The 52308-nt window shown below is 49.2% G+C and overlaps 4 protein-coding genes and 1 pseudogene across 12 annotated transcripts; 3 read left to right on the top strand and 2 right to left on the bottom strand.

Moving 5' to 3' along the window:
* Positions 1 to 5378: 5378 nt before the first annotated feature.
* Positions 5379 to 48398, bottom strand: DBNDD2 (dysbindin domain containing 2). 6 transcript variants are annotated; one of them, NM_001243672.1, is given in 6 exon segments: positions 7296 to 7961; positions 9439 to 9576; positions 9770 to 9916; positions 44787 to 44854; positions 47771 to 48015; positions 48234 to 48398. In NM_001243672.1, coding segments are annotated over 3 exon segments (483 nt in total). In that variant the 5' UTR covers positions 9909 to 9916; positions 44787 to 44854; positions 47771 to 48015; positions 48234 to 48398; the 3' UTR covers positions 7296 to 7755.
* Positions 11066 to 13871, top strand: LOC146395335 (uncharacterized). Its single transcript, XM_085003180.1, has 3 exons — positions 11066 to 11142; positions 11404 to 13195; positions 13674 to 13871. Exons 1-2 carry the CDS (start codon positions 11066 to 11068, stop codon positions 12125 to 12127), a joined length of 801 nt encoding a protein of 266 aa, XP_084859306.1. The 3' UTR covers positions 12128 to 13195; positions 13674 to 13871.
* Positions 31512 to 36267, top strand: TP53TG5 (TP53 target 5). 4 transcript variants are annotated; one of them, XM_085004031.1, is made up of 5 exons: positions 31512 to 31707; positions 32031 to 32105; positions 32290 to 32420; positions 34673 to 35168; positions 36137 to 36267. In XM_085004031.1, the coding sequence occupies exons 1-5, from the start codon at positions 31660 to 31662 to the stop codon at positions 36140 to 36142; spliced, it is 756 nt and encodes a 251-aa protein (XP_084860157.1). In that variant the 5' UTR covers positions 31512 to 31659; the 3' UTR covers positions 36143 to 36267. The 4 variants fall into 4 exon arrangements, with proteins under 4 accessions (XP_084860157.1, XP_084860156.1, XP_084860159.1 ...); XM_085004030.1 differs by having other exon boundaries at positions 31535 to 31707; positions 34673 to 35179; XM_085004033.1 differs by having other exon boundaries at positions 31545 to 31707; positions 32290 to 32369.
* SYS1 (SYS1 golgi trafficking protein) lies at positions 41894 to 48402 on the bottom strand. Its single transcript, XM_005672967.4, has 4 exons — positions 48234 to 48402; positions 47771 to 48015; positions 44787 to 44854; positions 41894 to 43647 (listed from the first exon to the last, which is right to left on the bottom strand). Exons 2-4 carry the CDS (start codon positions 47930 to 47932, stop codon positions 43407 to 43409), a joined length of 471 nt encoding a protein of 156 aa, XP_005673024.1. The 5' UTR covers positions 47933 to 48015; positions 48234 to 48402; the 3' UTR covers positions 41894 to 43406.
* LOC106506694 (glutaredoxin-1 pseudogene) lies at positions 44954 to 45832 on the top strand (annotated as a pseudogene).
* Positions 48403 to 52308: the final 3906 nt, after the last annotated feature.

Below are 52308 nucleotides of genomic sequence, written 5' to 3'. Positions count from 1 at the left end.
GGTTAAGGAACTGACCTTGCCGTGAGTTGTGGTGTAGGTCGCAGACGCGGCTCGCATCCCGCCTTGCTGTGGCTGTAGGCCAGTGGCTACAGCTCCCATTGTACCCCTAGCCTGGGAACCTCCATATGCCGTTGGTGCGGCCCTAAAAAGACAAAAAAAAAAGAAAGAAAGAAAAGAATAAAGAAACTGATGAAAATGATTACTTTTGCGAGGTCGTACGGCCAGGCTCCTGCTTCCCTTAATTTCTTGTCTCTATTTGCTGGGCCTAGCCAGCTCTTCTGGTGCAGAACTTTTGCACAAAACTCTGAAATAATTCACCCTTTTATTATGAAAAATTTCAAACATACAACAAAGTTGAAAGGCTTAACACCTGTTTACCCATCACCCAGATTCCACAATTAACATGTTACTATGCTTGCTTTATCACAGTCTATAACTTCCTCAATTCATCTTAAGTTTTGATGCATTTCAAAGAAATTTCAGACATAAGGACACTTGCCCTTATATAGTTCAGCATCCATACCATTAACTAGAGTTCAATACTTGCTTACATTTTTCTTTTGATGTAAAACTTAAAAACATGAATGCACAGCTCTGGAGTGCACATTCACTGAGTCCAACAAATAGATATACATGTGTATCTGCTGTTATGTGTCTGTAAACCCCCTGAAATTTGGCTAATGTTCCTTGCCAGTCAATCCCTGGGCACGCCACCTTCCAGAGGCAACCACTGTTCTGACTCTTCTCCACAAAATGGATTAATCTGTTCTAGAGCTTCATATAAATGAAATCATCATTTGTTATGTATACTTTTTTGTAAAAGGCTTGCTTCAGGGGAAGAATGTTTTGGTGAGTCGTTCATCTTCTTGCATGTATGAGTGGTTTGTTTCTTTTCATTGCTGTGTAGTATTACTTTCTGAATATACTGTCATTTACCTGCTCTCCTGTCTGGGTACACCTGAGCCCTTTCAAGTTTTCTGTTCTTATGAGGTAGGCTGCTATGTAAGTTACTTTGCAGACATATACTTATCATTTCCTTTGGGTACATAGTTAGGAGTGGACAAAGAGAGGATATATGTTTAATTTTATAAGAAACTTCTAGATCTTTCTCCAAAATGCATCATTTCGTAGTTGTACCAACAATGTTCCCATAGTTCCACATCCTGATCAACATTTGTTTTGTTTTGTCTTTTTAGAGCTGCACCAGCAGCAAATGGAAGTTCCCCGGCTAGGGGTCAAATCAGATCTGTAGCTGCAGCCCTACACCACAACCACAGCAACACCAGATCCAAGCCATGTCTTCAACCTACACTGCAGCTCATGGCAATGCCAGATCCTTAACCCACTGAGCAAGGCCAGGGATTGAACCTGTGTCCTCATGGATACTAGTCAGGTTTGTTATTGATGAGCCACAGTTGCTTTTAATTTGGGAGAGTTTTGAGTTTTTGGGGTTTTTTTGTCTTTTTGCCTTTTTTCTAGGGCCGCTCCCGCGGCATATGGAGGTTCCCAGCCTAGGGGTCTAATCGGAGCCGTAGCCACTGGCCTATGCCAGAGCCACAGCAACGCGGGATCCGAGCCGAGTCTACGACCTACACCACAGCTCACGGCAACGCCGGATCCCCAACCCACTAAGCAAGGCCAGGGATCAAACCCGCAACCTCATGGTTCCTAGTCGGATTTGTCAACCACTGCACCACCACGGGAACTCCCCAGTTTTGCGTTTTTGTCAGTGGGTGTGTATGCAGTGTTATCTCATCGTGGTTTTAATTGTGGTTACTTGATATCTAGTGATGTCAAGCATCTTTTCATGTGCTTTTTGGCCATCAAATATTTTCTTTTGTGAGGGGTCTGTTAAAATCTTTTTTTCCATCTCTCTCCTTTTGAACTGGCTTGAGTCATAGGAGTTACAAACAATTCCTGCTTTGGTTTTTCCACCTCCCCAAGGGGAAACACATTCATGAAGGATTTTGTGCAGTCTTTTGGTAAAACCCACAACCCTACTTCTCTGAAGAGCCAAATGTGGTGTTCGGTGGGTCTGACAAGGTATACCCCAACTTGGAATTCCCTGGTGGCTCAGTGGGTTAAGGATCTAGCGTTTTCACTGCCAGGGCTTGGGTTGCAGCTGTGGTATGGGTTCAGTCCCTGACCTGGGAACTTCCATATTCTGTGGGCACAGGCAAAAAAAAAAAAAAAAAAAAAGACATACCCCAGCCAACCAGAGAGGAAATGTCCAAAAGATGTCCTTATCTCATTATGCCCTCATTCTACTTACATCCATTATTTCCACTGTACTAGATAGGGATTAGAGGGAAGGCCATGAGCTTAGATGTCAGATGGACATGGATGCAAATTCCCACACCGGCCTTTATCCAAATGAGCATGAGCAACCTGAGTGTCACCTTTCCTGCTCTGTAAAGTAGATAAAGCTGCTTTCAGGGTTGTTGTAAGGATTGGAAGTTAGGTCCATATAGAATCTGGAATATAGTAAGTGCTTAATAACCTCTACTGACCTTTACTCGAACAAGTCGATGAGGTGGTTACCATTATCTCCATTTTACAGATGAATAAACTGAGTTATAAAAACAAATAGTTGGAGTTCCCGTCATGGCTCAGTGGTTAACGAATCCAACTAGGAACCATGAGGTTGCGGATTCAATCCCTGGCCTTGCTCAGTGGGTTAAGGATCCGGCGTTTCCGTGAGCTGTGGTGTGGGTTGCAGACTCGGCTCGGATCCCACGTTGCTGTGGCTCTGGCGTGGGCCGGCGGCTATAGCTCTGATTTGACCCCTAGCCTGGGAACCCCCATATGCCGCGGGAGCAGCTCAAGGAAAGGCAAAAAGACAATAAATAAATAAATAAGAATAAAAACAGATAGTTGCCTAAGATCACAGTGAGTGTTGGAGCCAGGACTTGAGTCGACACTATCAACTTCAAAAAAAAGTTTAAGGTGGTTGCAGTTATGATTGTGATTACGTTGTACTTCTGTGCTTTGTTTCCTTTTGAAATTGCCTGTCCCCATCCCTCAAGACCCAGCCACCTCCAGAGAAGACTTACCTTCTTCCTCGCTAGTGTACTACAGCCCACATTGCATTTCCATTTCTTGTGGCCATGTCCCTTCCTAGGAGAGCTCTTGGCCACCTTAGTATTTCTGTTGCCTAAGCAAGGAGGCTAGTGTATAGTGCATGTCTGAATGAACAAACAAACAAGACAACATGACGAGACAACACGACAGCAGCTCCATGTTGTCCCCACACTGTTCGCAGTATCAAGTTCCGTGCTCTCCTGGGCACCGCTGCAGTGTGAGCCATCTAGGGAATCTCCCCCTGAGAAGTGGTCCCTCCTATTTCCTGCACAGCACAGGATGCTACAGGAGGAGTCTGTTTTATTCCCTCCTCTCTATGCGACAGAAGACACCACTCTGTGGCTGGGAGACTGAAAGCTCAGCTCCTTGCCACCGAGTTGGCTCCACATCATCCCCCATCTCCAAGGGCCCGATGTGGCCTCAGAAAAACAGTCAGCTGGAGACATTGGCTCTGAAGGCCAGCCAAGCCCCTGGGGTTTGGCAGAAGAAGAGGTCATTGTCCCAACAGGAAGTGGTCCTGGGGTCTCAGCTGACCCTAGATTTTCCCAGGCAGGGCTAGAGCTCCCAGCAGCTGAACTGAAGTCTCCCCACAGGCTCACAAACAATTCCACCTCTCCAGAGGGCTGAAGAGCCCTCTGCCCAGGCAGGCTCCCTGCCCTACATCCCTCAGATCTTAGCATCGTGTGCCGGGCGTTATTGATGTGTTGACAGCAACCAAGCTGGCCTAACTTCCCATCATTCACCTTGGAGGGGATTGGGGTAACCCCAAGAGCTGAGAAGCCCTGCAGAGCAGAGCTGCAGGTATCAGCGGGTGCAGCTCAGGAGGAGGCTCAGCAGCAGTCAGATAGGAGGTTGAGCCTTGCTACAAAGGAAGGGAGAAGGCACAAAAGGACAGAAACCCAGGCTTCTGTCTGCAGCAAAGTCATTTGCAACCCAGAAAAAAACACAAAACTTAACATGAGGCTGGGCCCTGTCCCAGCTTAGAGGATGATCTCAACTTGGACACAGGGCCTTTCAGACAAAAAGAGCACAACCCTTCCGCCCCCCCGCCCCCGTCCCCCGCCACACTGCCTGTTCCAAGTTTCTCACTAGCTTTAGGAAAAGTACTTCAGAACTGTCACTTACAATGGTCTCCTGCTGGGGCAGAAGCAAAATGGGACTATTGGGAAGACGGCAGCCCTGTCACTCAGCCCAGATGGCACAAAGAGCTTTGAGATTTAGACTGAAGGTCATTGATCCCATGGATGGTATGATGTATGAAGGGAGACGGAATGATTTATTTTTTTCTAATATGAAAAATGACCTGATGTTCCTTAAGGCTGAGTCCTATAACCCCACGCCCTTTCATTGCACCCCCTCTCCCTGAGCAAACTCACTGGCACCCATGGTTACACTTACTAGCTGTACACTGATATCTATTGTTTTTTCCAGCCCAACCCTTTCATCTAAATCCCACACCCCTGGGTGCAAACGCTTACTCAAAACACCCTCTTGGTCTCAAAAGCACCTCAAACTCAACATGTCCAAAACCTGGAGTTCCTGCTGTGGTGGCAGTGGGCTCGGTGGCATCTCTGCAGTGCCAAGACACAGGTTCAATACCCGTGCAGTACAGTGGGTTAAAGGATCCAGCATTGCCGTGTAGGTCACAGCTGTGGCTCAGATCTGATCCCTGGCCTGGGAACTCTATATGCCTTGGGGCAGCCAAGTAAGAAAAAAAAAAAAAAATGTCCAAAACCCAATTTTTGACCTTCTTCCCAAACCTGGTGCTCTCCTAAACTCCCCACCTGGATGAAGAACCCTCTGAATCGTCCTGGTGCCCAAGGCAGAAGCAGTGGTGGCACGCCTGAGCCCTCCTTCTCTCATACACACCTATCAAATATTTTGGAATTGGCCTCCCCAGTATCTCTTCATTCCTTCTGCTTTTCTACACTCACCCCTACCTCCACTCCATTCCACCAGCTCTTACCCAGATGGCTCACTCATCTCCACCCTGGTCCCCTCCAATCAGTACATCTCCACAAGGAGTCCTTCCAGCCATTCTTCCCCTAGACCACTCCCACTTAACCCTTCAGACTTCAGCGCAAAAGCCACTTCTGCCAGGGAATCACCTGGCAACCTCTCTGAATAATCTATCAACTCCTTCCTAGCGTCAGTCCAAGCTGCAGTTTTACAGGAGTCCCCAGGAGACCCTAAACTCCATAAGAGCAGGACCATGTGTTGTTTTGTTTTTCATTTTGTTTTGCCACAACCACATTCCCAAGGCCAAGCGCAGTGTCTTACACATTCAACATTTACGATTTATTGAATGAAGGTCATTTATTTGTTTAGACCCTGCCTCAACTCTGTTGAGCTAATCATCACCACTGTCTTCGAGGCCCCTATTATCTCTTGCATGGAGTATTGTGTTATGTCTGTCTGGAGCCCGTCTTCCAGTATGTTCGTTCTGCTGCAGCCAGAATTATCTTTTTAACAGGCAACTGCGACCACTTGTAATCCCTCATTACTCCCAATAAAGTTCAAATTCCTCAACATGCAAACGGCTAGCTATCTACCCAATGACTACTGTTCTTTTATTTCTGACTGACAGAGCCTTGATGTGATCAAGACAGCAGGATGCCCTACTCAAGGATGATCCCAGCCTCCCTAGCAGCCAGGGTGCTTCTGAAAGGTCTGACGGGAAGTATGGAAATCAGGTGCATTGGTAATTGAAACTTGAAAGGTTAGTCTTTCCAAAGACCAGAATTTCCTTTCTTCTAGAAAATGCTGTGTCCCTATGTCTACAAAAATCTGTAAATGGACATTCCTCATGTTAGCAGTTCTACCAATGAGAGAAAAGTGGACACTCCTGGAGTTCCCATCGTGGCTCAGTGGTTAATGAACCCAAGCAGTATCCACGAGGACTCGGGTTTGATACCTGGCCTCACGCAGTGGGTTAAGGATCCGGCATTGTCTTGAGCTGTGGTGTAGGTCACAGATGTGGCTTGGATCCTGAGTTGCTGTGGCTGTGGTGTAGGCTGGCAGCTGTAGCTCCAATTCGACCTCTAGCCTGGGGAGATCCATATGCCACTGGTGTGGCCCTAAAAAGACACACATACAAAAGTGGACACTATCGGTTAGAACTTCCAAAAGTGCTTCTCAAAGTAGGAAGAGACCTCTGGCTGTGCCTTTTTTTGCCCATCCCCGATTTCTTCTGCTTTCTGCCAGTTTCAAAGACATGATGGCTGAGGCCTCAAGAGCCATTTTGGACAGCAGATGTCAATGAGAATTCCAGCCATGTACCTTAGACGGCTCAACAAAAAGACCCAAAAAGGACCTTGGTGTCTAATGACTGTGGAGCAATCATACAGCCCCGTACTCTGGACTTCTTTTATGTGAGGAAATAAAATTTATACTTTAAGTCACTGATATTTTACTAGCAGTCAAACTGAAACTTGATACAGGCTTCAAAGCATTCAAGACCCAACCTTTGTCGGTCTTCCCTCTCCCCTCATCTCCTGCTCGAATTCAACAATTCAGCCAAGCTGAATGTTTTTCAGTTCCTGAGAACTATTTCTTTCTATTTAAAGTCTTTCCAAGCTTCTCTTTCTGCCTGGATTACAGCGCCCACCTGGCTAACTCCTACTCATCCTTTGGGGCCCAGCTTAAAAATGAGCTCTTTGGAGTTCCTGTGGTGGCTCAGTGGGTTAAGAATCCAACTAGCATCCATGACGGTGGGTTCAATCCCTGGCCCTGCTCAGTGGGTTAAGGATCTGGCATTGCTGTGAGCTGCAGACTTGGCTCAGATCTGGCGTTGCTGTGGCTGTGGCCTAGGCTGGCAGATGCAGCTCTGATTCGACCCCTAGACTTCCATAGGAACTTCCATACGCCCTGTGGGTGCGGCCCTAAAAAACAGAAGGAAAAAAAAAAAGAGCTCTTCAATGACCAAACAAGCTCAGTTAAGACGCCTCTATTTTCCGGTAACAGAACAGCTTCCTTGTCCTGCTATTTATTATGCTGGGAATTGTGGTATTTACTTGTTTTTTTTCTTCCATGAAGGCAAGGATACAGCCTATCTTGTTCAAACTGTATGCTAAATGTCCAGCACAGGTGTTCAATAACTACTTCTTGAATAAATGGAGTAAATGAGTGATGAGAATACAGTGTTGGTTACAGAGCTAAAGAAAGACAACGGGTTTGATAGCTGTACAATGTAAAAGATGAAGTGGAATGGCTGGTATATTATTATCTGTTTATTATGTATACCGTGCCCTGTTCCAAAAAGGATGTATGGAAGCAGGATGGCTGGAGTACCATCTCACCGGGATGTTAAGGAGTTCATGTCCATTTAGAGACACTGGTTTAGGAGACTCTACTAGGAGACTGCGGGATAGTCTGGGGGACGGAGGAACGCTAAGAAAAGCAGTGGCATCTTGTCCTAGCTCATCTTCCATCTCCTCACCCGCAGGCCCTACCCTGGGAGTAAGCCAAAAACTGGTGGGAGGGTTGCAGCAGGAAAAGGTTAGCAGTAAAGCAGGAGCAGGTTAATTCCCAGAAAGGTACGCCGTCCCACCATCCTTTGCTCCCTCTGAGCCTACTGCGAGTAAAGTCTGGTCTTCTCCAAAGGGCTCTGGCAGGGCCTAGGATCTCAAGTGGAGAAGAGGCAGCGCAGTCAGTCTTGCGAGTGGGGGCCCACTGCTAGCTGCAGGCTCCAGGCTCTGGCCTGCTGTCTCCCCCATCCTCCTCCTCGTCAGACTGGGCCAAGGGTGTGTCTGCTCCGCCGTCACTGGGATCCGGGCTGTGCGGGTTGGTGGAGGTGTCAGAGGATGAGGAGGAAGTGCGGGATGTGGTCCTGTCTGGCGTGGGCAATGGCAGACCCGGCTCCTCGGGATGGTCATCCACCCCTGCCCAGAGAGAAGAGCTGGTGAGGACCACAGACAGGACTTGGCAGAAAACTCTTAGAGATGACCTGGCCAGGAGACACTGAAACCCAGAGAGGGGCAGGGACTTGACGGGTCACCCAGCCAGTCTCCTGACTCCCAGTTCCCTCCCAATTCACTCCACCACATCCAGGCTCTAGAAGCCAGTCAATCAAGTCAAGAGTTACAGTTCAACCTCCATCACTTCCCTGCTACTGAGTAGCTCTGGGCAAGTCAACTTCCCTCTCAGGGACTCTGCTCCTCCTCTGTTAAAAAAAGGATACCTAGGAGTTCCCACTGTGGCTCAGTGGGTTAAGAACCTGACTAGTATCCATGAGGATTCGGGTTCCATCCCTTGCCTCACTCAGTGGATTAAGGATCCAGCTTTGCCTCGAGCTACAGGTAGGGTGCAGGTGTGGCTCGGATCTGGCGTTACTGTGGCTGCGGTGTAGGCCTGCAGCTGCATCTCTGATTCAACCCCTAGCCTAGGAACTTCCATATGCCATGGGTATGGCCATCAAAAATTTTTTTTAATTAAAAAAAAAAAAGGGATACCTACATTCCAGAACGGCTTTGAGGATGAAATCTGAGAATGCTTATAAAATGCCCTGCAAATAACAGGCCATCAATAAATAGCAGCAGTTTTAAGTAAGAGAATATCTATCCTAAAGTTAAGAAAATGGGCTTTGGGAGTTCCTGTCGTGGCTCAGCAGTTAACGAAATCAACTAGGATCCAAGAGGACGCAGGTTCGATCCCTGGCCTTGCTCAGTGGGTTAAGGATCTGGCATTACCATGAGCTGTGGCGGAGGTCACAGACACAGCTCGGATCCCTTGTTGCTGTGGCTGTGGTGTAGGCCTGAAACTACAGCTCCAATTCGACCCCTAGCCTGGGAATCTCCATATGTCATGGTTGCGACCCTAAAATAGCAGAAAAAAAATAAAAAGAAGAAGAAGAAAATGGACTTTAAAGTCAGACAGCCATGGTTTGAACCCAGCTTTTCCGATTTCTGGCTATGTGACAACTTCTCTGAGTCTAATGTTCTTTATAAAATGGGAAGAATCCCACCTGCCCTAATAGGGATTGTTAGGGACTGAGATAATATATTGAACTTTTTCAGCGCAGTATCAGAAACCTAATAAAGTGCTAAATGAACACTAAGATTAGGATGACTAAACTGCTTAAGTTGTCTAATATTAAAAGCATATTTTTACATTATTTTAATTATAATAATTATAAAACTAAAAAAGGCTAAGGGGGGTTGGGCACTCCTAGAGTTTGGGGTTAGGAATCTGCAACCAGCTTCCCTCAAGGTTGACTTCCCTCAAATCAGAACAGACAGCTGTGCTGGTGGTGGAAATGCCCACTCTCAGCCCCTCTGTACACACTTGCCCAGTCGGGCCCCGCAGCCCCATGTCAGAGCCCTGACGCGGCTCTGGCCAACCCGAAGCAGAAGGGCATACCAGCCGTCTGGGGGGTTGGTGGAGGATCTTCCCAAGGCAAGAACACGTCTGCTCCGTCCTGATCTCCAAGGTCAATCAGTTCCACTTGCTCAAGTGTGTCCACATTCACCTCCATGGATGAGATACTACCAATGGGGGCTGCAGATCAAGAAGGGGGCGGGTCAGGGGGAGCCGGGCCCGGAGCTGATAGGACGGTCAGACATATCTGCCAGGTCCAGAGACAGACAAATGGCCAGGAAAACAAGCAGGGAGGGGGTCTCTCAAGATTTGGGTCCCGAAGGACATCCTCCCCGGCCCCCCCCAGTCCCTCTCCCCAGGACTCGGAACTTACGTCTATGTGACTCGAGATGCAGGTGGGACAGGGGGAAGACAAATTCTGTCTCAGGCTGTAAAATGTCCTCGAAGAATTTCTGCCGCTCCCGAAGGCGGAGCTGCTGGCGCTCCAGGGCTGCCCGCGGATTCGGGTCCATGTTAGCTCCTGGAAGAACAAGCACAGCTCTGAAGTTGAGAGGGGACCCCATGGGGGCCTGGGCTTGGGGAGCCCAGCCCGAAGCCGGCATCCCGGCAGGGGGCCCTCGATTGCTGCCTGGACACTTCTAAAGTTTACCTCCTTCTTTTCCCTGAAACCAAGTCCATTACCACCAACTTCAAGTCTCACACAGAGGCAGGGCTGACCCTAGCTCCACAAAGGGGATGCCAGTTCCAGGCACAGCAAAAGAGGCGCCTCTGTATTCAGGGAACACAGCCAATGGCCAAGTCTCAGTCTCGTGGCCCTTGAGAGGGATTGTAGGGGCTGGTTCAGCTCAAATGGGGGAGCACTTTTTCCACATAATGGACCCAGCCTCTCCTCAGAAGGCTGGGGAAAAGGACAGGAGAGCAGATCTCAGAAAGGTCCCCTCCTCTAGGGCTGCAACTCTAGGGCTGGTTCCCCACCATCTATCAAAACTTAGACCAAAGGAAAAGCACCCCTCCCCCACTCCCTCCCTCCCTCTACACACACACACACACACACACACACACACACACACACACACACACACACACACACACACACACACACACACCCATCACCAGTATCCCCTCCAATCCCTGCTCTGAAGTCTAAGACTGGGCTCTGTCCCTAGGGAAGTCACCTTTCTAGCCTCAGCCTCCCAGTGTAAAATGGCATCATCTTCCTACCTGCCTTCAAGACTCTGCTGCCAAGGTGCTCTGGAAGCTCAAAGCTCCAGTCCCTGTGCTATTTAGAGGACACCATCTCTTCTCTGCCTCCCACAGCTCTTTATTTGAGCTCCTCTCCTCTGACACATCTCACTGTCTGACTCCGCACTAGTGAGCAAGTAGCAGTTGGAAGGGTGCAGTTCAGACCAGGCCTTCTGGCCTCCAGTGCGGAGAGCCTTCCAGAACACCATTCCCTCAGATTCCCTCCATTCTCCCTCTGGAGCCCATCACCGGTGGCAAGGGAGTATTAGCTTCAGGACCAGATCGTCACTGTGCTCAGACTGTCTTCCTCACCGCATCCGGACTCGGCGTATTCCGAGACCCTGGTTAGTTCCACCCGAGCGGGGGCGGGTCACGAGGGACCCAAACCCAAGTGGGCCAGGCAGAGACAAGGAAGTGTGGGGAAACCATGTGGCCCGGGCTGGCAGCGGAGGAGGGAGGCGCTGACGCTGATTCCAGCGAAAGGCTCTTAGTGCTGCCTCCCAGGTCACAACGCTAAAAATACCCAGGGCCCCTGGGGCTGTCTGCTCCAGCAGGGGGGCAGGGAAGGGTGAGAAAGAGGATCGGGGAGTTGGAGGGGACCAGGGGCTCCAGGGACGGCCTCTCTCTTTCCTCCCTCACCCCATCAATATCAGGAGACTGAAGGGGCTGCCCCCCGGGGAGCCGCGGAGCCGAGCGCCGACGAGATCCGAAGGGGGTTGTTTACATAACTGAAGGTGCAGGGAAGAGGGGTGGCGAGGTCTGAAGCGATCTGTGGGCAGGGGGCGGCCAGGGGCCCGGCCAGTGGAATCGAGAGCTCCCTCTCGGTGCTGCCCCACCCGCACCGGAGTCAGCGAGAGAGAAAGAATTCCCTAAAAGGGGACACGCCGCGACCGCGGGGGAAGGGAGGGGAGGTGGGGGGGGCAGCCTTTCCACTCGTGCTCCAGGCTCCCGGCCTCCCGCGGCACCTGCGCCCGCCCCGCGGAGCCCCTACCTGCCGCGCCCGGCGCCCCCGCTGACTCAGGCTGTCCTCTCCAGCGCGACGGCGGCGGGGGCGTGGGAGCGGGCCGCGCCGGCCGGGGTGGGGCTGCGCCGCCGGGTCTCCCCCGGGACAGACCGGCCCTGGGAGCGGGGAACGAGGAAGAGGCGGGAGGCGGAAGTGGGGGAAGGGCGGCGGCGGGCACACGCGCTCCTCGCCGGTCGCCCAGCGGTAGCTGGCAGCCCCGGCGGGCGCGATCGCTCACACTTCCCGGACGGCAAAAAGTTCCCGGCTCTCATCCTTCCTCCCCGCGACCCTCCGGGGCCCCTGCCCTGCTCCGCGCGCTCCCATACACTTGCTGCGCCCCGCCCGCCCGCACCCCTCGCCGCGGAGACACTAGGGCTCTCGGCCCCGCACCATAGCTGCTCCCCGACTCCTGGACAGCCCAGAAGCAACCTCCACGCACCCACACCCGGACTGCCCCGAACCCTCCGCCGCGCTCGGCCGGCTTAGGCGCGCATCTCTCGAGAGGCGCACGCAGCGGAAGAGAGGCTGGAGACCCGCTGCCACCCATCAGGGCAGGTGTACTGCGCCGGAGACCCCCCTACTCTGGGACTCACCTCGCAGCCCCCGGCTCCCGGCTCCGGATGGACAGAGCCGCCGCCCAACCTTCCAGAGCTCTGGGCGGAGTGGGCGCCGGGACAGGGCGGGTCGGGGCTGGAGGCGGGGGGCTGCTGCGCCGCGCCCCCAAACGCCGGCTAGGAGCCAACTCCTCCAGGTTGCTAAGAGGGGCGCTGCGCATCCCGGCCGGCGGGGGTGGAGGAGCGAGGCGGAAACTGTGGGCCCAGAGGGGAAACGCTTGCCCCCTCGCAGCGGCTCCTGGCTCTAAGCCGGGCCAGAAAAGTGTCCTGGACCAAAGCTCTGTGCCCATTCTCTCCTCCTCCCTTCCACCCTGGGTAAGTGGCTCCAGAAGCCGCAGGGTTGGGGGCGTCTTTCGGAGATGTTCTTGCTCTGGGGTCACTCATTCATTCGACAAACATCTGCGAGCAAGCCAGGAACTAGGGGTCATCCTTGGAACCTCTGTGGGTCTTTAGCTGCCCACATTATTACACCTCCATTAACCGTCGATTCTCTTTCTTAAGTATCTTTCCAATCCGCCGTTCCCTTCCGTTTCCACTACCATCCCTCCCTTGGCTCCTACAGAAACCTTCTATCTGTTTCTGGTTTTCTTGTACCCTGGTCCTGCGACGCTCCATCCCCCACAGAAGTCAGTCAACACTTTAGAGCTGAGAGCACTATCCAAGGAACCCCACATCAGTCATTTCAAAACGCAAGTCTGATGTGCCACCCACTGCTTAAACCTCCATTGTTGGAATGAAATCCGGGTGCTGATAGCTCAGCTGAGCCTTAAAGAAATGAGTTCCACAAGCAGAGAAAAGGGGGAAGGGCACGTCCAGAGAGGTGGAGGTATGAAGAGTTGGCGACCCAGTCCGGCTTCCCTGTCAGGGGACCAGCACGCTGCACAAACACTAAAAGCTGGCCTCTTCTACTGTTACTGAGCTCTCAAGACAATCCTGTCAGGTAAATACCGCCAGTAGCTTCCGCGCTACTTTACAAGCAAGGGAACTAGTTTGTGGGAGGCAACACGGGCAGTGGTTAGGGGCACAGGCATGGGACCCTCTTGGGTTGTAAACCTAGCTCCGTGTCTAGCCAGCTGTGTAAACAATTTCTCTGATCCTTGATTTCTTTGTCTATTAGGTAGGAGTAATTAATCCCTACCTCCTATGAGATCATTCATATAAAATGCTTAGTCCAGGACTTGGGCACCCTGGAGATGCTCAATAAACATTAGCTGTTTTGACTGTCACGGGTTCTGAGCAAGAGAGGCAAGGGCTTTCTTCCATGAATTCCTGAAAGTCTAGGAAGTACGCTCTAATAGTTAATACTGCTACAGAGCTTATTATGTGCCTGTCACGGTTATAAGTGCTTTGCATCTATTAACTCTTTTAATCCTCTTAGTAATCCTGTGAGGTAAATACTATTTTTATTTCTCTTTTAGAGATACAGAAACTGAGATACAGAGAGGGAAAGGGATTTGTCCAAGGCCAGACAGCAACTAACTACATGGAGCAGATATTCAAACCCAGGTGGACTGATTCCAGAGACTGTGCTTGTAACCCCCATTCCCAGCCTGTCCCCCTTCTACCCCATGGCCGTTTTCATCTTCCAAGAAATGTTTTGGTCAGTTTGATTCTTATTCTTCATCAGTGGAGTGAATACTTGGTCCCGTTTTCTACCAGAGAAATGAGACCAAGGCAAGAGTACAGTGGATGAGAGCTCGCCTCCCCAAATCACCTCCCCCTTTTTCAGGTTTATCCCTGGGAACAGGATTGCATGGGTTATTTTGAGCTGTCCTCAAGATGGTGACAGATCAGGAACCTGTCTGTCTCCTCTCTTGGCCAGATATTTACCACATAGAAGGGTGGAGAGGCAAAAAGCATCCAAGCTAGAAGGAACTCAGGGGGCTATGCTGGAAGGGTATCAGCCAAGAGAAAGACCCAGGAAGCATGACCCAAGGGTAGACTGCAAAAGGAGGTGAAAGAAGCAGTGAAAACATAAACAGCTTGGACTTCTGGCTTCCATCTAGGATGCAGAAAGCTGGGGAAAGTGTCACTACCACACTAATAGCAATTTCTTTCATTTGTTAGGTAAGCTATAAAGTTATTACTTTTGTCAAATCCATCTGCAAGCTGAGGTTGCAGAGCAGCCAATTAACCTGAATTCCAAAGAAGGACAGGTGCCTTCAAGAAGAAATAGGGGAAGTTCCCGTCGTGGCTCAGTGGTTAACGAATCTGACTAGGAACCATGAGGTTGCGGGTTTGATCCCTGGTCTCACTCAGTGGGTTAAGGATCTGGTGTTGCCGTGAGCTATGGTGTAGCTTGCAGACGAGGCTCGGATCCCATGTTGCTGTGGCTCTGGCGTAGGCCGGCGACTACAGCTCTGATTAGACCCCTAGCCTGGGAACCTCCACATGCCATGGGAGCCGCTCAAGAAATGGCAAAAAAAAAAAAAAAAAAGAAAAAAAAAAAAAAAAAAAAGCAGGGCCCTGCCACACTTGTGACGTGGGAGGAAGACAAGATCTCCTTGCAAACAGGTACAAGAGTTCAGCTACAGCTTTTACTGCTAAAGGCCCAGTGTGGCTAGCATGAAAGTATAGAATCCCTGGGAGGCACAGACACTAAAAGTATTCATAGAGACAATGAAACCAAACTCCTGACAATATTTACTCAATTCTCCATAGTAATGGCCTCAGAAAAGAAGAGATGTGACGATTTCCAGGCAAAAATAATAATGACCTCAGTCTTTACTGTTCTACACATTGTGTCCGGGAGTCAAAAATTACAACACACACATACAAAGCAATTTAACAAAAACAACAAAAAACCCTATTGTCAAGAGACAAAGCAATCAACCAAACCAGACTTAAGACCTAGATAACTCTCTGGAGTTATCTGACAGGGAATTTAAAACAACTATAATGATATGTGAAAGGTTCCATTGGAAACTATGGACCTCATGTATAAACAGAAGGGGAATTTTAGCAGAGAGACAGGGACTATAAAAAAGTCATATGGAAAATGCTAGAAATCTTTAAAACATGTAACAGAGATGAAGAATGCCCTTGGCGGCCTCATCAGTAAACTCAACACAACTGAGGGAAGACTCAGTAAACTTGAAGGTAGGTCAACAGAGACTACTCACACTGAGACAGAGAGAGAAAAAAAAGAGTGAAACAGCATACAAACAAGCCTGCAAGATCCAGAGCTAACACATGCATAATCTGAATCCCAGAAAGAGAAGAGATAGAGATAGAAACACACACACACACACAACACACACACACATACACCTGTGGAAGTAATGGTCAATAATTTTCCAAAAATAATGAAAGGACCACAGAGCCAAAACTCACAGAATCTCTTAAAAGAAAAAATTAAATGCCAATAGACAGACACACAAGTGAGCACACAAACAAAAAATATGATCGATCATATTCAAACTACTGAAAATCCAAGATATTTACTTTACTTAGTAGCATGATAATGGGAGAAAAAAGAATGTATACATGTATGTGTAACTGGGTCACCTTGCTGTACAGTAGAAAAAAAAATTGTATTGGGGAAATAACAATTAAAAAAAGTAAAAAAAAAAAAAAAGAAAATCCAAGATAAAGAGAAAATCTTGAAGGCATCAAGAGGGACGAATATAGCATGTACAGAGGAACAAAGATAAGAATTACAGCAGACTCAAGAGTTCCCTTGGTGGCAAAGCAGAAATGAATCCAACTAGGAATCATGAGGTTGTGGGTTCGATCCCTGGCCTCGCTCAGTGGGTTAAGGATCTGGCGTTGCCGTGAACTGTGATATAGGTTGCAGACGCAGTTTGGATCCTGCATTGCTGTGGCTGTGGTGTAGGCTGGCAGCTGTAGCTCCAATTTGACCCCTAGCCTGGGAACCTCCATATGCCCCGGGTGCAGCCCTAAAAAGACAAAAAAAAAAAAAAAAAAAAAAAGGTAGACGTTCTGGAGGCAGAAAGAAAATGATACCAGAGAGAAACCTGGATTTACATAAAGAAATGAAGATCTCCAGAAAGAGAGAGAATAAAGGTAAATCTGAGAGGGTTTTGTTTTTTTTTTTTTAATCTTTTTAATCACCTTAAAAGATAAATGACTGTCTAAAGCAAAACAGTAACAATAAATTATGGATGTAGAGCATATATAAAAGTAAAGTGTTATGACCTGAACAGCAGTAAAAGTGATGGAAATTGGAAACACACTGTGAAAGGGTCCTTCTGCTGTGTAAGAAGTAGTATAATAGTATGTGAAGATTGACTGTCACTAACTGAAGATACATATTGTAAATACAAGGGAAGCCACTAAAACTTTTTTAAAAGAGTATAAATAACAAGCCAACAGTGGAGGTAAAATAGAATCATAAAAGGATTGGGAGGCATCTTCCTTGGGCCTCTTCGGATTTGACATGTCAAGACTACAAAGATCTGACTTCTCTTTCACCTGGGCCCTGGCTCAGGATTAATACAAGTGGCATTTTTCTCAAAAGACCAGGTCTTTCTCAGACTAGGGTAGGCCTGCTGAATGCTTGCTGTAAAAGTGCTGGTCCTGGTGTCCCATCATGGCTCAGAGGTTAACGACCCTAACTAGTATCCATGAGGATGCGGGTTTGATCCCTGACCTCGCTCAGTGGGTTGGGGAATCCAACATTGCTGTGAGCTGTGGTGTAGGTTGAAGACACGGCTTGGATCTTGTGTTGCTGTGGCTGTGGTGTAAGCCGGCAGCAACAGCTCTGATTAGACCCCTAGCCTGGGAAACTCCATATGCCTCGGGAGCAGCCCTAGAAAAGGCAAAAAGACAAATAAAAAAAAAAGAAGAAAAAGAAAAAGAAAAAAGAAAAAACATAATCTAACAAATAATGAAATGGAAGATTTTCACCCAACTGTGTGTGAATGAAAGTCAACCAGTTAAAAGACAGGTTAGTAGACCAGGAAAAAAAAAAAAAAAAAAAAACAGGCAAGAGGCAATAAAATGCTGTCTACAAGAAACCTAACTTAACTATAAAGAAATATGTGAGTTAAAAATAAATGGATGTGAGTTCTCTTGGGGCGCAGTAGATTAAGGATCCCGTGTTGTCACTGCAGAAGTTCGGGTCACTGCTGTGGGAAGGGTTTAATTCCTGGCCCAGGAACTTTCACAGGCCGTGGGTGTGGCCAGAAGAAAAAGTAAAGTAAATGGGTGGAGACTATTACTCAGACATTTAAAAGAAGGAAATTATGCCATCTGCAGCAATGTGGACGGAACCAGAGATTATCACACTAAACAAAGTCAGTCAGAGAGAGAAAGACAAACATCATATGCTATCACTTATAAGTGGAATCTAAAATATGACACAAATCAACATATCTATGAAACAAAAACAGACTCATCGCATAGAGAACAGACCTGTGGTTGCGGGGGCAGGGGTGGATGGTGAGTGGGGAAAGACGGTTAGGGAGTTTGGGATTGGCAGGTGCAAAGTATTATATACAGAATGCGTAAATAATAAGGTCCTACTATATAGCACAGGGAACTATATTCAATATCCTATGATAAACCATAATGGAAAAGAATATGAAAAAAGAATACATATGTGTATAAATGAATCACTTTGCTGTATAGCGGAAATTAACACAGCATTGTAAATCAACTATACCTCAATAAATTAAAAAAAAATAAATGGATAGAATTAGATATACTATGCAAACACTAATCAAAGTAAATGAGAGTAGCAATAATTTTTTTTTTTTTTTTTTGTCTTTTTAGGGCTGCTCCCACAGCATATGGAAGTTTCTAGGCTAGGGGTCCAATCGGAGCTGTAGCTGCTGCCCTACACCACAGCAACAGCAACTTGGATCCGAGCCGTGTCTGCAATTCGGGATCTTTAACCTACTGAGCAAGGCCAGAGATCGAATCTGTGTCCTTATGGGTATTAGTTGGGTTCATTTCTGCTGAGCCAGGACGAGAACTCCTGAGTAGCAATATTAAAATCAGAAAAAGTAGACTTCAAAAGAAGGACTACTGGGAATTCCCTTGTGGGGCAGAGGGTTAAGGATCCCATATTGTCACTGCAGCGGCTTGGAGGACTGCTGTGGCAGAGGTTTGATCCCTAGCCTGGGAACTTCTACATGCTGTGGGCATGACCAGAAAAACGAACAAAAAAAAAAAAAAAAAAAGAAAGAAAGACTATTCAGGGATGAGCACAGACACTGCGTAACGATAAAAGGTTGGTAAGTTCACCAAGAAGACTTAACAATCACAAATGTGTACGTACATCAAATAACAGAGCTCCAAAAACACGGGAGAGTGGACAGAAAAAAAAATTAAGGACCTCTGAGCACTGTCAACCAGCTTATTCTGAATGACGTTTTTCTAACACTTCCCCAGCAAAATAAACATTCTTTTCAACTGCACATAAAACACTCGCCAAGATACATCATCTTCTGAGCCATAAAATAAACTTCATCAAATTTAAAAGAATTTAAATCATATAAAATATGTGTAATGACTATAAATGAATTAAAATATAAATAATAATAGAAGGAGATCTGGAAAACACCCCGATACTTGGTGATTAAAAAAAAAAAAACACTTCAAAACAACCTATGAGGAGTTCCTGTTGTAGCTCGGTGGTAACAAACCTGACTAGTATCCATGAGGATGTGGGTTCGATCCCTGGCCTCCCTCAGTAGGTTAAGGATCCGGCATTGCAAAATAAATAAATAAATAAATCCCACGTTGCCATGAGCTGTGGTGTAGGTCACAGACATGGCTCCCATCTGGAATCGCTGTGGCTGTGGCAGAGGCCAGCAGCTGCAGCTCGGATTCGACCCCTAGCCTGGGAACCTCCATAAGCCACAAGTACAGCCCTAAAAAAAAAAAAAAAGAAAGAAAGAAAGAAAAGAAAATAACCATAAATCAAAGGTGAATTCCAAAAGGAAAAATATCTTGATTGAATAAGATTGAAATGTGGCGACCAGCCACTTAAAAAACCTCCCAATGTTCCTCGAGTTCCGTTTATTCATACCTTTGCGCAGGCCTCTTCTCCGCGGTTATCAGGCTTCCTCTACGTGACCAATAAGACGTGGCAGATGATGGTACATCACGTCCAAAATTTTAAAAGACCACGGCTTCCCATCTTGGGTGTGTGTTCTCTCTATTGCTTGGCTCAGTCACTCAGGGAGAAGCAAGCTGCCATGCTGTCAACAGCCCTGCAGAGAGGCCCACGTGGCAGGGAACTGGAGGTTCCAGCCAACAGCCAGTGAAGAACAGAGGCCAGCCAGCAACCCCATAAGTGATCATGGAAACAGACTCACTGGCCCTAGTAGAGTCTGGGGATGACAGCAGCCCCCGCCAACAGCTGGACGGCAACCTCGGGAGAGACTGAAGTGGAACCACCCAGCTAGAGCAGTCCTGGATCCCTGATGTCCAAAACCTATGAGATAATAGGGAGTTCCCGTTGAGGCTCAGTGGGTTACGAACCTGACCAGTATCCATGAGGATGCAGGTTCAGTCCCTGGCCTCCCTCTTGGGTTAAGGATCCGGCATTGTCGTGAGCTGTGGCATAGATCGGAAGATGTGGCTCAGATCTGGCATTGCTGTGGCTGTCGCATAGGCCATCAGCTCCAGCTCCAATTCAACCCCTAGCCTGGGAACTTCCATGTGCCACAGGAGTGGCCTCCAAAAGTAAAAAAACAAAAAACGAAAAAACCTTTGAAACAATAAATACTTGGTTTTTTGGGTTTTTTTGTTTGTTTTTTGTTTTTTTTTTTTTTTGCTTTTTAGGGCCACACCTGTGGCATATGGAGGTTCCCAGGCTAGGGATCAAATTGGAGCTGTAGCTGTTGGCCTACACCACAGACACAGCAACACTGGATCCTCAACCCACTGAGCGAGGCCAGGGATCGAACCTGTGCCCTCATGGGTGCTAGTCAGATTCGTTAACCACTGAGCCAGGATGGGAACTCCCAATAAATACTTGTTTTAAATAAATATGGGGCTGATTTGCCATACAGCAATAGATAACATACAGAGATTTTGATACTGGGTAGGGTACCACTGTAGCAGCACTGTGAGACGTGGTAGTGCAGTACACAGGCCACGGATAAGAGGAGTGCACGGGAAGACCAAAGTGCCTTGAAAAAGCAGATAATCCAAGCCTCAAGCCTTTGATAGGACTGCGGCCAGGGTGTACAGGAAAGTGAGGGAAGCTCCGATGGGAACTGGGGAAGAGGAATTCTTGCTACGTTGCGGCACAGAGTTTTAGCAACTCTACTGCCTGTGGTAAAGGGGATAGCAGAAAACGTGCCTAAGGAGTTGGGATCCAGCTAAGGATATTTCCAAATCAAGTGTCGGAGGCTCCCCCCGCCACCCTACCCGGTGTCTTCTTGTTGCTTATAGTAAGATGCCAGAGGAGGGAGAGAAACTACAGCGGCTTCTCAAGGGGGAGGGATGACACCTCCCGGAGGGACATTTGGCAACGTCTGTTGGCAATGCCAGGACACATTTCTGATCGTCAAAACTGGAGAGGTTGCTACTGGCATCTAGTTAGGAGAGGCCAGGGCTGCTGCTAAACATCTTACAACACGCCAGACGAACCCCTCCCACCATCACCTCCCCACCAACCAACAAAGAATTACCCCCGTCCGAAGTGTCAACAGGGCTGAGGCCGAGGAGTCCCGAGGGAAAATGTGAAATGCGAAGGAGCCAGGACTTGGTGGTAGAAAATGCTCAGCCTCTCTAAATGGCAAAGGATAGTAAAGTTAAACAATGGTTTCCTAGCAAAGCTCGAGTCCAGAGCTTTGCCAGAAAAACATGGTCTAAAAATGAAACAGAGAAGGTGACTATCCAATCTTTTGCTTGCATCTCAGCAAGATTTAAGACAATGGATCAGAGTAATCTTCAATCAAACAAAAGACACAAAGAAAGGATAGGTGTGCCTCACGGATCCTCTGAATCAAGCAAGAGGGATTCCAGGAAGCTTAGGGGAGTTGCCCTTGAGCCAATTCAGCATAAGGCAAATGAGGGAAGCGCTTATCTCCGAGAAATTGTGGACGTGGCTTTTGTTTACCAGAGTGGACCTGAATCAGATTCAGAGTGACCCACAGGTTCTTAAAAGGTTTCTATATCCAGAAACATCTCCGCTTGGACTTAAAGGGATAAAGAGAATATTAAATTTTTAAAAAGGGATTTCTGGTTCTGAACAAGATGGAGTAAATGCATTCCTCGCTACCTTTCCCACTAAATGCTGTTTAAAATGCTAGGCATTACATATAAAACAAACAGATAAAGGCAGACCAACTAGGAACCCCAGGACTCAAATGACGCAGCAGTGAGTCCCTGAGTTTTCTTTTTGTTGGATGCTTGAGAAGCCAATCGGGCACAGACAAAAATCACCCCTATGAAAAGCCTGTTTTCTCTTGTCAAAGGATTGATTGAGAAAGAGGCACCCTAGCAAGACAGAAATCTTTTTTTTTTTTTTTTTCCTTTTTTCTTTTTTGGCCACCCCGAGGCACATGGAGTTCCTAGACCAGCGATCAGATCTGAGCTTCAGTTGTGACCTAAGCTGCAGTTGCAGCCATGCTGGAACATTTAACCCACTGTGCTGGCCCTGTGATCAAACCTGCATCCTGGTGCTGCAGAGACACCACGGATCCTGTTGTGCCACAGCAGGAACTCGCAGGAATCTTCTGACATTAAATGCCACCTCCAGCAAAATACTAAAGAAAACCTCACTCCCAGTCTCTGTCTTGTGGTAACAAGGTACCTTTCCCCCTCCCCCGCAGGTGGTGTTAGAGGAGGCAGCATGGGGAGCCTGGGCTTCATCACTGCCTAGCAGTACCCCACCCCACAATTTCCATGATGTCAGCGGCGGCCCCGTGGGGAGCCCAGGCTGCCATCCCCATCCAACAGCAATGAGGCATCACTCCCTTCCCTCAATGTTAAGGAGGCCACCTGTGGAACCAAGATATCCACCTGCCCAGTGGTAATAAGGCAACCAACCCTCCCCTCTGTCTACAGGCTGGAGTCAGTGTGGGCCTGGTGGGCAGCCTAGACTTTCTGCACCCCACCTGCTGGTAGAGAGTTGGTGCCCCTCTCTCATTACCGCAATACAGTAGAGGTCTATAGCAGATCTGAATGAGACCCAGAGTCTCATAACATAATTTCTGAAATGTCCTGGTTATATATAAAAATAATTCACCATTCCAAGAACCAGGAAAATCTCAACTTGGACGAGAAAAGACAATCAAGGGATGCCAGTGGATCACAGTGATGTTGGAATTATCCGACAAGGAATTTAAAATAGTCACTGTAAAAATGTTTCAAAAGCAACTGCAAACTTTCCTGTAACAAACGAAAAAAATAGGATCTTGGGGTGGGGGGGCGGGACAGAAGAAACAAAGATGAACCAAATAGAACTATTAGAACTGAGGAATAAGAGAGTTCCCATCGTGGGGACGCAGGTTCGATCCCTGGCCTTGCTTAGAGAGTTAAGGATCTGGTGTTGCCGTGAGCTGTGGTCGCAGATGCAGCTTGGATCCCAAGTTGCTGTGGCTGCGGTGTAGGTCGGCAGCTGTAGCTCTGATTCACCCCCTAGCCTGGGAACCTCCATATGCCGCCAGTGCAGCCCTAAAAAGACAAAAGACAAAAAAAAAAAAAAAAAAAAAAAAAAAAAAAAGAATGGAATAGTACTGGGTTGACTACTGTCCTCCAAAAATTCATGTCTACCCAGCACCACAGATTGTGACTTTATTTGGAAAAAGGGTCTTGGCAGAAGTAATTAGTAAAGATGAGGTCATACCAGATTAGGGAAGACACTAAGTCCAACAACTGGTATCCTTATAAGAAGACGATGTGAAAACCCAGAAAGACACACAGGGCAGAACACCACGTGAAGCCAAGCCGGCAGGATCAGAATGAAAGGTCTCCAAGCCAAGGAGTGCCAAGGCTGCTGGAAGTCACCAGAAGCTAAGAAAGAGACAGGACAGATTCTCCCTCGGAGCCTCCAGAAGGAACCGACACTTTGATTTCTGGACTTATGACCTCCAGTACCATATGAAAATTAATTCCTCTTGTTTCAAGTCAACAGGTTTGACACCGATAAAAAAATGAAAATTAAAAAAAAAAGCTTACTGGATAGGCGCAATAGAAGAATGGAGATAACATGAAAGAATCAGTGAATCTGAAGACAGCATAGGAGAAATTACTCAATCTGAAAAAAAGAGCAAATTATATTTTTTAAAAAAGGAAGGAAGGAAAGAAAGAAAAAAGAAAGAAGGAAGAGTACAGCAGAAATTGACAGAAGGGGGAGTTCCTGTTGTGGCTCAGAAGAAATGAATCTACCATCCATGAGGAGGCAGGTTCAATCCCTGGCCTTGTTTAGTGGGTTAAGGATCTGGCATTGCTGTGGCTGTGGCGTAGGCTGGCAGCTATAGCTCTGATTCGACACTTAGCCTGGGAACTTCCGTATGCCACGGGTGCAGCCCTAAAAAGCAAAAAAGAAAAAGAAAGAGAAAAGAACAAGAAAAGAAATTGACAGATCACTGTAAATCAATTAGAACTTTTTAAAAAAAAATTTGGGGGAGTTCCCATCATGGCTCAATGGTTAACAAATCTGACTAGGAACCATGAACTTGTGAGTTTGATCCCTGGCCTCGCTCAGTGGGTTAAGGATCCAGCATTGCCGTGAGCTGTGGTGTAGATCGAAGACGTGGCTCAGATCCCGAGTTGCTGTGGCTGTGGTGTAGGCCAGCGGCTACAGCTCCAATTCAGCCCCTAGCCTGGGAACCTCCGTATGCTGTGGGTGTGGCCCTAGAAAAGACCAATTAAAAAAAAAAAAAATTTTTTTTTTTTTTTAAAAAAAGAAAGAAGGAAGGAAGCAAGGAAGGAAGAAAGAACAGAGCCGATAATAAAAGACAATGACAAGGATTTCCTGTCGTGGCTCAGTGGTTAACGAATCCATGAGGTTGGGGGTTCGATCCCTGGCCTTGCTCAGTGGGTTAAGGATCTGGTGTTGCCATGAGCTGGGGTGTAGGTCGCAGATGCAGCTCAGATCCTGAGTTGCTGTGGCTCTGGCGTAGGCCGGTGGCTACAGCTCCCATCAGACCCCTAGCCTGGGAACCTCCATATGCCTGGGGAGCAGCCCAAGAAATGGTGAAAAGACAAAAAAAAAAAAAGACAATGACAAAAGGTTTAACATTTGTGTCACTGGATTCCCAGGGGGAGGGAAAAAAGCAGAGGTGTAAAAACATTCAAAGAATGGCTGAAATTTTCCCAAATTTGACAAAGACCCCCCCATTCCTTTTTTTTTTTTTTTTTTTTTTTTTTTTTTTTGCTTTTTAGGGCCGCACCCACGACATATGGAAGTTTCCAGGCTAGGGGTCCAATCAGAGCTGCAGCTGCTGGCCTACATCACAGCCACAGCAACACAGTATCCAAGCCTCATCTGTGACCTATAGCTCATGGCAACCCGGATCCCCAACCCACTGAGCGAGGCCAGGGATTAAACCCACATCCTCAGGGATACTAGTCAGATTCATTTCCGCTGCACCACAACAGGAACTCCCTTAACAAGCCGATCTTTAAATTCATAAGGAGAGACAAGTGAAGTGCAGCAGCAAAAACAGTTTTGAAAAAAAAAAAACAGAAAAGCTGGAGAGCTGTCTTTTGAGTATTACTACAAAGAGCTACAGTAATCAAGACAGATTATAAAACTTACTATAAGGAATCAAGAGAGATGGTATTGGCAAAAGATAGACATATAGATCAGTGGATCAGAATAGAGAATCTAGAAATAGATCCACACATACACGGTCAATTGAATTGAGAAAAATGCAAAGGCATTCAATAGAAAGAAAACAGTCTTTTCAACAAATTGTGTTGGAATCACTGGATATCCATATGTAAAAGAAGAACCTTAATCCACACATTATACTACATAAAAAGAACTCAAAATGGGTCACTGACTTAAATTTAAAACCTAAAACCATAAAATGTCTAGGAGAAAACATAGGCGTCTCACTGACTTGGGAGAGGCAAATATTTCTTAGATATGACACCAAAATATAATCCATTTAAAATTTGATAAATTGGACTTCCATCAAAATTAAGAATCTGGAGTTCCTGTTGTGGCTCAGCGGTTAACAAACCTGACTGGCATCCATGAGGATGCAGGTTCGATCCCTGGCCTCTCTCAGTGGCTTAAGGATCTGCCGTGAGCTGTGGTGTAGGTCGCAGATGCCACTCGGATCCTGCGTTGCTGTGGCTGTGGCTGTGGCTGGCAGCTACAGCTCCAATTGGACCCCTAGCCTGGGAATATGCTGTGGGTGCGACCCTAAAAAGACAGAAAGACAAAAAAAAAAAAAGAAAGAAAACAATTAAGAATCTGCTCTTCAAAAGATAGTTAAGAAAAATGAAAAGATAAATCATATGACTAGTAGAAAATACTTGCAAATCTTATGTCTGATGGGATCCAGCATCTATAAAGAATTTGTAACACATGAAAAGCAACCCAGTTTTTAAAATGGGCCAAAAACCTAACAGACAGTTCCTCAGAAAAGATAAACAGATGGCAAATAAGCACATGAACAGGTACTCAAAATTATCAGTCACTGGGGAAGTATAAATTAACACTACTATGAATGGCTACCAGGATGACTTAAATAAAAGCCCAACCTGGAAGTTCCCATTGTGGCTCAGCAGTATCAAATCTGACCAGTATCCATGAGGATGTGGGTTCGATCCCTGGCCCTGCTCAGTGGGTTAAGGACCTGGCATTGCCCTGAGCTGTGGTGTAGGCTGTAGATGTGGCTTGGATCCCACGTGGCTGTGGCTGTGGTGTAGCCTGACAGCCGCAGCTCAGATTTGACCCTCAGCCTGGAAACTTCCATAATCCTCAGGTATGGCTCTAAAACGCATGAAGAAAGAAAGGAAGGAGGGAAGGAGGGAAGGAAGGAAGGAAGAGAAAGGTAAGCTGGTGCAAAACTGGAATCTGAAAACAACAACAACAACAACAAAACCAACGTAACAACACCAAGTGCTGCTGAGGATGTGGAACGAGCGGGCCCTCGCTCACTGCTGGTGGGAACAGCTACTTCGGAAAACTATTTGGTGGTATCTTCCAAAGTGAAATATACAATTACCACTTACGACAGCAGTCCCACCCTGTATTTACCCAAGTGAAATAAAAATCTCTGTTTCCACAAAAACTGGTACCAAGATGTTTAGCAACTTTCTAATCACCAAAAACCAGGAACTAACCCAGATGTCCTTTAAGGATTAGATAACCAACCGTGGCATATTTATACAATCAAACACTCCGCCAAGAAAAGAATCAAACTACCGATACACCCAACATGGGCAAACCTCAGATGCATTGTTAGGCAAAAGAATTTGATTCAAAGGGCTATTAATATTGTAGAATTCCATTTACATGATGTTCTGGAAAAGGCAAAGCTCTTTCAGGGACTGAAACGACATCAGTTTTTCCCAGCCAGCGCTGGGAATGGGACAAGGGGTTAGCCACAGAGATGATACCAGAGGACGCAGGGGGATTATGGAACCACTCTATACACTGACTGCGGGGTTTGTACGATAGTACGCCCTTGTCAGAGAACTGCACACCAAAAAGGGTGAATTTTACTGTATATTAAATATAACCCAATAAGAGTTCCTTGGTGGTTCAGCAGGTTAAAGATCCCGTGTTGTCACTGCTGTGACTGGCATGGGTTCGGTCCCTGGCTGGGGAATTTCCACATGCCAAGGGTAAAGCCAAAAAAATAAAAAATTACCATATGGCTCAGCAATTCTACTTGTGGAATTCCTTTGTATATCCAAAAAAATAGAAAGCAGAGCTATTTGTACACCATGTTCACAGTGGTATTATTCACAACAGCCAAAAAGGTGGAAGAAACACAAGTGGTCCGCCAAGGATGAGCAGATAACAAGGGAGGGAATTCTGGCACATGCTGTGACATGATGAAACTTGAGGACACTATGCCAAGTGAAAGAGGCCAATGGCAACAAGATAAATATTATAATTCCATTCACATGAGGCACCTGGCACAGGCAAATTCATAGAAAGTAGGAGGGGGGTTGCCAGGGGCTGCAGTGGGAGGGGAAAATGGGGAGTTGTTATTTAATGGGTACTGAGTTTCAGGTTTGCAAGATGCAAAGGCTTCTGGAGACAATGATGGTGACGGCTGCATAACGCGAATGTATTTAACACGACTGAATGGCACACTTACAAATGATTAAGATGGTAGATTTTGTTATGTGTGTTTTACCACAACTAAGAAAAGAAAAAAAAAAGAGTGGCGGTTCCTCACTCAAGTGCCTTGGATTTGGTCCACAAAGCTGACCCCCTGTGCGTCCTTGGGTGTACCTAGCCCCATAAATGGTTTTCCCTGTGTGAATGGAAGGGCCAAACAGGACAGAATATGGGATGCTGCTTTAAGAGCCATCGCTGGGATACAATGTCTGATCCTGGAGAACTCCCTGCCTCCTGGGGTTCCCCAGGAGAGGGAAGTTAGTGATTATGAAAAGAACAGACGAGAACAGGATGGCAGAGGAGGCCGGGCCAGCCCCCAGCCCCCAACCAAGCCCCCTTGCCTGGTTGCTGGAGCCGTTCCAGGGCTCTCGGACCCCTCGGGACAAACTCCAAGCCCCTCAGCCTGTGGTCAAGCCCTGAGCGGTCTGTGACTTGCTCACTCCTCTGGGTTTGGCCACGGCCACGGTGGGCCCCTCCTTTCCACTCCAGCCTGCCCTTCGTCATTCCCTCCCACGCCTGTGCTTTTAAAATCCCCTCTTTGGAGAATGTCCTGCCCACCTCACACCCCTTTGCCTGACCGACCCTGCTCCTCCTTCATCCCTCGTCCCCATCTCTGTAAGGGCTTCCCTGGCCTCCTCACACTGCTCCTCTGAGCTCCAGCAGCCCCGGGGATCACCCTTACGGTAGATAAATAACGCCATTTATTTCACTTTTTCACACAATACTTAGTGGGTACCTCTTTTCAGCCAGGCACTCTTCTGGGCTCCAGGAGTTTAGCAATGAGGAGAACAGCCAAAACATCCCACCCCGGAGGAGCCCCTATTCTCCAGGACCCTCTCCCCCTGGCTTGGGTGCTGCCTAGCATGGGGGGGGGCGGGTCCTGGTGCCCAGGCACTGAAGCAGGGGTGAAGACCATCGTGATGCAGCCCACGAGACTCCAGGAAGAGCTGGCATGGTGCAGCAGAGGAGCCAGGGAGGGCTGGGCAGAGGGAGAGGGACGGGGCGGCCTCCGTGTCTTCCCTCCCAAGTCACCGCCTGGGTTTCTTCCCTGGTCCACCTTTTACCACCTGCTCATCTCTGCCCTGATACTAAAGAGCACGTACATGTCCGAAGCTGGTCTTGGTCCGCCACCCCTAAAAGGGAAGGCCAGGCACCCCAATGATGTACGTACACCCCTCTGCCCTAGAAGCCCTATGGGGTGGATTCGGCTTCCCATACTTGGTTGGGTATCAGATTGGCCAAGAGCACGGGGTGGTGCCTGAGAAGCTGTTTCTCACCAGCTCCTCCAATGATTCTGACGCGGCCGGCTGGCAGATTACTCAGAGCAGCCTGCGTGGTTCAAGTGCTCTGTCCCAGGCCTTCCGCACCGCTGCCCCCTCCTTCCCCTCCTCCCGGTCTCTCCTCAGATGGCATCTTGTCAGTCAAACAATCCCATTCCATCCTTCTCAGCATGGTAAGCCGCCTCCCTTTGACCTCCCTTTCCTGTCTGCCCTGTTCACTTCTCTCCATCTAACCTTAACTGGTGTTAACAGTGCTGGAACTGACTCGCAAGAGCTTGCCTGGCTGGACAGTTGTTAAGCAAAGCCACACTGTTAAAAAATTAAATTATATCAACTGAAAAGACAAAAAAAAAGACAAATAAAAAAATATATCAACTGAAGTTAATGATATTAAAAACAAAGGTGAAAAAACTCATCACTTTCTCATTTTTTACTACCTTTTGCTATTATCTATGTTCTTGAAAATCATGACAGCTGTAGAAGCTGGCAGAAATATATGACATACAATGGTATATGCTACCGTGCATTTCTGTTCAGCTCTGTTTTCAGTGACATGACACTGGCAGCTTGAAATCAGCCACGGCAGGAGTGTTTACACCACAGAAATAGATTAGGTGTGATAAACCAGGTTTGGATTTATTGTTTTGTTGATTGTCTAGTCCAGGAGTTGGCCATGGGCTAAATTCAGCCCACTAACTCTCTCTGTAAATAGACTTTTACTGCGACAGAACCAGGCCCACTTATTCGCAGATCTATGGCTGCTTTTATACCACAAGAGTGGTTGAGTATGACCTGCAAAGCCTAACACAAGTACTGTCCTGCCCCTTACAGGAGACATTTGCCAACCCCTGGTCTAGCCTTAAGAGGGTAATGGAGTTCCTGCCATGGCTCAGCAGTAATGAACCCGACTAGTAGACTAGTATCCGTGAGGATGCAGGCTTGATCCCTGGCCTCGCTCAGTGGGTTAAACGCTACGGCGTCATTGTGAGCTGTGGTGTAAGGTCACACATGCGGCTCAGATCCCACGTTGCTGTGGCACAGGCCAGCAGCTGCAGCTCCGATTCAACCCCTAGCCTGGGAACTTCCATTTACCGCGGGTATGGCCCTAAAAAGACAAAAAAAAAAAAACCCAGGGAACAGAGGAAATGTTAATGATGTAGATGTAAACACGTCCCGTCTTACAGCTGTCACAGGCAGACCTCACTTTACCGCACTTCACTTTACTACGCTTATTTTATTTTATTTTATTTTTGTCTTTTTGCCATTTCTTGGGCCGCTCCTGCAGCATATGGAGGTTCCCAGGCTAGGGGTCGAATCAGAGCTGTAGCCACCAGCCTGCACCACAGCCACAGCAACGCGGGATCCGAGCTGTGTCTGCGACCTACACCACAGCTCAGGGCAACGCAGGATCCTTAACCCACTGATCGAGGCCAGGGATCGAACCCGCAACCTCATGGTTCCTAGTCGGATTCGTTAACCACTGAGCCACGACGGGAACTCCCACTTTACTATACTTATTTTAGTCCATTTTTTACAAACTGAAGGCTTGTGGAAACCCTGTGTCTAACCCAGTCTATCGGTGCCATTGTTCCAACAGCAATGGCTCACTTCATATCTCTGTGTCACAGTTTGGTAATTTTCACAACATTTCCAACGTTCTCACTATCACACTTGTTATGGGACCTGCGGTCCGTGACCTTCAGAGTTACTACGACGACTCACTGAAGACTCAGAGGATGATTAGCATTTTTTAGTAATTAAGTATTTTTTAGTTAAGCAATGTACATCTTTTAAGACAGAATGCTACTATTGTTGACTACAGGATCTTGCAAACATAACTGCTGCACGCACCGGGAAAACAAAAGATTCGGCAACTCTCTTGTGGTGGCGTGGAACCAAACCCACCATATCGCCAAGGTCTGCCTGTGAACTGTAAATAGCAACTCACACCCCCAAAGAAGTTGAGAAAATATGTTTCTAGTATTTGCAAACTGTGCTCCAACCCAGTAAAGAAGTCGATCAAGTCATTGAGAAATGAGTTGAATTCAAACTTCTTTCACTTTTCCACTTTCTTCTTACTCTTTAGTATGAATGAAAAGATCGACATTCATGTCAGAACTAAACTTGTTCATCAGTGGCAACCGTAGGTTGACCATGGATGCAGAGTCAAGCAAAATTCAAGAAAAGTACACTGTAGGAATAAATCGGTTATATGCAATTCACAATAGAGTACTGTAGGATTTTATTATTTTAGATTTCCTTCAGTAAAATTTATAATAAACACACATTCACACAAACACACACACACTTGGTTTCAGAGAGCCAATTATTGAACATTTACAAGCACACACACCATCCGGTTTCTGGAATTTTCTTTAATTCCAGTGCTTAGAACACACCTGACACACAGCACAGTCAACGTATGTGATGTGGACCAGGAGAGGAGCGTAGTTGGGAACCCAGGTTTCGTGGGTTGCCTGTCAGACCTCATGTTTCCAGCGCCACCATTATCTGACTGTGTGGCCTTGAGTAAATTATTTAATTTCTTTGGACTTTGGCTTCTTCATTCAAAAAAGATGAGGGGATCTTCCTACCTCACAGGGAAGCGAAGTGGTGACAACATAGGCCTCTGCCTGGCACCTACTGGGTCTCTCCACACACAGGAGTTTCCTCCTCACCCTCGCCCCTGCCACACACATACTCCTTGGAGACCCAGCCCTGCTGCTGTCACACATTTCAGTGATGTCACAGCTCCCCTCCCGGGGAGCTCCAGCACAACCATCCTGATGCCCAGCCTGAGTGCTGGCTGAGCGGAGAGGGGCAGGGCGCAGGCACTGCCTGGTGCTGGTCTTGCTCCATCTGTCTCAGAGGCCTCACAGCCCCAGCATGAGTCCATCCGCAAAGAAGAGGCCCAAGAATAGAGTGGCTTCCAAGGTTTGACTTGGGACTGGACCTAATGGGGGGCTGTCAACACAGTCCAACCACCCCCAGCCTGGGGGGAAGGGAAAGGTGAAGGGTAAAGGGAGGCCAGGACAGAATGGGCTTCCCGTTTCCACTCCCAAAGCAAGGTGACAAAAATCCCAGGCTAGGAGCTTTGGTCGAACTACATCCTGCCAAACGGAGAGGGATTATGGAGGAGTTCGGGGTGGTTCGGCCTGTGTTAGCGTTCTCCCTCTTCCTCCCCGCCTCTCTCTCTTCCTCCCCCCCTTCCTCTCTCTCTCTCTCTCTCTCTCTCTCTCTCTCTCTCTCTGTGTCAGACGCAAGATGAGGAACCACAGGACAAGACACAGCAGCCTGTCAGCAAAGTAATTGAGCGGAACCGACTGAAAATGGTGAGATGCCCCATTCTGGTCCCCACTTAGGAGAGCCTGGGCACTCATGCCATGCTGCTCCTGATTGCCAGGCCAAGTGACCCAGGAGTCACTCAGCCCCGAGCTGAGTGGAGCCCAAGTCCAGGGGTGGGGGAGGCTCTCCCAGGAAAGCTGATTTGTTTTTCTGGCTCCTCTTCCCTGGCAGGTGTTAAAAAACCTGTCGCTCTTGAAGCTGTTCAAGAGCTCAAACCCTCGGATTCAAGAACTGCATAACCTGGCCAAAAGGTATTGGGATTCACTGCTCAGAGTTCCGAGGATCCTCGGGATCTCCTCCGGGTGAGCTCGGCCTGCCTGTGACCCCCCCACCCCATGGATCCCACAGCTCTCTCCCCTAGGAACAGGAGCTGCACTAAGGGATTTAGAGAATCGCATGTTTGCAAGGGCTCTGGGAGAAAGGCAGTTATTTCTTAGCCCTGTTGGACTGAGGGGGAGCTGAGGCCCAAGTGATGGAGTGATGTGCACCAGTTAACCGAACTGATCCCCAAGTGGCAGAGTTAGGATGTGAAGCCGCTGACGGCTGAGAGCAGAGTTGTGCTCATAACCAGTCATGACCATCCACCCCAGTGGGCACCCAACCAGAGGTGGCCAGTATTATCCCAGGTATTGTCATTATCCTGAGCCTGAGGCCTGTGCCTCTCCACACGCGCTGCTAGGATGGGGCTGCCATGCTGCGGGGGACTCAGTCTATGACAGACATGCTTTGGGGAAAGTCTCTTAACCCCTTTCTGGTTTTCCAGCCCCTCCCTCTGAGTTGGCCTCCTAGGTGTAGGCAGTCAGGAAACACTGAGCCAGAAGGGTTAGGATCATCTAGTCCCAGAATTTTCCAATCTTTCTTTTTTCTTTTTTTTTTTTTTTTTTTTTTGCTTTTTAGGGCCGCACCCATGGCACAGGGAGGTTCCCAGGCCACGGGTCAAATCGGAGCTGCAGCCATCAACCTATGCCACAGCCACAGCAATGCAGGATCCCAGCTGCATCTGTGACTTACACCACATCTCAGGGCAATGCAGGATCCTTAACTCACTGAGCGAGGCCAGGGATCAAACCTGCCACCTCATGGTTCCTAGTCAGATTCATTTCTCCTAGGCTACAATGGGAAACTCCTTCCAACCCTTTTTATTTATTTTTTCTTAATTTTTATTTATTTATTTATTTTGTCTCTTTGCCATTTCTTGGGCCGCTCCCGCGGCATATGGAGGTTCCCAGGCTAGGGGTCAAATCGGAGCTGTAGCCGCTGGCCTACACCAGAGCTACAGCAACTCAGGATCCGAGCCGTGTCTGTGACCTACACCACAGCTCATGGCAACGCCGGATCCTTAACCCACTGAGCAAGGGCAGGGATCGAACCCGCAACCTCATGGTTCCCAGTCGGATTCGTTAACCACTGCGCCACGATGGGAACTCCTTTTTTTTTTTTTCCTTAATTTTTATTTATTTATTTATTTATTTATTTTATTTATTTTTGTCTTTCCAACCCTTTTTTTTTTTTTTTTTTTTTTTTTGTCTTTTTGTCTTTTTTGTTATTGTTGTTGTTGCTATTTCTTGGGCCGCTCCCGCGGCATATGGAGGTTCCCAGGCTAGGGGTTGAATTGGAGCTGTAGCCACCGGCCTACACCAGAGCCACAGCAACGCGGGATCCGAGCCGCGTCTGCAACCTACACCACAGCTCACGGCAACGCCGGATCGTTAACCCACTGAGCAAGGGCAGGGACCGAACCGCAACCTCATGGTTCCTAGTCGGATTCGTTAACCACTGCGCCACGACGGGAACTCCTTTCCAACCCTTTTTAAAGCAGCACAAGCCCTCTTCAGATTTCTGTCCCCGAGCCCCAGTTGCGTTGATGGGGGGGAAAAATCTATTCTGCTCCTCACCCTGCCCCTACCAGGCAGGGAGGGAGTGGGGGGCATTTGAGATACTTCCTCAGAACCCTAAGTTTTCTTGGAACCCAATTTGGAAAACAAACAAACAAACAAAAAACCCCACTGGACTAGTTCACCCCATCAATGGAAATCCAGAGAGGCAGAGCCTTAACCTAGAGGCCAATGGAGATAATATATATTTCCAGGTGTCCTAACTCCCATCCATGCCTTCCCCACCTCTCACATCGCTTCTTCTTCTTTTTTTTTTTTTTTTGGTCTTTTTTTTTAGGGCCACACCCACAGCATATGTAAGTTCCAGGCTAGGGGTTGAATCGGAGCTGTAACTGCCAGCCTACAGCCTGCACCACAGCTCACAGCAACTCCCAGATCCTTAACCCACTGAGCAAGGCCAGGGGTCGAACCCGTGTCCTCATGGACACTAGTCAGGTTCGTTACTGCTGAGCCACGACAGGAACTCTTCACAATGCTTCTGCCAATACCTGTCACCCTGTCCCCTGCCCCAGGCACAAGTGGGAGAGGAGTTTCTTTTCAGGCTCTCTCCAGCTTTCCCGACAGGCTCCCCTGAGCTGGCTGCAGAGCAACCGTCTCGGGCTGGCTGGAGGACCAGGGCCTCGGCCTGCTCTGCTGACTGCTGTTCCTCTCCCTGCCAGGAATGATGACGTCCAGGAGAAAGGGGAACAAAAGAACAAAGAGCTCCAGGAGGCTGGGGGCCCCAGCCAGAAACTAGACTCCAAGAACTTAGGGCCCATAGCGGAGTCTAAGTTGTGGAAGCCCAAGGTGGCATCGGGGAAGAGGCACATGGCACAGGAAGCAGTGCCACAGAAAGAGCAGCGGATGGAGCCTGAGGTCCCAATGACATCGAAGGGTCATGGCCTGACCACCGGCCCTGGAGCCTGGGGGAGGCAACCGCCCACTGGGGACCCCGGAGTTGTCCTCCTGAAAACCCAGCAGAAGAGAGCTCCTGCAGAGGACATGGAGCAGCTAGAAGCAGCTCACCAGCGGAGATGGTTTGAGGGGCTGCCCACCCGAGTCCACCTCCCAGGGCCCCGGGTGATGTGCAGGTCATCCGCCCTGCGCTGGGTCAAGCGCTGCTGCACCCGCTTCTGCTCAGCATCACTTGAGTTGCCTATGGTCCATCCATACAAGGTGTGACAATGGTGAGACGTAGGCCCCGGGCCCAGCCCTGAGCTGGGCCCCGGAGTTAAAAGGCTCAGGATCAAGAGTCTTGGGGCTGTGGCTGGCGGCGCTGGGAGGCTTTACCTCCGTGCCAGAGAGGGAAGCCCAGAGAGGCAGAAGCCATTGACTGAGGCCACACAGCAGGGCAGTGGCTAGGCTGGGGCCTCTCAGAACTCAAGTAGGGGCTCTGGGGAAGGAGGGCACTGGGAGTGTGGTTCTGAGGTGGGTCATCTCATTGCCTGAGGCCTCGGGAGGGGCCACAACTGCAACAGACGACAGCCGAAGGCCTCAGACTTAGAAGTCTCAGTAAGCAAATTTAGGGATTTCCAAATGTGAGGGGAAGGGGAGGCCAAGTGGTCAAGTAAGGCTCTGCTGCATCCCACCTCCCCTTAGATCAACCCTGCACTTGTTTTGTTTGTTTATTTTGTCTTTTTAGGGCTGCACCCATGGCACATGGAGGTTCCCAGGCTAGGGGTTGAATTGGAGCTGTAGCCACCGGCACAGCAACGCCAGATCCGAGCCACGTCTGGGACCTACACCACAGCTCACGGCAACATCGGGATCCTTAGCCCACTGAGCGAGGCCAGGGATCAAACCTGCAACCTCATGGTTCCTAGCTGGATTCGTTAACCACTGAGCCATGACAGGAACTCCTCCACTTGTTTTATTCATATTTCAAATAAGATTTACTCTGAACAAAGAATTCCTTAGGTGGGAAAAAAAATAGAAGAAAATACTCCAGCCCCTCCACTGAGGTCCCAGGAAAGGAAGGGTGTGATGGGCCTGGGGGTCCACCTGAAATGGAGGCTGCCTCTTAAAACCGGCATCTCTAACCTGCCAGACACCTCAGCGCCAGGTCCCTGAGTCCTCTCCCAGGACAGGAGCGCCCCCTGGGGGCGGTCTTAGCTCCCAACTGACGCCGAGGTCTCTGCTCGCAGGTGTGACCTTGGATGGGGACCAGAGGTGTGAGGAGCTGGTGGAGATGACAGGGGTCATCTGAACGCGAGGGATGGGCGGGAAAATTCGCGAGTCTACAAATAAAAATCTCCCATACGGCATTGAAGAATACTACCGCTGGCTCCGCCTGTTTGTCTGGGGCTGGAAAGGATGGAGGAAAGAAGCCCTCGATTCCGATGGAGGAATGGGGGTGGGGTGGGGGTGGGGGGGCGTGTGAATCACGACTTCAGGCCAATTCCACCCCATCCCCAAGCCCGTAAGGTCAGTCTAGAAACGGGAAGAAGGAAGCCGGCGGGCTGCTCCCCTCCCCCACCTCCGCAAGCCGCCCTCCTGAGCCGTGCCCTCCGTGAAGTCACAGAAGGGGGACGTTCTGATGTGCTTCCTGGCTGGCAGGTGTCTCACAATGGCCCTGTAAGCCAAGGAGAGGAGGGAGCCACCGCGGCGCTGGGAAGTGGCACAGCGAGGACTCGAATTAGGCCTCTCTGGCTCCCCTTGTTCCCTTTCCCGAGGAATGGAAAAAGGCGCCGTAGAGCACCCTGCCCATCACGCACGTGTATTGTGCCGATCATCACAGCGCCAGGTGTCAATAAAGGTCGGCTGGAAACGTGAAACGAGCCCTGCCTGGGTCACAGAAAGCACTTAGTCCCGTGGAGGATCGGTTCTTCGTCCTACTGCTCCCCTGTGACCCGCTAAGTCCATCCTCCAGCCCCTAGTCGGGTTGGGGTCACCCTCTGTCAGTAAAAGCCACAGGGCTCTCCATATGCAGCTGGGGAGAGGAAAACTGGGGGTCCGAGCTCCAATCCTCCGTATTCCCCCAGAGGCAGGCTGCGGGCCTTGAGGACCCTCGGCAAAGTAGCGGAGCCATCAGGGGCACAGAGACACCCCTTCCCCGTCCCCACGCCCAGATCTCCAGATTGAGAGCGAGGGAGAAGGATGAGAGGGGGTCCCCCTGAACCCGCCCGCTCGCCCCCTCCAGAGAACGGCCTCCGAGAACTGAGCATCCGCGAATACCGACCGTGTTTCCCTGCAGGCGGCGCAGACAGCCTGAGCTGGGCCTGGCGCGGACCACTCTGCACCCCACCGCTCAGCCTTGGAAAGGGCGGCGCTCCGCTCCCCTCCCGTGCACCCCACGCCTCCACGCAACCCCCATCACAGCAACCTCCACTTCGCGATGTCTTCCGGCTCAGCTTGCACTCCAGCCCATTTCCTACATAGCCCTCACTTCGGTTCCCTGGCTGGGCAGCATCAATCCCAACACTCTTTGAAAATAATCTCTACTTGACCTTTCCTCCAAGCACCTTCCATTCGCTTCCACGTGAACTCAGGTCCTGCGCGAGCTCTCAGCTGGTGGTCAGGGCAGCGCGCTCCCAACCAAAGTACCAAACCCTGCACTAGTCTTCATGGGAACCTGGCTGGCATGCCCCAAGGAGGGGCCAGAAAGGCATGAGCCTGGGAGTGGTTGGCAACTTCCGCTTTGTCCCATTGGGACCCAGAGCTGGGCCTGAGCTTCCCACGGGGAATGCCATGGAGTGAGTGGACAGGGGCCAGTGTGCCTAGGCTAGGACCCAGAGCGACCAGGCCACCACTGGGGCACAAGGATGCAGTCCTCCTGCTCATGAATGACTTCTGGCATTGCACCCCTTCCCCAACACTCCCACCCCAATGGCATTTAGGCTCAGGCAACCTGCCTCCCACAATCCCAGAACTAGGGGCTCCTCACCACATTCTCCCTTTGTTTAAGCACTTCACTCCTCTTCAGGGCCGGCTCGGTCAGATCCTGATTTGGGCAGGATGCTGCAATGACCACAGGGATCAGAGACACAAAAGAAACAGCTCCCTAACAATTAACTGGCGACAAAATTGTAAAGTGTTTGAGTGAATCTTAAAGTCACATGACCTAAGCCTGTTTCATCTGTGTGTGTGTATCTATATCTTTTTTTTTTTTTTGTCTTTTTGCCATTTCTAGGGCAGCTCCCCCGGCATATGGAGGTTCCCAGGCTAGGGGTTAAATTGGAGCTGTAGCCGCTGGCCTATACCAGGGCCACAGCAACTCGGGATCCGAGCCGCGTCTGCAACCACACCATAGCTCACAGCAACGCCGGATCCTTAACCCACTGACCAAGGCCAGGGATCGAACCCACAACCTCATAGTTCCTAGTCGGATTCATTAACCACTGAGCCACGACGGGAACTCCTCATCTGTATATAAAATAGGGGTACTAATCGTCATTCCAGAGGGCTTCAAAGGGGACTCAAGTAAGTCCTTCAAAAGGGACTCAAGTAAGTCCAGCTTGATGTGGCTGAAGCCAGTCTTGGGGGTGTTGCATGTTGGGCATTTTTTCCAGGCCTCCTTGCCCTAATAAAGCCTCAAGTACTGGTCCTGTTTCTCACTTACATGCAGCTGCCTAACTGCCCACCTTTAGGGAACTAGCTGTTTGTGTTTTTTTGTTTTGTTTTGTTTTAAAGCCAATCTTATATTCACATTCACAACCTTTTGCTAAAAGAGCCTCTGAAACCTGGGGACTGCCCCTCTCCCAATCAAGGCCATGTACCACTCAAACATGATGAGAACATGAAAAGAGAATGAGGTTGTTGAGGCGACTGACTGAGCTTCTTAGCTGTGTGATGCTAGAGAAAGCTGTTTACCCCTAAGCCTCAGTTTCTTTGTCTGAAAAATGGGGGAAAATAATGGTGCCTACCTCATTGGATGGAGAAGGAGAAATCACTTTACAGTGCACGGCACACAGAAGCGCAATACTCAGTGGTTGTGCCTAGATTATGGGCAAGCCTGCCCCCCATCTAACAGTTGGGGCTCTGAAGAAAGGCGTCTCCTCTATAACATGGGAGCCCAATGACTGTAGCTGTTTGATTCCTGGATCACCTCCGATATCCAGGCACAGCGCCAAGTGTTTTGCACGGGACATCTCACTGAATCCTCACAAAACCCCCGGGGAAGTTCAACCCAGGGAAGGCTAAGCAGCTTATCCAAGGTCTCAGAGCTAGTAACGAGCCTCCGGGACTCAACCTTGCCCTCCACTGCAGCTCCCTAAAGCCTTCTAACACTGGACCCCCCGGAATTCTCACTGGCTTGGGTAGAAGGGCAGGGATTAAGACTCATTTCCCTCTATCCACTTTGTCTCAATGCTGTTTTCATCCTTTGCTACTTTCCTACAGAAAACCTCAAGACAGTAGCTTTTAATTCCCTCTCCACAAAGGGCCTGTCTCGTGCCTGGAAGAGGCCCCTCCTTACCTCTCGCCCCCTGCTCCTGAGGCTATAGTCCCTGGGCTGAAGGCTGCCTGCCCTCTGGGACTGCCAGAAGGAAGCTACCCTGAACTGGGTCATCGAACAAAGTTTAAGACTCTGCTTCCAGGAGTTCCCGTCGTGGCGCAGTGGTTAACGAATCCGACTAGGAACCATGAGGTTGCGGGTTCGGTCCCTGCCCTTGCTCAGTGGGTTAACGATCCGGCGTTGCCGTGAGCTGTGGTGTAGGTTGCAGATGTGGCTCGGATCCCGCGTTGCTGTGGCTCTGGCGTAGGCCGGTGGCTACAGCTCCGATTCAACCCCTAGCCTGGGAACCTCCATATGCCGAGGGAGCGGCCCAAGAACCAAGAGATAGCAACAATAACAACAACAAAAAGACAAAAGACAAAAAAAAAAAAAAAAAAAAGACTCTGCTTCCAGGGGAACCTGTTTGAGCTGTGCCCCCTGTAAGATTCATGGGGACCTGGGGCTTCCCAGCTGCCACTCTGGCCCTGTATCTGGCTCTGATCTGGACAGGCCTTCCTAGAACTGGGGGTTAGAGGTACCCTCTGAGCTAGACGTTCCTTTCTTCTCTCCCATCCTTCTTGCAGCTTATAAACTGTTCTGAGCACCGGCTATGCACTAGTCTCCACCTCTCCCTCCAAACGGCTCGAGCGCAGGTAGTGAATGGGATGAAGGGGCGTCTAGACATTAGACCCCTAGAAAGTCAAGAGCTGCACTAACTCAGTGGTAGGTTAGAGGTAACTTTCTGATCTAGGTACTCTCCTTTATCCTTTGGAAAAAGAAACAAAACATTTCCTCAACAGGGACCTGCTGTACCACACAGAGAACTCTACCTGATATTGTGTGAAAATCTACATGGGAAAAGAATCTGAAAGAGAATCGACGTGTGTACGTGTATAACTGAATCACTGTTGTACAGAAGGAATGATCAGAACCTTGTAAATCAACTATACGTCAATAAAACTTAAAAAAAAATGTCCTGTGTTCATTTGAAAGTTTGTGGCCATATTTAATGTACTGCTTCTCAGTGTTTCTTAGAAAGCCAGTAAGGATTATAAAGCTCTATATGACCTTAGGATTTAAAATAATACAGTAGGATGAGAAGGTATGCTTATAAGGTGCCTACTGTTTAACCAATAAGAACTTAAACATCCTTAACTATTCATGTCTTCACAAAGAGTTTATTAACGTCACTACAAGAACCCAAATCCCGGCTCGGCCAGCTCCTAATATGTAACCTTGGGCGAGTTCCTTACAGTTTCTTCATCAGTAAGATACAGATGATGGGATTTCCTACTTCAGAGGCTTGTTGTGAAGATTGAGCAAGGGGAGGTGAAGCACTCAGTCAGTCTGCTGCTGGGCATCTATTTATGCAGCACTCAATGGGTGTTACTTGTTACTTCCACTGCCCAGGCCTGTCTGGAACTTGCCTCTAGACCCTGCTTTATTACTTTAGAATTCAGAGAAATTGCACTTTTTTTTTTTTTTTGGTCACTCCCATGGCATGTGGATGTCTCCAGGCCAGAGACTGAACCCACACCTCTGCAGCGACCTGAGCCCTTGCAGCTGGATTCTTAGCCCACTGCACCAGAGTAGGAACTCCTCAGTCACCCATTTTTGACCCCCAACTGTCATCCAGCTTAGTCACTACATTATTTAAAAAAAAAAAAAATTTTTTTTTTTGGCTCCCCTACCCTTGAGCAGTTTCCAAAAATCTGACTGACACTCAAGGAGCCAAGATCTGTCATCACGGAAGATACACAGAAGGATGGCACAAGCCCTTGTGGGAAACTCCCCAAGAGGTGTGCCAACACAGCTGGATCAGTCACCACCACAGCTGGCCAAGGGAGGCTGCGGCCACATGACATGAGTGCTCTGATGCTTTTCTCAGAATGAATTAATCACAGGGCTTGTGGTGGCTCTGGGGGGAGATCCACCAACCCAGGGGAGGGAACCTCAGGGGTCTCACCTCCTGAACCCTGCAGCCAGGATTAGAGGCCCGTTGACAATCTACTTCCTCCCAGCTTGGCCTGAGTTGCTGAGGTGCCTCCCCCGAACATTTTCCCAGCATCTGTCCAGGCGTGTTCACTCTGAAACCTTCATCCTGTCCGCCTCAACTCCCTATGCTGCAGGGCTGGGAGCCAAGAGGCCAGAAAGGCTTCTTAGGGAGAAGGCCAAATCCCTTATCTTGTAGCCCTAACACTTGAAAGCTGGTCAGGCTCTGGAGGACCCAGAGGAGAACAGCAATGGTTTCCATGCAGAAGTGAGTCTAAACCAGTGTGTTCCACTGGGCATGTGCAGAGACGTCACTGGCCAGTGGGAAAGGAATCCTGAGAGTCTTGGCGGTTCAGCCAAGGCAGAACGGACAAGGCTGCAGGTGGGGAGCAGGACAGGGGAGGAGATCCCTGTGCTTAGTGTTTCAACCAATTGGAGGAATACGCAGGTTCAGGAAAAAAGAAGGTAAGCCCAATAATTCTTTTCTTTTCTTTTTTTTTTTTTGTCTTTTGTCTTTTTAGGGCCACACCCACAGCATATGGAGGTTCCCAGGCTAGGGGTCTAATCAGAGCTACAGTTGCCGGCCTACACCGCAGCTCACAGCAACGCCGGATCCTTAAGTCACTGAGTGAGGCCAGGGATGGAACCCGCAACCTCATGGTTCCTAGTTGGATTCGTTTCTGCTGCGCCACAAAGGGAACTCCAATTCTTTCTTTCTTTCTTTTTTTTTTTTTTTTGGCCACCCCGAGGCATATGGAGTTCCCGGGCCAGGAATCAGATCCAAGCCATGGCTGCAACCTAAGCCATAGCTGCAGCAACGTTGGATCCTTAACCCACGACGCCAGGCCAGAGACTGAACTTGCGTCCCAGTGCTCCCAAGACACGAAGTCCCGCTGCACTACAGCAGGAACTCCCTTTTTTTTTTTTTTTGGCCTTTGTCTGCTCTCTCCCAGTCCTAACCGTGGCATTACAAAGTAAGTACAGGCAGAACCGTGGAAAATACTGTATTTATGTACACAGGAAGGGCAGCTGCAAGCCCCTCACAGAGAACACTCCACCCCAAAGAAAAATCTTAGTAGCAAATTCCTATCTCCTCGGCACTATCAGGGCACCTCCGGCTGGAAGGCTGGGCTTCCTGTGTCTGGGCACCCACTGTACCCTACCCACTGCGGACTTCCAAATAAGACAGGAAAAGGGAACCACTGCCAGAACTGATGGCCAGCGGGGGCTGCGGTGCCTGGTCATTCCTAGGGAACGGGCAGTGACTCTAGCACAAGGGCTAGACAGGGAGCGATGCTGGGCTTCTGCTCTGGGTCCTGTGGCCTGCTATGTCAAAAGCTGCAGCAGGGTGGGGACCCAGTAGACAGAACCGGAAGAAAGTGAGTCACGGGTTTGTGGCTGCGCTTGCGCACGCACGTGCATACAGCAGGACATGGGTTGTGCGTTTTCCTTGTGCTTGATGCCTCCTCCTGCCGCCCCATCCCTGACAGCAGCCTGCTACTTTGCGCCTACATCTCTTTCTGGGGCTCTGGATCCAGAAACCAAGCGTTTCTCCAAACAGAATAGCTGCAGTTCGGCAACATGGCAAAGGTAACAGCTGTCCCAGGGAGGTACGTCAGATGATGAGAAGAGTGGTTCATTCCGATCAGGTTTCCTTGATTTGTTTTGTTTTCCTTTTTAAAATAACAGGCTGGTGACAGGTATGGTGGCTCAAGAGTGACATGGTTCCGATTCTGTTACTGCCCTGAAAGAGGTCCCCACGCCGACCTCCCAGATACCAGGGCTTCAGTAGACGGCGGCCATTCTTGCACTGTGACCCTGCCTGCTACCTGCCTTCTTGATGCGGCCTCGTTCTCCCACACCAACAGAGACTTCACATTTCCAGGGTTCCTCTCAGGCCTGGGCTGGACCTCATCTGGACGGTCTGAGCAGCCCCAGGTGTTGGGGGCGGGGGTGTCAAGTGCCCAACGGGGTGTCCAAAGGACCCAACTCTAGACATTGGACTTAGGGGCCGAGTTGAGGGGGATCTCCTTGAGCTCCGACCGCATGCAGAGGTACTCCCCGATGACAGCCATGAGCGCAATGCACACGGCCTGGACCAGCCACCAGGTCAGCGCCGAGGGGAAACGGGAGCTGTAGAACCAGCAGCCCAGGAGGTGAAAGAAATGGACAGTGACAGTGAAATCCAGACACTGCTTCCCTCGCCGGATGAAGTACAGCAAGCCCAGGGCACTGTGGGGAGAGGACAGCAGTGAGTTGTCACTGAGTTGTCCTGGCCTTAGGTGAGGTTATTTGGGGACATGGGGCAATTAGAATGGCAGCATAGTGGTCAGAAGCGAGCGAGATAAGTAGGAGGCAAGGGTTACATTGTTTGATGCCTAGAGGAACCTGGCAGGGAATGCTGAGAGCGGATCAGGCTGGGGAGAAGGAAAACAAAAGTACGAGCTTGATGGCAAAGGCAACTGTCACTTGAGGGGGTCCGAGAGATCGGTGGGGACTGTGGCGCCACGAGGCATACATGTTCCGTCCAGAGGGGGGCCTGCAGCTAGGCAAGTCATCATTCTAGAAGGCAGACCTGGAATCAGCGAGTCATTCCATTTTTTTAAGAGAAACCAGAAATCTGGATTTTTAACAGAAAATATCCTGATTTTCAACTAAGTGAAAAAATCTTAAATACCCTGCATGGGCTCACAACTGTGTAAACCAAACGGAACATATCTGGGAGCCAAGTTCAGGTCCAAGTTCCCCCCACCGGTTTTCAACCGCTGTAAGGTCAAGAACAGGAACACAAGGCACTGTTCGAAGTACCGCCTGTGAATTACCTCATGTAATTCCCACTATGAGGTGGGCAACATCACTGGCCTCATTTTACTGATGAGGAAACTGTGGCAGAGACAGATTAACCTGTCTGCAGTCACTAAACCAAAGCTGAGATTCAAAGCCAAGTGAGTTGGCCTCCAGAGCCTAAGCTCTTAATCACTGCCTTAAACTGCCCCTCGGTCAAAGCCCTGCAGGTACAGCTGAGAACCCGAGGCCCAGAAAGAAGGGAAGGAACTTGGCCAATGGCACAGAGGCCAGGAATAGAACCCAGATCTCCTGACTCCCGGGCCAATCCTCCCCTCACCTCATTCCACACCAGGGAAGTGATTTGAGATGGAAGCCGTGCCAAGGCCGCATGCACAGAGAGAACTGAGAGCTTTCCGGCTAAGTCAAAACAGCGATGGAAGAAGCCCTATGACGGAGCCGGTTCCAGAACTGGCCTCGGCCACCCACTTTAGTTCACCACTCCCCAGGAACAAGTGCCAGCCCGTTTCATGCCCGAATTCAGGAAGTTAGTTCCAGCGCTGGATGGCAAAACCGGTGATACTCACCAGGTGGGGGCGTTGAGGACGAAGGACATGGTGGAGAGCCGGCCTGGAGGGGTGGAAAAGCCCAGGATCTGAGGGGGAATCACAAAGGAAACATGTTGGAGAGGGGAACTAGGAGCACCCCAGGCTCCAGGACCCCAGAAGCCCTCCTAAGGGCCACAGAAGCCAATATGCCCCTTCATCTTTACAGCGCTATTTCCAACAAGGTGCATTCAGACATGTATCACTGTACGTCATCTGACCCCTCAGAGCAGCCTGAAGGGATCGTTATTCTCATTTTACAATGGAGGAATAAAAGTTCAGAGAAGTTAGGTAACTCATCCAAAGTGATATGGTCAGTAAACAGCAAGGAGTGAGGTCTACCACAGGGTTCAGTAAACTATGGCCCCAGGGACCAGGCACTCATTGTAAATAAAGTTTTATTGAAACGCAGCCACACCTATACATTTATTATTGTCTATGGCTGCTTTTGTGCTAAGGGCAGAGTTGAGCAGTTGTGACCTAAAATCTTTACCATCTCAGAGCTCCCTGGTGGCCTAGAGGGTTAAGGATCTGGTGTTGTCACTTCTGCGGCAGGGGTTCAATTCCTGGCCTGGGAACTTCTGCATGTGCAGGCAGAGTCAAAATAAAGTTAAATTAAATTTTTACAATCTCGCCCTTTAAGAAAAGGTTTGTTGACACCCGAGCAATACCAGCAATTGAGGTTTCCTCCCAGGAGGCAGCTGCCTGTCAGCATAGCTCAAACATTTGTGAGCAGCAAAATCCAGCCTGGGAAGGTGGTGGTGTCCATGCAGCCCACCGGGCCTACTGCAGAAGCTCCTCAGCCAATTGTCCTTCAAAGAAGGGCTTTTGGAATTAGTTGATATCACAGCCACCAGTGACACCGAAGAGATTCAAGATTTGATATCTGCAACAGCTCACGGAGCCAGAATGGTACCTCAGGTCTTCATGGGTAAAGAGGGCACCGATGGATGCACTCATCTAGTGCGCATGCATGAGAGGGAAGGGAGCTGCTGACTCGCCTGAAGCAACATGGAGTTCTGAAATAATTACAGAGCAGACCCCAAGCTGATAGCCCCCTGGAGGTGGGTGGCACTGCAGATAAACGACAGTACTTCCTCGTGGATGGACCTGGGGCTACCTTCAGCCAGCTGCAGCAACTGTTTACTTAAAATTCTGGAACATGTTAACCCAAATCATTGGTTTGGGGCAAGACCAGATTTTTCTTCTGACTCAGTATTAAAAGTGGATCAACTTGCCCCCCTCAAAAAAAAAAAAAAAAAAAAAAAGAAAGGTTTGTCAACTCCAGTCTAGAATTTAGGTAGGGTGCATGAGATGGCTTGTCAACAAAGCCCCAGATCCCCACATGTCCTTCCTAGGACAGAGGCTCCTAAGAAGGGACTACTAGGCACCTGGTGGGTGTGTGTAACCTCCACCATTTTTGAAACAATACTATCGAATATCAGATGTCTGCACACTTTCAGCCTGTAAAGGCCTTTCACGTTCATAATCATATTTCACAACAATCTCATAAAGCTATTATTATTGTTATTCTTATATCTTTTTTTTTTTTTTTTTTTTTGTCTTTTTGTCTTTTCTAGGGCTGATCCCGTGGCACATGGAGGTTCCCAGGCTGGGGGTCCAGTCGGAGCTGTAGCTGCCAGCCTACGCCAGAGCCACAGCAACACTGGATCCGAGCCACGTCTGCAAACTACACCACAGCTCACGGCAACGCCAGATCCTTAACCCATTGAGCAAGGCCAGGGATTGAACCCGCAACCTCATGGTTCCTAGTCGGATTCATTAACCACTGAGCCACGACGGGAATGCCCTTATCTCCCTTTTGCATAATAACTTGCACAAGGGCCACACAGAGAATAGGCATCGGGAAGAAAGTCCTGGTTCCAAGAACTGTGCTTATTACCATATACCACAGCTGCCTCTCAGAAGCAAACACCCTTCAGCTTACATGTTATTTATTTATTTTAATGATTTTTATTTTTTAATTATAGTTGTTTTTTTTTCTTTTTTTAAAAAAATTTTAATGATTTTTATTTCAGCTTATATTTTATAAACCACTTTTTTTTCTTTTTGGTTTTTAGTGCTGCACTTGCAGCATATGGAAATTCCCAGGCTAGGGGTAGAATGGGAGCTGCAGCTGCCGGCCTGCACCACAGCTACAGCAACAGCAACACAGGATCCCAGCCACATCTGTAACCTACACCACAGCTCACGGCAATGCCGGATCCTTAGTCCACTGAGCAAGGCCAGGGATCAAACCTGCATCCTCGTAGATACTAGCTGGGTTCGTAACCCACAACGGGAACTCCCTAAAGCACCCTCTGGGCCTCAAAACATTTTGTTGAGGATTACTGTAGTCCAAAGAGGAAATAAGTTTAGAAAGGTGAAATAACTTGCCCAAGTCCCACAGTTAGAATGCTGGGGTCTAGACTGGACCCTAAGCTTTTCTGAATCCAAAGTACAGGCTCTCTGCAGTCTGCCACCTTTCTGATACTGATTTTATGATTTTGCAGACAGGAAAACTGAAGTTCAGAGAGGTGAGGTTACTTTCCCAAGGTCACATGGCTAGCACATGGGAGTTAAACAGAGTCCTGACTCCAAAGCCCAGGTAGTTCCCACTCTACCTCCGTGAATGACCTTTTATCCATTCCTCCCTCCCCAGTTTGATACCTGGAAATCTAGGGCTCAGAGAAGTGAAGTCACTTTCTCAGTGTCAGCAAGGAGATGTATCAGACTGCCTGGAACGCAGGTCTGTTTATTCTAACACCCAGGGCCTTTCCTTTGTACCAGTCTGCCTCCCCGTTATGAGTCATTCCATTTTACGGATGCGGCAGCCGAGGTTCGGAAAGTGATATCCCTTTCCCAGAGCCACAAAGTGAGAAGGTAGCCCAGTGAGGTCTACAGCCATTAGTGACAGACCACCTCGTGAAGCCGAGACCCCGCCCGCGTCGGCCCAGGGACCCTACCTCGGCGTCGAACATCTGGTCCAGCGAGGGGCTGCTGCGCACCAGCCCGTCCACCAGCGCCAGCCACAGGCCTAGCGAGCCGTAATAGACAGTCTGCATGAGGACGATCTGTGACAGGATCAGCAACGGGTCCCACACGTAGCTGCGGAACTGGCCCGCCATGCCGGCTCGCGGGGCACTGCTGCCGCCCGGGCCTGGGTCAGCGCCGCCGCCGCCGCGCCATGGGCCCCGGGCAGCCCCGGCACCTGCGAGGACACACACACGCCGGGCCTCAGCCAGCCGGCCGTCACCATGGCAACATCGCCCCGCCCAGGAGGAGGGGCTGGGACGGAGGGGGCGAGCCCATTCCCGGAATGGGGGGGAGGGCAGGACGGACAGACCCATTACCGAACTGAGGGGAAGTCCTGCCCGTTACGGCTGCTCGAGCCCCGCCCGTCCTCGAGCTTCTCTGAAGTTCACTCACCAGTGTCGGACTCGAGAATCAAAGCGTCCGAGTGCGGCCCAGTCTCACCGGCTGGCCCCCGAAGCAGTGCTGACAGGCAGAACCATGGAGAAGAGTCCCTACAGGCCTAGAGAGGCAAAGCTCCAGCGGCGGCCGAGGCAGCAGCGGATACGTAGGAAGGAAGCGTTTCCGGGAACAGCGTAGGGGGCGGGGCTGAGATTGCGCAGGCGTAGGGGTGCAGTCTTCGGCGGAGCCCCCTAAAGCGGGGGTGGGGGCGGGTTTTAGGGCGGCCCCGAACCGAAGTATGCACATGCGCACAATAAAGAATGAAGGCGAACGGAAGTGAGGCGTGAGCGCGGTGGAGCTTGCGTGCCCTCTATAGGGGGATCTTGGGGAAAGTAGGGTAGCTGGGGTGGAAGATAGAGGGGTGGCAGTGGGCGAGGGAAAGTCTGGGAATTAAGGGATTGATTACGTCGACTCTGTTTTCAACCTAGATTCCCAGCGTTTTCTTTCGCCTAAAGTCCGGGGTGACTTAAAATGAACCTGCCAGCAATTCCACACATGATTTCGCCCGTTTCCTTAGATAAAACTAAGGGTCAGAGAAGGAAAGCAACATACTGTCTCAAAGACAGTGGCAATCAAAATTAGAATTCAGCTGTGCCCAACACCACAGCATTGATTTCGGGCCTATAGAGTGGTTAGGAAGATTTGGACACTTTCAAATGAAACAGCTCTGCTCTCAGACAAACTCACTGTGTTAGAAGGCAAAGTACTGGGTGTTTTATAATGTATCCATTTATATTTATATATCCATATGTATTTATTAAGGGGGAGGAAGCAGAGGTTCTGAATTCATACCTAGAAGCATATCCACATTCTGCCTGCCACCCTGACTGTGAGCATGTCTTGCTCACCATGACTTCTCTTCTGAGTCTAAATAGTGTGGACAGTCAGTAAATATTTGCTGAATGAGTCAAGAATAGAGAAAGGGCAACAGCAAATTGATGAATCATTTCATTCCTGCCTCAGCGGACCAAAACCCCTCAATTTCATTGATCCTAGGTTTTCCTTTTCCGGAATGGAAAGAAGGGAAGTAACTGGTTCCAGGAAAAAAAAAAATCCAGGTTTTAGAGCCTGCTGTACTAGTTGTGTGACTAGTACACTTCCTTCTTTAAACCTCAGCTTCCCTGTTTCTGAAACGTAAAGTTAGACAAGATTAATGTTTTACATCATTTAGTCTACTCTCCTTTAATTACTTCCCAGTTAAAACAACTTTATCAAAGACCCATGTCACTTGCACATCAGAATTTCTGAACAGCATGTGATAAGCATGATATCACCTTGAGCTGATACAATTTCAGACAAAAGTAAAGAACCTTGATACTCAATCAAGAGTAAGTCAGGATTCCCATCATGGCTCAGCAGTGACAAATCCGACTACTAGCCATGAGGACACAAGCTCGGTCCTTGGCCTTGCTGAATGGGTTAAGCAGCCAGGGGCATTGCCACAAGCTGAGGCGTAGGTCACAGACATGGCTCTGATCTGGCGTTGCTGTGGCTGTGGTGTAGGCCAGCAGCTACAGGTCCAGTTTGACTCCCAGCTTGGGAACTTCCATATGCCGCAGGTGCGGCCCTTAAAAAAAAAAAAAAAAAGAGGATGTGATTTTGCTTATTATTTGGAAATGTTGTAAACAGTTCCCTTGGACTCCAGTTTGCAAGTCATTAAAGCCCAAAGACATGAGGTGCTTTCCAGCTCAACTGTTCTTTTAGGCCCCTCAGTTGAGCTCAGCAAATCTCTCTGGTTCATGGATGACTCAGATGATTTAATGTTTCTGCGAAAATATCATGTTTGTTAAGTATCTACATGATCTTATTTATTTCTCACAATCCGGGAAGGTAGATATTCCCTACTTTTTTTTTTTTTTTTTGTCTTTTTATCTTTTTGCCTTTTCTAGGGCCGCTCCTGACACACATGGAGGTTCCCAGGCTAGGGGTCTAATCGGAGCTATAGCCACTGGCTTACGCCAGAGCCACAGCAAAGCGGGAACCAAGCCGTGCCTGCGACCTACACCACAGCTCACGGCAATGCCGGATCCTTAACCCACTGAGCAAGGGCGGGGATTGAATCCACAACCTCGTGGTTCCTAGTTGGATTTGTTAACTACTGCGCCACGACGGGAACTCTGATATTCCCTACTTTAAAGGTGAGGAGGAGCTCCCTGGTGGCTCAGTGAGTTAAGGATCTGGTATCATTATTGCTGTGGCTTAGGTCACTGCTGTGGCTCAGGGTCAATCCCTGGCCTGGGGACTTTTGCATGCCATGGGTGGGGCCAAAAAATAAATAAAGGTAAGGAAAGGGAGACTCCAATAGGGAGTGTGACTGTACTAAATCAGAGAGCTCAAGGGAGACTGAGCTGGGATTCAAACCCAGGACATCTGACTCTAAACGCCAAGGTATCATTCCAGAATTAAGGGGAAAAAAAGTGGAGAAGAAAAGGAAGGACGGAGACAGTGGTGGGGTAGTGGAAAGAGGAAAAGGAGCAGTGAATCCTTAGGCTCAAGTGGTTCTGGGGTGAGGGATTAAGGAGAGATTGGAGGAGAGGCTGAGGAAAAGTGCTTGGAGAGGTTCAATTTAGTTTTGGCAGGCAGCTTCCTCTTCCTTCCAGGGGCTTAGTGGTATGGCTTTTTCAGAGTCGGGCCCCCTCAAGTCGGCTGGCCGCTGGGCCTTCTCCACCCCATCTCCGCCCACAGAGGGAAGGCATTCCCTCCCCTTTCTCCTGAAATGGAAAGGCAGCTGGCAGCCTGAGGCGCCCGGGCCAGCTGGGTCGCTGGGGCCTGAGTCACCCCTGGATCCTGGAGCTCACCTTAGGGAAACCCCCACGGACTTGCCGGATAGTCTTTTGCAATTTCCTTTTCCCTGCAGAATTTCAGCTCTTGAATTCCTACCTTTACAAGCCCTGGAAATGGGCACTATCCCTTGTCTTACTTTGGTTGCGGTAAGGAAACCAAGAGCTGGGGAAAAACCACAGTAACTCCATTGAGAATGTGACTACTACAGGCAGTCTGGATAAGAAGGAGCTTTGGGTCCAGTCCACAACGCCTGTGCTAGGACCCCACTGACTTGCCCTGTGCCCTTGAGCAAGTCCCATGCTGGGTCTTAGAATCCCAAACTGTAGAATGAAAGAAGGACTTTGGACTCCAACTTCCCCTTTTTTTTTTTTTTTTTTGTATTTTCTAGGGCTGCACCCACGGCACATGGAGGTTCCCAGGCTAGGAGTCTAATCGGAGCTGTAGCCGCAGGCCTACACCACAGCCACAGCAACGCTGGATCCTTGACCCACTGAGCGAGGCCAGGGATGGAATCCGCGACCTCATGGTTCCTAGTCCAGTGTGCCATGACGGGAACTCCAGAAGTCTGTAAATTCAGAGAGCTCCCCGAGTGATTCAGAGGAAATCTCACATTTGGTACAGAACAAGATGATCTCTAATTGACCTCAAACCACCTCCTCCTTCCTACAGAAAATGGCTCTGTGACCTTGCCATGTCCACTGCTCTCTTTGGACGTCAGGGCTTCCCCGCCCCCCATCTGTAATATGAGGGGGCTGGACTAAAATAGCGATCTCCAAAGGCCTTTCCCACGCTGCCATGTTTGTAGTTTCCAAACTTATGAATGAAATTTTAAACTTTAGGCCAGAGGCAGAATGACAAACAGCCAGGAGCTTGGACAAATTGTGCTCTGGGTGCTGAGGAGGGGAGTGCCTCTGGTCACTTGGTCATTTATGTCACTGCCACCCTGGGCTCCCACTGGGGGCATGTGAGCATAACTCCTGCTGGGGTCACTTTCTAGACCCACCCCTGTAAATCCCTTGGGAAATGCCCTCTTTTTCTTTTTATTTTTTTCCTGTCTTTTTAGGGCCGCATCCTCGGCATATGGAGGTTCCCAGGCTATGGGTCGAATCGGAGCTGTAGCCACCGGCCTACACCACAGCCACAGCCAACCCATATCTGAGCCGAGTCTGCAGCCTACAACGCAGCTCAGAGCAACACTGGATCCTTAATCCACTGAGCGAGGCCAGAGATCAAACCCACGTCCTCA

This window comes from Sus scrofa, chromosome 17 (genome assembly GCF_054392235.1).
Source record: "Sus scrofa isolate SSC_HxYL_T2T_F1_AM1 chromosome 17, Sscrofa_HxYL_maternal_Yorkshire_Landrace_v2.0, whole genome shotgun sequence".
NCBI classification, from domain to species: domain Eukaryota; kingdom Metazoa; phylum Chordata; class Mammalia; order Artiodactyla; family Suidae; genus Sus; species Sus scrofa.
Note: the sequence above shows the minus strand (reverse complement) of the source record. Positions and strands in the feature narration are given on the sequence as shown.

Excerpts from the sequence above, each read along its gene's own strand:
- DBNDD2 (XM_003483965.5), bottom strand. The coding sequence starts at position 9,908 with ATGGACCCGAATCCGCGGGCAGCCCTGGAGCGCCAGCAGCTCCGCCTT. Across the intron at positions 9,577-9,769 it reads GCATCTCGAGTCACATAGAC|CCCCCATTGGTAGTATCTCA; the intron begins GTAAGTTCCGAG and ends CTTGATCTGCAG. Across the intron at positions 7,962-9,438 it reads ACCAACCCCCCAGACGGCTG|GGGTGGATGACCATCCCGAG; the intron begins GTATGCCCTTCT and ends CTCTCTGGGCAG.
- LOC146395335 (XM_085003180.1), top strand. The coding sequence starts at position 11,066 with ATGTGGCCCGGGCTGGCAGCGGAGGAGGGAGGCGCTGACGCTGATTCC. Across the intron at positions 11,143-11,403 it reads CTCTTAGTGCTGCCTCCCAG|CGATCTGTGGGCAGGGGGCG; the intron begins GTCACAACGCTA and ends CGAGGTCTGAAG.
- TP53TG5 (XM_085004031.1), top strand. The coding sequence starts at position 31,660 with ATGAGTCCATCCGCAAAGAAGAGGCCCAAGAATAGAGTGGCTTCCAAG. Across the intron at positions 31,708-32,030 it reads AGAATAGAGTGGCTTCCAAG|ACGCAAGATGAGGAACCACA; the intron begins GTTTGACTTGGG and ends TCTCTGTGTCAG. Across the intron at positions 32,106-32,289 it reads AGCGGAACCGACTGAAAATG|GTGTTAAAAAACCTGTCGCT; the intron begins GTGAGATGCCCC and ends CTTCCCTGGCAG.
- SYS1 (XM_005672967.4), bottom strand. The coding sequence starts at position 47,932 with ATGGCGGGCCAGTTCCGCAGCTACGTGTGGGACCCGTTGCTGATCCTG. Across the intron at positions 44,855-47,770 it reads ACCAGATGTTCGACGCCGAG|ATCCTGGGCTTTTCCACCCC; the intron begins GTAGGGTCCCTG and ends ATTCCCCCTCAG. Across the intron at positions 43,648-44,786 it reads GTCCTCAACGCCCCCACCTG|TGCCCTGGGCTTGCTGTACT; the intron begins GTGAGTATCACC and ends CTCTCCCCACAG.